Source organism: Dipteris shenzhenensis, chromosome 28 (genome assembly GCF_047967505.1).
Source record: "Dipteris shenzhenensis isolate YYH24624 ecotype China chromosome 28, Dip_SZ_1.0, whole genome shotgun sequence".
Classification (NCBI taxonomy): domain Eukaryota; kingdom Viridiplantae; phylum Streptophyta; class Polypodiopsida; order Gleicheniales; family Dipteridaceae; genus Dipteris; species Dipteris shenzhenensis.
In genome coordinates, this window is record NC_141623.1 from 31657712 (window position 1) to 31729800 (window position 72089).

A 72089-nucleotide genomic window follows, 5' to 3' on the forward strand; every position below is an offset into this window, starting at 1 on the left:
TTGTGGAATCAAGGACATTGCAATCATACAAGGACAAGATTGCAAAGGATATGGGCATGGCCATGAAGTTTACATTTGGATCCAAATGGGCAAGGTTATCTTGATTTATGCCTCTACACATTTTTGCTTCTTTATTTCAGAATATACATATGCATACAACAAAAACTATGTGGTCCTGCAAGCGTGTAGATGAAAATGCTCTTGAAGATTTACTTGGGATGAATTGGGGAACCATATCAGGGGACCAAAAGGGTGAGGTGCAATGTTTCCTCGGAATCTACCCATCCGACCCAATCAGCCCCTTCAAACTCCTGGATATATATCAGTCCATGTCATGTTGAGCCACAAGATCTTCTTTCAACAACATATCGCTCTTCTCTTTGGTGCAGACCGGCTTGCTGAGATTATGGCCTTTGCTGATCCTTTCCTTCTCTCTATGCTTGATTACAACATCACTTGGGACATGATTACCATCTTCATTCTCATCTAAGGGAGAAAAGTATGGTGTGGTATCTTGGCATAAAAGTTTCTTTTTAATGTCCCATTCTCAATGATAAATATCTTTGTTAGTCAGTTCGAAATCAGCAGGAAGTGAAGAGGTGCATGAAGTTTATTACCCCCAACTTCATGTCACATATTTTGGTGGAGACACCGGGTACGTTTGGTATTGGATTCATCCCACTTACTAAACGGTCTCGGGTGTACTTGATTGCATGTTATGCCTAGTATAGGCATGCGTTTCTGATGAGATAAAGAAAATGCCTAGAAGAACTCCGTTAGAAGAGATTGCAGCTCGTTTAAGAGAACTTGAAGATTGTGAAGGTGATGCTCAAGCTATTCGCACAGTCACCATGATCATATCTTTTATGTTTGCACTGTTGAATATGTTGGTGAATCGACAACGTCGGCAGCAGGCACAATGATAGATTGGGGATTGTTCCATGCATTGCCAACTTGGTGTGAAGAAGAGTTGAGTCTTTGGGTAGTTTTCGACTATAACAGTGGAGTGGTGATTCTTAATGCTTTCAACTTCTTTTGCTATGCAAATGATGAAGAGTACAATATCTTGAAGCTTTTATGTGCACTTCCTATTGTGAGAAGGGTGATTCTGGAATGCATGTACATAATGTTTTCACGGTGCTGGTTGGTCACTTATTTTTTAAGATTTTGTTGAGGATCACATTGTGGAGGGTTTTCAACAAGTGGTTATGCATAATAAGTTGGTCATGGTATACTAAGGTTTTGTGGGATCTTGTTTGGATCTTGTTTAGGATATTATTTGGATCTTGGTGTTTCCTTTTTGTGTTTCATCATGATGAAGATTCCAGTGTTTCGAGGGATCCAAGGGGAAACCCGGAGTCTTATCTTTGGGATTTTGTTCGAGGATGCCGGCTTTTTGGATGGTCCATGAAAGATCGGGCAGAGATTTTGCCTGATTTTCTTGAAGGTGTAGCCTTGAGTTGGCATGAGACCTTGCTAGACTCTACCAAGGAGGACTGGGACCAAGTGGTGGCAGCAATGAGGTAGAGATTTGGGGCAGTGGAGTCACCAAATGCTTTGATGTTGTAGTTGGACCAGTTCTATCAAGGAGAGGTGAGTTGGTCTCTGCGTTGGCAATCCGATATGAAACTTTATGGACAAAGTATGAAAGGGCAGCTTTGCGAGCTCTGGCATCTAAATCATCGGCCCCTCAAAGTCTCTCATGGATGGAGCACTTAAAGATGAGAAAATTTGTTATGGCTTTGGAGCCTCGTCTTCTCTCAAAAGTAATGAGTAAAGATCCAACAACATACGTGGAGGCACTTTGCATTGCGACCAAGAAAGAAGCTTCTCTAAAGATCGAATCCTCTTTTGTGTCTTCAATAGCTTCAAATTCTAAGGTGGAGGTAATGGGCACTCCTCACGTACCAAAGTCCTCTGAGTTAGATCATAATATCTCCCAATTGATGCCAGAGTTTGCTGATTTGAAATTGCATTTGGTTAATGCACGACAACCTAGAGCACCAAAGAGTGAAGATAAGCCTCGGGATAAGAGTGGGGTTACTTGCTATGAATGTAATGAAAAAGGTCACTATCGCCCCGAGTGTCGTAGATTGAGAAAGAAAGAAGAAAAACAAGTATCCTTGTTAGAAGCTTCTTCAGGGCATGAGGAAAGAGACATAATGATGGCTAAACGGGGGCGTGATAAAGCAAAAGAAGAAGAAGAAAGCAAGGAATAAGTAGATGAGGAACATCGGGGAGAGGAACACTGTAGCAAGAAAAAGAAGGCATCTAGAAGGAGAATTAGCCAATCAGACTTTCCTTTAGGACAAGGAATTGGAAGCTATGACTTGTTGTCTGACCTTAAAGAAAAGAAAGCTCATATCACCTTTGGTCAATTACTTGCTTTGTCTCCAAAACTACGGAAGGAATGGGGAAAGCTACCAAGCACAAGAGTGTCAAAGAAGAAAAAGAAGAAAAGTGCCATTCCTGTTGTTCAAAAGGTAGATATAGATGTTGGTGATGATGTACGTGTGGTTAATGTGATCATTGATGGTCAAGTGATTTCTAATGTGTACATTGATGGAGGTGCATCGATTAATGTCATGAGTGAGAAGACCATGATAGATGCTGATTTAAAATACTCTAGTACTACCTCTCCTTATCGCATCAAATTGGCTGACAACACTAGGGTTAAGACCTTGGGAGTTGTGAAGAATCTAGAAGTGGATGTATGTGGAATTTTTATGCCGACTACTTTTTAGGTGATCCCTACCAAGCCAGATGCACATGCCTATCCATTGATTTTGGGAAGTCCTTGGCTATGCAAGGTGAAGGCTGTTCAAAAGTGGGATACTAGAGAATTGATTTTGTAGGGAAATGATAAGAAGGTGTGCTACAACATCAGAAGCCACAAAAAGGAAGTTGTCAAGGAGGAGTCTTCAACATCAGAGAGTTCAAGCTCTGAGTTAACCGATGAAGAAGAAGGGACAGGGTGTAGCTCCCTCAGGGGGGTCACTATGTATAAACCCTCTATATCACATGTGTTCAAGGCCTATATTTAAAATCCCATATCTGTAAAATTTTTCATTAATAAAATGTACCCTTTTCTATACAAATCTGTAAATTTTTTCCAAAACTATTTTAAATAGTCCCTTATGTATATTTATTTCTGTAAATTTTAGAAATAAAAAATATCCTTCTGTTGAACTCACGTGATAGGGTTACATATGATGAGTGACCCCCCTGAGGTAGCTCCCGAGGAGTCCAACTCAGAGGGTGAGGTGGAAGGAGTGGCCTTTGTTCTTTGTCTTGGTGCTAATCGGGATGAGTCAGGAAGGAACAAGGTGGTGGTGCAAGAAGATCCTATAGAGACACTTCATATAGAGGATGTGGAGCACACTAAACGATGCCAACACAATGAAGAGCTTCTTGGTGATTCTTTGTCAGGTAGTGAGAAGCTCCAGTACTTGGATATGTTAGATGATTTCCCATGTCTCTTTCAACAAGCTATTCACAGGTTCGACCAGTCTCTCTTGTGGAGCACAAGATTGAGTTGAAGCCAGAAAGCAAGCTAGATGTGCAACGCTTAAGGCAATTGGGGGTTATCCAAGCTGAGGTACTAAAGAAAGAGGTAACACAACTACTTGAGGCAGGATTCATCTTTCCTATTGATGATTCAAAATGGATATCTCCTGTAGTTGTCACACCAAAGAAAGGAAATAAGTGGCGGGTTTGTGTGGAGTTTCATCCTTTGAATGCATGCACTAAGAGGGATCATTTTCCTTTGCCATTCCAAGATGAAATACTAGACCAAGTAGTAGGGCATGAGATGTATTCTATATGTGATGGGTATTCTGGGTACTTTCTGAGAGTGCTCTCAACGGAAGCAAGAACGGAAGAAGGAGAGAGAGAGAGAGAGGGACACAGAGAGCCACACAAGTTTTGGTGGGTGTAGAACCACCCTAATCTTCTTTTTCATTCATTTATATGTGTGTTTGAGTATTGTACATAACCGGGGTTAAGGCACAGTGACCTTTAACCCCCACAACCTCCCACTTAAAGGACAATGTGCCTTTAAGGGAGAACAACCAGTGAGCATACTATCCAATGCCCATCAATACACGACAATACTCAAACCGCTGACTAGGTAGACTCTTCGTTAGCATATCTGCAGGTTTATCATCTGTATGAACCTTGACAAGCTCTATGCACTTGTCCTCAAGTACCTCCCTGATGAAATGGTACCTGACCTCAATGTGTTTGGTCTTTGCAGGAAAGACCGGATTCCGTGCTAGCTGAATAGCACTCATGGAATCACTATGCAATGTCGGTACACCTGTATGAATCCCCAAATCTCCCACTAGCTGATCAAGCCATATAGCCTCCTTGCAACCCTCTGTGGCTACAACAGCCTCTGTGGTAGACAAAGCAACGCACTTCTGTGTGCGAGACATCCACGACACTGCACCACCTGCAAAGGTGAACACATAACCAGAAGTGGATCTCCTACTATCCACATGCCCTGCATAGTCTGAATCTGTGTACCCAAGTACACACACGTCTCCTTTACCAAAGCAAATGCACATCTCCTTGGTACCCTTCATGTACCTCATGATGCACTTAACTGCCTCCCAATGCCTCTTTCCTGGATTAGCCATATACCGGCTAACAACTCCCACTGCAAATGCAATGTCTGGTCTAGTAGCTATCATAGCATACATAAGACTCCCAACTGCTGATGCATAAGGAACCTTAGCCATCATGGCCCTTTCCTCATCTGATTTGGGACTATCTGTATGACTCAGTTTCACATATGGAGGCAATGGAGTACTCACTGCCTTCCCCCCCTCCATATTGAAACGCTGCAATACTTTTGTAACATACTCTTTTTGTGAAAGCCAAAGGAGTTTCCTACTCCGATCACGCGTGATGCGCATACTAAGAATATGACCTGCAAGTCCCAAATCCTTCATATCAAAGGCCTCATGCAACTTGGCCTTTAATGCATCTAGCTCATAAGTATTCTTGCTAGCCAATAGCATATCATCCACATATAGTGCCAAGATTATCAAGCTATTATCCTTAGCCCTTTTAGTGTAGAGGCAGTGATCAATTTCACTCCTTCTAAAACCCTGGGACTGAATGAAAGCATCAAACTTCTGATACCATTCTCTAGGCGCTTGCTTAAGACCATAGAGACTCTTCTTTAGCTTGCAAACTAAATGCTCTTTGCCCTTTTCTTCAAAGCCTTCCGGCTGCACCATGTAAATTTCCTCATGCAAATCCCCATGCAAGAAAGCTGTCTTGACATCCATCTGCATAAGCTCCATATCCTCTGATGCCACTAGTCCAAGCATGCATCTAAGTGTGGTCATCTTCACAACCGGAGAGAATATCTCATCAAAGTCCACACCCTTCTCTTGCTTGAACCCTTTAGCAACCAAACGGGCCTTGTACCTAGGCACATCATCACCTGTGACCTTCATTTTGTAGACCCATTTACATGGCAATGCTTTCTTTCCATGTGGCAAAGAAACCAAGTCCCAAGTCTTATTCTTCATAAGTGAACTCATCTCTGATTGCATAGCATACTCCCACTTGCGTTGATCCTCATGCATCATAGCCTCTTTGTAGTAAGAAGGCTCCCCGCAATCAGTAAGCATCACATAGTCTACCCCTGGAACAAACCTATCAGGCGGTCTAGACACTCTAGATGATCTTCTCAAGGGCATTTCAGCTTGCTGTCCCACTTGCATATCAGCCACATTTGGCTCATCATTTCCACAATAGATGATCCATCATCTACCCTTGATTGTATACCTGTGGGAGTACTTGGTTGTACCATTTCTTGCACATTTGGTGCATGGACAGCTTGCTGTCTATCAACATATGCAGGTGGATTCACATCCTGGAAAGTGATTCTCCTCATTTCCACATCCCTCATGGGTGCCTTATGCATCTTCTTCTCATTGAAGACCACATCATGGCTGCGTATGATCTTCTTTGCTTCTGGATCCCAGAGACGATAGCCCATCTCTCCACTTTCACCAGAACCCAGAAAGATGCATTTCTTAGACTTAGGATCTAGCTTCTTTCGAAGCTCTTTTGGCACATGTGCATATGCCTCACGCCCAAATATATGCAAATGAGAGTAAGAGGGCTCCTTGCCACTCCATGCCTCTTCAGGAATACCACCATCCAAACTCTTACTAGGTGATCTATTGATCACATGCACTGCAGTTTTCATTGCCTCAGCCCAAAAACCACCAGAAAGACTTGCATTGGAAGGTGTTGAGAGTTCATGCTCAACATCATGTGATCATGTGTGCATAGCACCATCATGTGATCATATGTGCATAGCACTAACCCAATAGAGTGCTATAAAGGAAAGGGTTAGATCCCCTAACCATAACCCTAAATGGGTTTGTATATATTCAATTTTTTCAACTAAATCTAGTGTACAATTAGTCATTTATGGTGTGCTCTCTAGCTGTGCCCTCTCTCCTCATCTCCACTCTTCTCCTCTCCCCTCTTCATATTTTGTCACTTTGATCTAAAGTAGGCCGTGGTCATGTAGACTTCCTTTGTTTTGGAACTCTGTCATAAAGAAGTGTCTTTACAACATCTCCTAGAATTGTGTTTTCTTTTCGAAGTAGTTTTTTTAGCACTTCAAACCTATGCTCATAGTATTGTGCTATCATTACAATGTCAAATCGAATCAATTCATGCACATGAGAACCAGCGCATATGTTCTCATTGTCGTTTCTTGGTTCCATCAGCCGATGTAAGCAGTTCACAACAAGTGGCTCTCAGCTAGTGTTGATGATAGTGTGACAAAGAAGATGGGTGCACCTAATTGCCTTAGCATTTCGAACCAATTCTTCTTTAGCTGGTTTTGTAATCCATTGATGTTCTCAAAAATATGAAGTCTTTGTAGCCAATGTTTCATTGCAACTACTTCTCAATGTTTATGTCTATTGTTGCATCTTGTGCTGGTAGCCTTCTTTCTTTTAGTTGCCCTTTGCGAATTTGGACCCAGGTTGATGAAACAAGTTGCTTTACCATGATTTTCATGGTTTTCAAAAAAAAAAATCTATTGATAATGCAAACCTTCGATCCTTATTTTTTAGTTCCCATTATGCTATGGTTTGGTATGTTGTTGTAGAAGGTAAGATGTACTTCCTTTCGTTTCCACAAAACAAAGTTGGGAAAGCAAGCTCCTCGCAATGCTTGTCCTTTAAAATTCTCAATGGTGAGAGAGCCTTCCAATGGTGCAACATTCACAATGTGATCCTTAAAGTCAATTACTTGTTGCACTGTATAAATACCATGTACAAGGGTGTCAATGTGTACTTGGTCGTCTGTGTCCTTATTCTGAAATGAGTTCTCCATGTCATTGATGCTTGCACTTGGACAATCAAGACATTGCATGTGTTCCATCCACATTGTATTCAGTGACTACTTGCACACCGTTCCTCTAATATAGTGGTGTTGTGTTCAACTCATTCAAGTCTTTCATTGTTAGAGTGGGCCGTACGAGGCCGGACATGCACCTATGGTTATATTCAAGTTTTGACATAATCACTCTGATAATACTTCCAATCCTTTGAGACACTATTTGCAAGCATAATGAATTAATCACAAGATTGAATTAAAGCCACCCCAAAGTTTTGGATGCAAGTATAGCGTGTTTCTTGGAAACATAATCATTGTAGTAATAGTTTGAAGCCTTCAAAACACTTTCTGTAAGCGTAATGAATTAGCCAGCAGATTGAATTAGAGGCACCCCAAAAACATGGAAATGTAATCGAAAGGAAAGTTTTTCTGGATTAAAAAATATATTTCTCGGAAGCCTTTCTGCTAGAAAACAACTTTGCAAGTAGTACTCAAACCAAAAATGTGGTTTCAACCCCTCAGTTGCTACATAATAAGAAGGCAGTCCAAAATGCTACATGAAAGTCCTCTCCAATCACTACATAAAAAGAGAGCAATCCAAAATGAGTTGTTGCAGTGTTGTCCACAAGAAATGACAAAAGTACCACATGTGACTGTGTCTAAACTAACTGGTTCAGCCCGTCACTGGCTGATGCTACTGTTGAATGACAAGGAAATCCAAAATGGGATATGACTATCCTCCCCAGTACTGAATACATAATAAGAGAGCAAGACCAAATGAGAGGTTGCAATCCTGTGTACCAGAAAATAAAGCTGTGAAGAAACGTGGCTGTTTGTAAAGTAATGAGGTCACTGCGGATCGAACGCGATGAATGACATGCCCAGAACTGTTTATAGTAGTGAAGTCTCCAGTAGGTTTGATCTCTAACAGCATGGAACGAACATGTACAATGCTGTCATTATGCAACAAAATAAATGGAGTTTGTAAAGAAAGAACGATGTCAACATGGTAATCTGTAATCTAAACGGAGACGTCACTACCATCTTGCATGAGAATCCTACCCTTAAGAGATGCTACCAGGAGGACTGCATGTGTTGCTTCGCAAGCAAAGAAAAATGGTCGAGTTGGATATCTACTGACCCGTGTACCAGAACATATATATATGGAGCAATGGTACTCCAGAAGGTGACCATTCGATCCAGTAAAATGTAAAATGCCATGGACATGAAAGATATGTGTTCAGATGTTAAATTGCTAATTCATTGTCACTGTTATATAAAAGAAAAAGCATATGTAGTCACCTTTTGTTCATATCCCAATCCAGAGACTTGATTGATGAAGACCTGCTTCAACTCTTCCCTTTACGCACCCTTTGGAACCTCTCCTAGAATTGTAAAGTCAAACACACACAAGTAGTCGCGTGGATGCATGTATGAAACATTCCTCAAAGTGTGCATCACAATGCCATTCGCATGAAACTCTGGAATTAGTTGGGCTTGCATGTTCCTACACTCGTTCAAAAAGTAGTAACTGTTTCAAAAACTAATGTTAGTGCATGTTGTTTGTTATACGATGGACTTCAAATGGGGTGTGAAAGTAAACTTACCATAGCCATCTCCTCATTGCAAGGACCATCAGCAATAAGGACTTAGTTGTTCGATCCACCTTTACAATTAACTTTGATGACAAAAGCAAGTGTTCCAGCCACGGTGGATATGTTACCCAAACCTAACTTCATTGTCTCTTATGCCCAAGGAAAGTATAGTGCAATGGTGGTTCCAAGGAAGAAGAAAATGGTGCCATGCTCGCCACAAATAATTGCAGTCGTTGAGTTGGCATGCAAGGATTAGCTGACAGTGCCACACTCGCTGCTCGCTTTTGGAACAACCGTAGCCCCTTCTATAATTCGATAAAAGAAATCCACTTGTAGGGACTCCATATATTGTTCTACAAAAGCGTGTGGAATGACCAAAGTAATGGTATCGTAGTTTTGGTGGTCACTAAAGTCAGCCCTAATGCATGTGGGATAGTTTGGGTTTCGGCCTTTATATGTTCCATATTTTGCTAATAGTTTTACCTTAAAGTAAAATCTATGCCATATGAATTTAGATAGCACGTCAATGCATAGTACGGGAAAGAGTTTCCCCCACCAACAAAGTTCTCTATTAAAGGAACAATGGCATGAACATTGTATTGGCTACTATGCAAAGGGGGAACATCAATATGCCTATTTCGGAGTGAAGCATTTAATGTGGCATCATCTTCATACTGCCTCTTTATTGATGATTTCCTTATTGTTGGAAATGGACAAAACAAACATCAATATGGGAACACATATCATGCACACTTCCATTTTTGAAACGGACAATATCTGAAAAAAGAAATTGGCCTTGGATCATAGCAGAAGGTAAGGTTACGAGACAAGTACATTCCCAAATACCATGGGGGAAGCAATAGATTTAGGAGATATAAACAATACACATGAATTAAAATTTGAAGGCGTGCTAGTGGACTGATTGATGAGGGGAGACAAAATGGCCAGAGTGCTACTAGTTCGCAGACTTACAACACAACGAGAAAAATAAGAAAACTATTTCAATTAATGCTAAACAAAAACAGAAATCACTGAGAGTGTCTATAATCTCTCACTGTGCTACTTCTTCACCAAATTGTAGAAGTTTTAAATTAAAAAAAACCTATCCGTCAGATTGAACTGCTACATGACCAAAAAATATGTTTCCCCTACACCTATAGGCCTACACTACAATCTTATGCTCTAGTTTGACGAGGTTTGTGCCATACACACATGCATCAAACTAAATATAAAGTGTCCACAAACAACCACAATAGGTTGTGCAGTATGTGCATAAATGATGGTTCCTAAAAACATATCTTGCAATGCACATTGTGCAGTGCTCAGAGGTTGTCAATATGTTTGCTACATTACTAGTAAGAAGACGTGAACAAAATGGAAGGTACCTTCTTCATATGCATATTTTGTTGGGCCATGAAAGGCTCTTTTAAGACGCTTTTTCCTGTTGCTTCCAACTGCCAAATGTTTCACTCCATTGGTGTGGGGTGCATCATGTGAGGAGCCCACATGACCTTCCAAAGGAGTTATTGCACCACCCACAATAGACCTTGGAAGATACAAGGACAACGTCAATTAAGATCCATAGGGTGGCAGGAAATCTATCATGGAGGATAGAAGCTACCATGAATTGCCACTAGCAACGTGAACAATAGGCTAAAGAATAGTAGCCACCAAGATTAAGTGCTAAGGCCATAATTGGCAGAGGATCTAAATACAATTTTGTATTTCACGAAAGACATGAACAGAAGGAGAGTGAGCTCAAGCAGCACGATTAAAACAACGAAGTGAGCAGTGAGAGAATACAAACATTACAATGTACCTTTTCGATTCCTTTGGAAGGATGCTTATATTCGATGGTTGGTTGTACGGTGCGCTACTCTCTGCCCATTAACAAATTTGATTCATGTGTTTCCTCCTTGATCTTCATAACAAATATCTCATGGATACTTTACTGCATGATATCTCCTTAGTACTATTTTGTATCGCTTGTTCACCTGTCACAAACGATCAGAATTTTATCTTTGTATTTTCAAATGTTCTGAATGACAACGATCACGAGAGATGAATATGGATCACAACTACATTACATATGTCAGTCTAAGTCCTCTACTTACTTCTTTACATTTGTAAAGCTTCTTTCGTCTGCAATGAAACCTCGAGGGGTTCACCTCCCAAAAATTTAGTGTACCATGTGCATTCAAAAGGAGGGGTATTTTAATTCCTCTTTTGGAAAAATTTTAACAGGTTTACAATAAAAGGAGGGGGTTTTTAGTTCAACTTTAGAAAAAAATCCGTTAGTTTATAAGTAAAGAGGGATAGCTTTATTGGGGAAATTTTTTTATTTGAGGGGTTTTTAAATACCCCTTGAACGCACGTGATACCTAGGATTTCTTAGTGGTGCATCCCCGAGAATGAAACATCTCAGTCAGTGAATAATCGTTTGCTATGTAGCTCAACTAAATACAAGAATAACACTACCACCATGGAAGCCATCTTCAAAGGTTTTGTTAGTAGCATGGACGTAAGTAGTGCGAAGTTTTTGAGCTCTAGTAAACACACAAACATAATGTTTTTCACTGAATGGAACTAGAAATCTCAGAGGAAGGAAGGAAGGAATCGAAGTATGACAAGAATCTAATGAATTGAAGAGAAGTCGGATACCCCTTTCGAATGTATCACTTCCAACAACAGAGCCCATGGATATAGAACCAAAGACATGCGAGGGAGAAGCCATGGATGGAAGAACAGATGAGTTGGGAAATATTGAGGTTTTTCAATAGCAATGAAAACACAAAAGCCCAAATGATCATGCACTAAGGATATCCCATCCTCATATACACTTCGTGACACTGCCATGTTGCCAACTCCAAGCCAAGAGGCCGGTTTCTCATGCTCCCAGAGTGAGGGTTGAAAGGTGCCGGAGGACAGCTTGGGCCAACAGAGACGATCTAATAAATTATGAGGGGAATCATAACATTCCCACAGGCTACTGGCTACAAAGAACCATGCAAAGGTGGTGTGTTGGTCGGACAACAAAAGGGTTAGAGGAGGTTCGACAACCATACCTACAAGAAAAGAACCATTGTCCGGCAACTCCAGTAGGTTGGGGTCCGGAAGAGGAGGTGCCATGGTCATACCTATAGGTGAAGAAGCATTGGCCAGCATTGCCACCGAGTTCGGGCTCGAAACATGCGAGAGCCAAATATTTTCAAAGACCAACACCATTTTCCAACAGAGCTACACCTTTTGGTTGCGATAGATGCGGGAGGAAGCCGTTCCCAAAGACAATGAGTGCCACCAGAGACATGCAACGAAGGAGGGCAAAAGGCAGAGCACAAGCAAACATTACAGGAGCCAACAATGCAGTTCCAGTAGATGCGGGATGCAAACATCGTAGGACACAATGAATTGAAGGAAGCTTACCTAGAACCTTCATGCATTGGGGAGAGTTGATGTCAAAGCCCACGTGGAGGACATGTGATTTTTGAACGCCACCTCCATACAATGACACGACACGTGTTGGCGAGCTACTGTGGAAGACCACGTGGAAGACATGTCATTTTCTCTTTCCTGAGCGAAACCACCTTAGAGGGCATTCCCACGGTACGGAATTGGGATCCCTATTTCTACGGATAGGAAAAATATAGAATTCCACCACGAATATCGCCTGCAAAGTCGGCTGCAAGGGGGAAATCTATTTTCACGGGGCTAACTTCATGGATTTTGGTGAAGTTAGTTGTGAAAATAGGTTGAGAGAGAATTTAGGAGCAATCTAGAGAATGATACATGAGGATTTTCAGTGCTCCCATCCTGAGACTTCGGTCATCAAGCTGCATTGCCAAAATTTTGGAGATCTTGCAAGGAAGACGTAACAGAGATCGTACCTATTTCTTCGTTACCTCACGGTATGTCCTATTAAATATAGCCTTCCCCCTTCATGGCAGCCCAAAAAGTTTATACATTGCTTATTTATAGGACACGCTGAGACCGAATTTTTGAACACATCTCCTATCTTACCCACCATCTCTTGCCCAACCCTCCGCTCTTCTACCTCAAAGCTTCCCCTCACTTCCTCGTCTACTATGGCGTTCTCCTTTGCTTCATATTCTTATTCCTCTACCATTCTTCTGCAGCCATTCTATTTTTCTTCCCCTCCTATGCCATGAGACTTCACAACAATTACTTTGTTATCAAAGTTCTCACTAATCGCTGTGCGAAGTTGTCTCACAATTGGATTTATGGGGAGTTGTTCGATAGGGTGGTCATAGCAGAGGTGCAAGAGGAACAACGTGAAGATCAATCCGCTTGAGCACCTTACGTGAATCACCTGCAGACCTACCTTTTGAATTCTTTTGCATTAGGACTATTGAATTCCAGCTCCACGAAGGCAATTGGCTCCCGATTAATTAACACAAGGAACTTTGAGATGTTCTCTGTATAGGAAAAAAAGAGGATTCTCTATATCATTTACTAGTTTAAAATGAACATAACTAGTAAGTGTGCAAACTAGAGAAAATGGAACACTTTCTAGTTACCTTATCTAGGGAATCAATCAAAAAATTCCCTATGTGAGTCAATGCAGGGAATCATTAGCAGATTTCTCCATATAGTAAAATTTTCTCAGATAGTGAAATTTGTTAGTAATTCCCTACATAGTTTAACTAGGAAATGTTCCATTTTCCCTAGTTTGCACACTTCCTAGTTATAGTCTAGTAAATGATGTAGAGAATCCTCTTTTTCTTTGTAAGACAAACTAGGAAATGCCCCATTTTTCATAGTTTGCAAACTTTCTAGTTATGAACTAGTAAACAATATAGAGAATCATCTTTTTTCCTATATATGGAGAACGTGAAATATGTGATGTTTTCTAAGTTCTATCATTAAAAAAATGAAGCACTCATATTTCACATTTTTATATGTAGCAATTTGAACTTTTAAAGTACCTAGAGCAATAAGAAATTGTTACTATAATTACCTTAACTCACATTATCTACACTAAGATTCAACAAATGCGTAAGAAAGATTATAGAGTTCTCTTTAATATTTCTATAATTAAGAAGAAGGTAAAAACTCCATTCGTTTATTACAATATTCAAAAGAAAAATCTAAAAACTTCTACTACAAGAAATATAAGACAACCAAAGAGAGCTAAACCAATTTACATAACATCTTTGAAGACTTATTTGAATCAAGCTAAACGTCATATCAAAATCTCTAAATCTTCTAAACTAAACAAATCAGATTTTCCTATGAATCTAACTTTTTGACTTTCAATAAGCCAATGCACAATGTCCCTTATCATAATGTTGCTGGCTAGTTTCTTGATGTTTGTAGAGTAGTGTTTGAAGCTACTCTCTATCTTTTTAAGCTTCACATATGTACTTTTAAAGGAAAAGTACATATCATGAATTGTGTGGACTCCCATGTATTTCAAAAGTATTATCTCCATATTTTTTTCTGAAATGTCATCCCCCTAAGGCCATAACAAAAAAAGTCACAATATATTAACAAATTCAAAGTAAATGATTTGTATAATCAAGTCTAATGAAGCATTGCTTTAGTAAAAGGCTGTTACATACACTTTTATACTCGCTTGAAATCGTAGTCACCTCCATATCTATACCTTGAATATCTTTTAATTTCTAATTCATATAAAAAATTTGAGATTAAAATGTATATAAAGACTTCAAATCATAGAATACCTTGCATCTCTTTCCTTGGGATTTATCACTTCTTTGCACACTCTTCTGTTCTAAGTGATCTCTCATTTTTTCACTCACCTATGAATGATAAACAACAAGTAGTGTTAATGCCATCGGAAAGAATTATGTAAAGAATACAAGCATACAAAGTACTTGCTTTACCTTTAAAGGGTACAGCATAAACAAAAATTTTTACCTTTCTCTTTCGTTCACTTTTTCTAGACATTTCATTTGTATAATCAATCACATTTGATATTGGATCCTAAAAATATGATAAAATTAAATTAAAACTTGTCTATAAAGAAGATGCTGATAGATGTGACATTAGTTTAAAAATACAAAATTGAATCAAATAAAATAGCTTCAATCATAAGCATATCTAAAAAATAAAGGGACTTCATACCTTATCTTCATTTGTAGTGATGTCACCATGAAGCATCTCATAAAATGTCTTCTCATTCATATCAGCATTCGCTTCACCATAAGAATCCTGATATAAAACATTCAAGATAGATGAATTGTGAATAACTGAATGGTTAATAATACTTATTCAAAATAGAAGACAACTCATGATTGAAACTTATATACCTGATCAAAGTGATAATACTCAAACCCTTCGAAGCTCTTCGCCATGAACTTATCTATCTACACAAAAAAACATATGATTGAATTAAAGAAAACATTTCATATTATTTTTATTTAAAAAAAGATATCTTATATTGGAAATGCTTCAACAACCTCAGATGTTGGACATCCTTGTCCATAAAATTCTACTCCAATAGAAGATGAATTTCCAATAGACTGCCAAAGAATTAAATAATCTAAGTAATATGTCACATAAATTACGCAAATAAGTACAATTTTTTACTAAAAGTAGAGAACCATTAAAGGTATTAATACAAACATACCTTCTCTGAAATTGGATTACGTGGAGACTCGTCAATACAAGGAGCAGTTGCTTGAGGCTTCATATTTCTCTACAAAGTTTCAAATAGACATACAAAATTGTATTAATCTCTTATATATCATTTTGAAATTCAAAGGAATGAGAACTTAGTTCGATTGGTATACGATATTCTTTATTTAAAATTTAAAAAAACTTATATTTCAAATGCTTCAACAACCCAGATGTTGGATATCGTTGTTTATAAGATTCCCCTTTAATAGAAATTGAATCTCCAATAGACTACCAAAGAGTTAAATAATCCAAGTAAGAAGTGACACAAAATATGCAAATAAATACACATTTTTACTTCATGCTAGAGAACCATTAAAGATATTGAACATACCTTCTCTGAAATTGAGTTATGTGGAGACTTGTCAATACAAGGAGTAGTTGCTTCAAGATCCAGATTTATCTAAACTTTTCTCATTTTGTCCTTTGAAAAACAATAGAATACATTGATTAGATCATATCTATATTACAAATATACAGCTTTATAAAATATCACATAATTGAAAGGCCAACTCACATTATTTACAAAGGTCCTCTTCTTCGAGTATTTCCTGCTAGATTGCTTCGAGGAGATCCACCACCTGTATATATCTTCCTCTCTCCAGCTATATTCAACTCCACTAAACTTTAGAGGCACTATCTCATGATGATGCTCATAAACGATTTCTTTAATATGTTGTTCTTCTTCCTTTTTATTCCGTAGATTTGTAACAATCTATATTCCCTTGAACAATCTAGATTTGTAACAATCTATATTTCCTTTTTATTCCGTAGATTTGTAACAATCTATATTCCCTCTCTCTCTCTCCTGTGCCTTTGTTGGAACTGCTATGTCCCTCTCCTGTGCCTCTGTTGTTGTTGCTCTATCCCTCTCCTTCTCCCTCTCCTTCTCCCTATTTTGTACCTCTGTTGGAGCTAATCTGTCCCTCTCCTTCTCCCTCTCCTGTGCCTTTGTTGCTGCTGGTCTGTCCCTCTCCTTCTCCCTCTTTTGTGCCTCTGTTGGAGCTACATTGCCCTATGTAGGAGTCCCATTCTTGCTATTCCAACTTGTGCAAGCATGGTGAGGAGCAAGGCTACAAGACTACGCAATGCTGTGACCTCTTGTGTCTTCCACAACACCAAAAATGCATTGGATGAGTGGATCCCTTGCACCTACAGCTTAAATGACTGGATAGTGATCAAAGGATCGGCCAAAGGTCCACACATAAGCTTTCTAAGAGCAAGAGAGGTGACATCTTGCATGAGTGGAAGGGGTGCATCTTAAAGTTCAAGTTTGGGAAGAAAGGATGGCTCGCAAAAGTGCAACATGTTTACATGGGAAAAGATATGCAGCTTCCTCCATCATTCAATCAATCTAGGATACCATCACACTGTGTGCATTTCTAACTATGTACCTTTTTCACTTGTAAGTGTAATGAGTCCATTTGGAAATTTTGTGTTTGGTTTCTAAGAGCTCTTATTCATGGTGACAGATGTTTTCTCTTCTCTTCAGACTTCGAGGAGTGGGAACTAGTTGAATCATTCATAGGCAAGTTCACTATGGGATTCATGAGGATTTAGGTAAGCAAATGCATGCCAGGGAGAAGTTGTCCTCCTTTCGAATGAAGAATGTGTATTGGTATAATGTAACATACATAACTCCAATGACATCATCAAGCTATGGCCATCTGCAAACCATTGCACCACCACAACTTCAAGACATGGATTGTATTGTGGAATCAAGGACATTGCAATCATACAAGGACAAGATTGCAAAGGATATGGGCATGGCCATGAAGTTTACATTTGGATCCAAATGGGCAAGGTTATCTTGATTTATGCCTCTACACATTTTTGCTTCTTTATTTCAGAATATACATATGCATACAACAAAAACTATGTGGTCCTGCAAGCGTGTAGATGAAAATGCTCTTGAAGATTTACTTGGGATGAATTGGGGAACCATATCAGGGGACCAAAAGGGTGAGGTGCAATGTTTCCTCGGAATCTACCCATCCGACCCAATCAGCCCCTTCAAACTCCTGGATATATATCAGTCCATGTCATGTTGAGCCACAAGATCTTCTTTCAACAACATATCGCTCTTCTCTTTGGTGCAGACCGGCTTGCTGAGATTATGGCCTTTGCTGATCCTTTCCTTCTCTCTATGCTTGATTACAACATCACTTGGGACATGATTACCATCTTCATTCTCATCTAAGGGAGAAAAGTATGGTGTGGTATCTTGGCATAAAAGTTTCTTTTTAATGTCCCATTCTCAATGATAAATATCTTTGTTAGTCAGTTCGAAATCAGCAGGAAGTGAAGAGGTGCATGAAGTTTATTACCCCCAACTTCATGTCACATATTTTGGTGGAGACACCGGGTACGTTTGGTATTGGATTCATCCCACTTACTAAACGGTCTCGGGTGTACTTGATTGCATGTTATGCCTAGTATAGGCATGCGTTTCTGATGAGATAAAGAAAATGCCTAGAAGAACTCCGTTAGAAGAGATTGCAGCTCGTTTAAGAGAACTTGAAGATTGTGAAGGTGATGCTCAAGCTATTCGCACAGTCACCATGATCATATCTTTTATGTTTGCACTGTTGAATATGTTGGTGAATCGACAACGTCGGCAGCAGGCACAATGATAGATTGGGGATTGTTCCATGCATTGCCAACTTGGTGTGAAGAAGAGTTGAGTCTTTGGGTAGTTTTCGACTATAACAGTGGAGTGGTGATTCTTAATGCTTTCAACTTCTTTTGCTATGCAAATGATGAAGAGTACAATATCTTGAAGCTTTTATGTGCACTTCCTATTGTGAGAAGGGTGATTCTGGAATGCATGTACATAATGTTTTCACGGTGCTGGTTGGTCACTTATTTTTTAAGATTTTGTTGAGGATCACATTGTGGAGGGTTTTCAACAAGTGGTTATGCATAATAAGTTGGTCATGGTATACTAAGGTTTTGTGGGATCTTGTTTGGATCTTGTTTAGGATATTATTTGGATCTTGGTGTTTCCTTTTTGTGTTTCATCATGATGAAGATTCCAGTGTTTCGAGGGATCCAAGGGGAAACCCGGAGTCTTATCTTTGGGATTTTGTTCGAGGATGCCGGCTTTTTGGATGGTCCATGAAAGATCGGGCAGAGATTTTGCCTGATTTTCTTGAAGGTGTAGCCTTGAGTTGGCATGAGACCTTGCTAGACTCTACCAAGGAGGACTGGGACCAAGTGGTGGCAGCAATGAGGTAGAGATTTGGGGCAGTGGAGTCACCAAATGCTTTGATGTTGTAGTTGGACCAGTTCTATCAAGGAGAGGTGAGTTGGTCTCTGCGTTGGCAATCCGATATGAAACTTTATGGACAAAGTATGAAAGGGCAGCTTTGCGAGCTCTGGCATCTAAATCATTGGCCCCTCAAAGTCTCTCATGGATGGAGCACTTAAAGATGAGAAAATTTGTTATGGCTTTGGAGCCTCGTCTTCTCTCAAAAGTAATGAGTAAAGATCCAACAACATACGTGGAGGCACTTTGCATTGCGACCAAGAAAGAAGCTTCTCTAAAGATCAAATCCTCTTTTGTGTCTTCAATAGCTTCAAATTCTAAGGTGGAGGTAATGGGCACTCCTCACGTACCAAAGTCCTCTGAGTTAGATCATAATATCTCCCAATTGATGCCAGAGTTTGCTGATTTGAAATTGCATTTGGTTAATGCACGACAACCTAGAGCACCAAAGAGTGAAGATAAGCCTCGGGATAAGAGTGGGGTTACTTGCTATGAATGTAATGAAAAAGGTCACTATCGCCCCGAGTGTCGTAGATTGAGAAAGAAAGAAGAAAAACAAGTATCCTTGTTAGAAGCTTCTTCAGGGCATGAGGAAAGAGACATAATGATGGCTAAACGGGGGCGTGATAAAGCAAAAGAAGAAGAAGAAAGCAAGGAATAAGTAGATGAGGAACATCGGGGAGAGGAACACCGTAGCAAGAAAAAGAAGGCATCTAGAAGGAGAATTAGCCAATCAGACTTTCCTTTAGGACAAGGAATTGGAAGCTATGACTTGTTGTCTGACCTTAAAGAAAAGGAAGCTCATATCACCTTTGGTCAATTACTTGCTTTGTCTCCAAAACTACGGAAGGAATGGGGAAAGCTACCAAGCACAAGAGTGTCAAAGAAGAAAAAGAAGAAAAGTGCCATTCCTATTGTTCAAAAGGTAGATATAGATGTTGGTGATGATGTACGTGTGGTTAATGTGATCATTGATGGTCAAGTGATTTCTAATGTGTACATTGATGGAGGTGCATCGATTAATGTCATGAGTGAGAAGACCATGATAGATGCTGATTTAAAATACTCTAGTACTACCTCTCCTTATCGCATCAAATTGGCTGACAACACTAGGGTTAAGACCTTGGGAGTTGTGAAGAATCTAGAAGTGGATGTATGTGGAATTTTTATGCTGACTACTTTTCAGGTGATCCCTACCAAGCCAGATGCACATGCCTATCCATTGATTTTGGGAAGTCCTTGGCTATGCAAGGTGAAGGCTGTTCAAAAGTGGGATACTAGAGAATTGATTTTGTAGGGAAATGATAAGAAGGTGTGCTACAACATCAGAAGCCGCAAAAAGGAAGTTGTCAAGGAGGAGTCTTCAACATCAGAGAGTTCAAGCTCTGAGTTAACCGATGAAGAAGAAGGGACAGGGTGTAGCTCCCTCAGGGGGGTCACTATGTATAAACCCTCTATATCACATGCGTTCAAGGCCTATATTTAAAATCCCATATCTGTAAAATTTTTCATTAATAAAATGTACCATTTTCTATACAAATCTGTAAATTTTTTCCAAAACTATTTTAAATAGTCCCTTATGTATATTTATTTCTGTAAATTTTAGAAATAAAAAATATCCTTCTGTTGAACTCACGTGATAGGGTTACATATGATGAGTGACCCCCTGAGGTAGCTCCCGAGGAGTCCAACTCAGAGGGTGAGGTGGAAGGAGTGGCCTTTGTTCTTTGTCTTGGTGCTAATCGGGATGAGTCAGGAAGGAACAAGGTGGTGGTGCAAGAAGATCCTATAGAGACACTTCATATAGAGGATGTGGAGCACACTAAACGATGCCAACACAATGAAGAGCTTCTTGGTGATTCTTTGTCAGGTAGTGAGAAGCTCCAGTACTTGGATATGTTAGATGATTTTCCATGTCTCTTTCAACAAGCTATTCACAGGTTCGACCAGTCTCTCTTGTGGAGCACAAGATTGAGTTGAAGCCAGAAAGCAAGCTAGATGTGCAACACTTAAGGCAATTGGGGGTTATCCAAGCTGAGGCACTAAAGAAAGAGGTAACACAACTACTTGAGGCAGGATTCATCTTTCCTATTGATGATTCAGAATGGATATCTCCTGTAGTTGTCACACCAAAGAAAGGAAATAAGTGGCGGGTTTGTGTGGAGTTTGATCCTTTGAATGCATGCACTAAGAGGGATCATTTTCCTTTGCCATTCCAAGATGAAATACTAGACCAAGTAGTAGGGCATGAGATGTATTCTATATGTGATGGGTATTCTGGGTACTTTCTGAGAGTGCTCTCAACGGAAGCAAGAACGGAAGAAGGAGAGAGAGAGAGAGAGGGAGACAGAGAGCCACACAAGTTTTGGTGGGTGTAGAACCACCCTAATCTTCTTTTTCATTCATTTATATGTGTGTTTGAGTATTGTACATAACCGGGGTTAAGGCACAGTGACCTTTAACCCCCACAACCTCCCACTTAAAGGACAATGTGCCTTTAAGGGAGAACAACCAGTGAGCATACTATCCAATGCCCATCAATACACGACAATACTCAAACCGCTGACTAGGTAGACTCTTCGTCAGCATATCTGCAGGTTTATCATCTGTATGAACCTTGACAAGCTCTATGCACTTGTCCTCAAGTACCTCCCTTGTGAAATGGTACCTGACCTCAATGTGTTTGGTCTTTGCAGGAAAGACCGGATTCCGTGCTAGCTGAATAGCACTCATGGAATCACTATGCAATGTCGGTACACCTGTATGAATCCCCAAATCTCCCACTAGCCGATCAAGCCATATAGCCTCCTTGCAACCCTATGTGGCTGCAACAGCCTCTGTGGTAGACAAAGCAACGCACTTCTGTGTGCGAGACATCCACGACACTGCACCACCTGCAAAGGTGAACACATAACCAGAAGTGGATCTCCTACTATCCACATGCCCTGCATAGTCTGAATCTGTGTACCCAAGTACACACATGTCTCCTTTGCCAAAGCAAATGCACATCTCCTTGGTACCCTTCATGTACCTCATGATGCACTTAACTGCCTCCCAATGCCTCTTTCCTGGATTAGCCATATACCGGCTAACAACTCCCACTGTAAATGCAATGTCTGGTCTAGTAGCTATCATAGCATACATAAGACTCCCAACTGCTGATGCATAAGGAACCTTAGCCATCATGGCCCTTTCCTCATCTGATTTGGGACTATCTGTATGACTCAGTTTCACATATGGAGGCAATGGAGTACTCACTGCCTTCCCCCCCTCCATATTGAAACGCTGCAATACTTTTGTAACATACTCTTTTTGTGAAAGCCAAAGGAGTTTCCTACTCCGATCACGCGTGATGCGCATACTAAGAATATGACCTGCAAGTCCCAAATCCTTCATATCAAAGGCCTCATGCAACTTGGCCTTTAATGCATCTAGCTCATAATTATTCTTGCTAGCCAATAGCATATCATCCACATATAGTGCCAAGATTATCAAGCTATTATCCTTAGCCCTTTTAGTGTAGAGGCAGTGATCAATTTCACTCCTTCTAAAACCCTGGGACTGAATGAAAGCATCAAACTTCTGATACCATTCTCTAGGCGCTTGCTTAAGACCATAGAGACTCTTCTTTAGCTTGCAAACTAAATGCTCTTTGCCCTTTTCTTCAAAGCCTTCCGGCTGCACCATGTAAATTTCCTCATGCAAATCCCCATGCAAGAAAGCTGTCTTGACATCCATCTGCATAAGCTCCATATCCTCTGATGCCACCAGTCCAAGCATGCATCTAAGTGTGGTCATCTTCACAACCGAAGAGAATATCTCATCAAAGTCCACACCCTTCTCTTGCTTGAACCCTTTAGCAACCAAACGGGCCTTGTACCTAGGCACATCATCACCTGTGACCTTCATTTTGTAGACCCATTTACATGGCAATGCTTTCTTTCCATGTGGCAAAGAAACCAAGTCCCAAGTCTTATTCTTCATAAGTGAACTCATCTCTGATTGCATAGCATACTCCCACTTGCGTTGATCCTCACGCACCATAGCCTCTTTGTAGTAAGAAGGCTCCCCGCAATCAGTAAGCATCACATAGTCTACCCCTGGAACAAACCTATCAGGCGGTCTAGACACTCTAGATGATCTTCTCAAGGGCATTTCAGCTTGCTGTCCCACTTGCATATCAGCCACATTTGGCTCATCATTTCCACCAATAGATGATCCATCATCTACCCTTGATTGTATACCTGTGGGAGTACTTGGTTGTACCATTTCTTGCACATTTGGTGCATGGACAGCTTGCTGTCTATCAACATATGCAGGTGGATTCACATCCTGGAAAGTGATTCTCCTCATTTCCACATCCCTCATGGGTGCCTTATGCATCTTCTTCTCATTGAAGACCACATCATGGCTGCGTATGATCTTCTTTGCTTCTGGATCCCAGAGACGATAGCCCATCTCTCCACTTTCACCATAACCCAGAAAGATGCATTTCTTAGACTTAGGATCTAGCTTCTTTCGAAGCTCTTTTGGCACATGTGTATATGCCTCACACCCAAATATATGCAAATGAGAGTAAGAAAGCTTCTTGCCACTCCATGCCTCTTCAGGAATACCACCATCCAAACTCTTACTAGGTGATCTATTGATCACATGCACTGCAGTCTTCATTGCCTCAGCCCAAAAACCACCAGAAAGACTTGCATTGGAAAGCATGCATTGCAACCTTTCTTGAATGGTACGGTTCGTCTTTTCTGCAATTGGATTTTGCTCTGGAGTACGAGGGGATGTGAGCTCCCTCTTAATCCCACGTGTATCACAGAAATGCTGAAAGTCATGAGAGAGATACTCTCCACCGTTGTCAGTCCGTAGGCATTTAAGCGTTCTACTTGACTGATTCTCAACCAAGGCCAGCCATTTCTGAAATACCTAGAACACATCACTCTTCCGAGCTATAGCATAAGCCCACACTTTCCTAGTTGCATCATCAATGAATGTCACATAGTATTCAGCCCCGCCTAATGACCGTGTAGGCATGGGACCGCATACGTCTAAATGCACCAAATCAAGCATTTCAAACTCTTTCTTTTCCCTTCTTTTATGGGCTGATTTAGTTTGCTTCCCATAGAGACAATGCTCACAAAATTCAAAATCAGAGAAACTCAAAAATGCGGTACATAACCCAAATGGCATAAGAGTTTCATTCCATTCTGGCTCATGTGCCCCAACCTGCAATGCCATAAAGAAGTGCTTGGCTGCTCGGTTATTGCAACAACATGATCAAATACCCCTGATACATGTAAGGGATACAAAGTCCCACACTTGGCACCCCTAGCCAAAAGCATAGAGCCCTTTTGAATTTTCCAACTTTGAAAGCCAAAAGTGGTGTGAAAACTAGCATCATCTAGCTAACCCACTGAAATAAGACTCTTGGTCAGCTTAGGCACATGTCTCACATGTTTCAAAACAAATGCAGACCCATTTGCAAAAGAAAACTTTATGTCACCTGCTCCCACTATGTCACATGCATAGTCATTTCCAAGATGCACACAACCTGTCTTTCCACTATCATAAGTGGAGAACTATTCCCTATGGGGAGTAACATGGAATGAAGCACCAGAATCCAAAATCCAATCCTGGGAATATGCATCATCTGAAGTGGCAAGCAACTCTGTAGATAAACTAGACATGAAGAGAACATCATTGTCACTATCATGTGTGACTGCATTGATCTCCTCAATCTTCACTTTTCCTTTGTCCTCCCTTGGACTCTCTTCCTTTTGATTTGCACCCCAATTTGCATTCTTTTTCTTATCCTTTTGCTCTCTTTTCAGCTTGTAGCAATCCTTTTTCATATGGCCCTTCTTGCCACAGTGGTAACACTCAATGTTCCATGCCCTGGATTTGCTACGAGACTTCCCTCTTTCTTGGGACTTCCCCCTGAACTGTGATATACCCCTTTGCACATTTAAGGCTGCATCCTGCTTGTTGCCATCCATAGACTTCCGTCTAATCTCCTCGGCCAACAAGCTACCCACAACATCATCAAATTTCAGTACTCCACCAGGTGCAGAGTTACTGACAGCTATACGGAAGGTATCCCATGAGGATGGCAATGAACATAAGAGAAATATTGCCTTAGTCTCCGCATCAAAATTCATTTTCTGAGCCTGAAGCTGGCTGAAAATAATATTGAATTCATTCAAGTGAGAAGCAATGGAGACCCCTTCCTTCATCTGCAGCTCAAACAACCTCTTCATGAGGTAAACTTTATTAGAGGCAGTTTCCTTCTCATAAGTGGCACACAGTTTCTTCCACAAATCTTTCGTAGTCTGCTCATTTACTACTGTGAAATAAACTGACTCTGCAAGATGAAGTCTAATGGTAGACTTTGCTAATGCATCCAACTCATTCCAATCATCCTCAGACATATTTGCAGGCTTAGCTTCAATCCCTGCCAAGGGTTTAATCTGCTTCTTTTGAATAAGCACATCCCTTATCTGCTCTTTCCACAAAGAAAAGTTTGTCCCATCAAACTTTTTATATGCTGAAAAACTCCTTTTCAGGCATGGAAGAGGATGCCATGATGCAAATGAAACAAAATCCCAAATGCTAGTGCCTGCAAGAGAGAATTACACCAAATACCAGGTGCACCCAAATGTGTATGCCACAATAGAGTGAAATATCACCAAAACTCAAAGCTCAAAGCATCAAAAGATGCATCTGACTCATGTGCATATACTATGCATCCATATGAGCAAATCTGGCCCAAAAGAAAATGCCAATAAGTGCCAAATGACTCAAGCATAAACACCATCCACTGGCATATGCATCAATAATATCTCATCCAAGAGAGCATAGCACTATCAGTGCATCACCTGCAATGTATCAAAGCTGTCCCTCAGCATAAAATAGCATCCATGTGCAAAGCGTCCATAAAAAATAGCATCCCACAAGGCAATTTAGGCCTATCAGCGCATCCAACAAGGATCACAATGCATCCAAATGGCCTATAAATCATCCACTGCAACCCAATGCATACCACGAATGAGCGCACACTGCAACCAGAGTGATCTGCATAAGGTATGCTCAAGAAATCATGGTCCCACGGTAATGAGCGCTACTGAAAATAGAACCTGAGATGCCTCAAAACATGGGCGCCATTGCATAATCGGACTCAACAAGAAAATCTACAAATATCTCTCTTCTGCCAAAACTCCAAAATCCCAATCGATGAGTGAGAAATGGGAGTCAACACTTATCCACTGCCATGTGGCATAAATCTAAGGTTTCAAAACCTTAGTATGAAAAAATGCATAACAGAGAGACGAAATCGAATACACAGAGATCTATAACTCTGAAAATGCTCCACCGAATCATGCAAGAACTGATAGGTAGGGGTTTTTGGGCGTCCGGAACGCAATGGGACAGACGGTTTTGGAAACCGTGGTCTCAATCACTGGGTCCAATACACGGACTGAAAAACGTTTTTGGAAACAGAGCTGTTTGTAAACTCCACCAGAGTGCGAATGATGAGCAACATAGAAGTTTTAGGACCTCCTGAGTCCACTGGAACTGATAGATCTGCAAATGGTTGCTCTAAACTTGAGTTCCAATACCCGGGCAAAAAACGCAGGAACTAACACAGTGAGTCAGAAATCCAATGAAATGAACCCAGATTCAAGAATGAAGGTGTTTCCAAGCTCCTGAAGTAATGTGGACACCAAAAGCAAGCAATAGTTGCCTCTACAAGTCAATATGGAGCCTCTGTCATCGAACGGAACAGGGAAAAGCTCAAAAAACGACTTTTTCTTTGAAACCACTAAACAAGCTCTCAAAACCACTTCGCAAAGCCAAAGTGACTTTTCCAAATGTTCCTCCAAGGTCTCTGCACACTCGTGTCTTCAATAGCTTCAACTTCTAAGGTGGAGGTAATGGGCACTTCTCAGGGACCAAAGTCCTTGGAGTCAAATCATAATATCTCCCAATTAATGGCAAAGTTTGTTGATTTGAAATTGCGTTTGGTTAATGCATGACAACCTAGAGCACCAAAGAGTGAGGATAGTCCTTCAGATAAGAGTGGGGTCACTTGCTAATGAATGTAATGAAAAAGGTCACTATCGCCCTGAGGATCCTAAATTGAGAAAGACAAAAGAAAAACAAGTATCCTTGTTAGAAGCTTCTTCAGGGGATGAGGAAAGAGAGGTAATGATGGCTAAACGGGGGCGTGGTAAAGCAAAAGAAGAAGAAAGCAAGGAAGAAGTAGATGGGGAACATCAAGAAGAGAAATGCCCTAGTAAGAAAAAGAAGCCATCTAGAAGGCCGAGAATTAGCCAGCCAGACTTTCCTTTAGGACAAGGCATTGGAAGCTATGACTTGTTGTCCGACCTTAAAGAAAAGGAAGCTCATATCACCTTTGGTCAATTACTTGATTTGTCTCCAAAACTATAGAAGGAATGGGGAAAGCTAGCAAGCACAAGAATGTCAAAGAAGAAAAAGAACAAAAGTACTATTCCTATTGTTTAAAAGTTAGATATAGATGTTGGTGATGATGTACCTGTGGTTGATATGATCATTGTTGGTCAAGTGATTTCTAATGTTTACATTGATGGAGGTGCATCGATTAATGTCATAAGTGAGAACACCATGATAGATGCTGATTTAAAATACTCTAGCCAATTTGATGCGATAAGATTTTTTTGAATGCACATGAAGTTGCTCTAAAATGCTTATGGGTTGACTTGACCAAGGCCTAGATCCTGTCTCCCACCCACATGGCAATCTATTGACCACTCAAAAAACATCAACTTCCTTGCCTTCTATCACGTGGGCAGTTGTACTATGTATGGGTGCTTGCTTACTTTACCGTTTAAACAAAACTGAGCACGAGTAACCCCTCAACTTTGAAAGACACTCTTATGCCCAAGATAAATATGTTGAAAATAGGTGAGCAAGAATTTCCATACGCAATATATGTCAATTACAAGTTCGTCATAATTGCACGGACACCACAGGTCCACATATTCATTTAAAGTCGCCCACAAAGCTTCCCACAGAGCTTCTCCTTCCTCTCATAGAGCTGCTGAGCTTCAAGCATTCACGCACGCCCAACTAGATCACCCGGGCTCTAATACCAGTTGAGAGTGCTCTCAACGGAAGCAAGAACGGAAGAAGGAGAGAGAGAGAGAGAGGGAGACAGAGAGCCACACAAGTTTTGGTGGGTGCAGAACCTTTTCATTCATTTATATGTGTGTTTGAGTATTGTACTACATAACCAGGGTTAAGGCACAGTGACCTTTAACCCCCACACTTTCAAATTCATATTCAAGAGGAAGATCAAAAGAAAACATTATTTGTCACACCATGGGGAGTTTTTGCTTACAGAGTGATGCCTTTTGGGTTGACCAATGCACCAGCTACATTTCAAAGGTTCATGAGCCAAGTCCTGGAGCCTTACTTGGGAAAGTTCAGAAGGGTGTTTTTGAATGATTTTTGCATTTATTCTCAGCGCATAGATCACATGGAGAAGTTAAAGATGGCCTTAGCTAGGATTGCTGAAGCAAAAGGGTGTCTAAATCCTAGCAAGTGTCATTTGGCTCAAATAAAAGTAGCCTTATTAGGGCATATTGTGTCTGAAGAAGGCCTGAAAATCGTCGACCCTGACAAGGTTCAAGCAATCATGGCATTGCCAAGTCCTGAGAGTGTCACTGGTGTTCACAAAATTCTAGGAGAGAGCAAGTATTATCAACGCTTTTGTGATGATCTCGGGGGGGTCACTATGTATAAACCCTCTATACCACGTGCGTTCAAGGCATATTTCTAAAATCCCTTATCTGTAAATTTTTCATTAATAAAATGTACGCCTTTTCTATACAAATCTGTAAATTTTTTCCAAAACTAATTTAAATAGTCCCTTATGTATATTTATTTTTGTAAATTTTAGAAATAAAAAATATGCTTCTGTTGAACTCATGTGATAGGGTTACATATGATGAGTGACCCCCCCGAGGTGATGATTTCACAGAGATAGTGCATCCCATGAACTTGTTGACAAGAAAAGGAGTTTCTTTCCAATGGGGTGTGGAGCAACAAGAATCTTTCCAGCAACTTAAGGAGGCCATGAGTAAGGGCCCAATATTGAAGCCCTCTAATTGGTTTCAAGACTTTTATGTAAATCCAAGTGTATCTTTGCATTCAGTTGGTGCTATATTGCTACAAAAAGGAGAGGTAGGTAGAATGCAACCCATCTATTATGCCAGCTGATAGCTTACAGATGTGGAAACAAGGTATGAAGAAATGGAGCAACAAGCTCTCTCTTTGGTGTTTTTAGTTAGAAAGTTTTTCTCCTATTTATTACCTCAACCATTTTTCTTCCTTACCTCTCAGTCTATATTAGCATATCTAGTTCACAAACCTAATCCTAGGGGGAGATTTGCAAAATGGTTTTCAGAGCTTCAAGAGTTCTCTTTCTCTTTTGTCACTGAAAATACCACTAGGTCGACTATGGCAGATTTGCTCACAGGACGGGAGGATCTAGGAGAAGAAAAGAAATGTAAGGAGAACATTAAAGATGAAAGAGATATACCACCAGCAGCTTTTGTTTTGTATTTTGATGGGGCTTTTAGTCCTTCACGCTAACAAGGATCTAGGGTGATGGTCTTGATGAATTCTAAAGGTCAAGAAGTATGGGCAAGGGGACAAGAGCTTCTAGGTATCACAACTAACAATGCAGTTGAGTATAATGCTTTGATTCTTGGTCTGGAGGATTGTCTTCAAAGTCAAGTTAAAGAATTGGAAGTAAAAGGAGATTCTCAGCTTATTATAGAGCAAATGCAAGGGCATTACAATGTGAAGATTGTGGGAGAGAGGGAAGGAGTCTCACTTGAGGCTTTCTCACAATCACAATGGGGGAATACACACAAAGGTGGAGGCTGAAAACAGTTTTCCTCTTCTTAGTTGTGAAAGCCAAAAGAACTCTAGTACAAAGAAATAGAAGAACCCTATATGTGGGTCTCAAACCAAACTCAACTAACTAAGGTGGCATACTAACTGAGCCACGAACTAGTGTAGATAAGGATAGCTGTCATCCAGCTATTATTCGTGGGCAGTGTACCAACCGCATCTCCAGCTAACAAGTCGGTGACATAAATGCACAACAGTCACCCTGGCATATCGCGAGTGGAGCTCGATATCTCAACACTCCCCCTCGAGCTCAATCCCAATTCCTGCACACCAAGCAGGTCTCTGAACTTGCGCCACTTCTCTGCGCCCAATGCTTTCGTGAATATGTCAGCTACCTGATCCTCTGTGCTGACATAAACTAGATCAATAAGACCTAGTAAAACCTTCTCCTGCACATAGTCATAATGCACCTCAATGTGCTTTGTTCTGGCATGAAAGACTGGGTTCTTTGCCAAGTGTATGCTGCTCATGTTGTCACAATAAATGACAACTGGCCCATCTGTAGACTGATGCATATCATCCAAGCTACCTCACATGCAGCCATTGCTTGACCCCTGTACTCAGCCTCTGTGCTCGACAAGGCAACTGTAGGCTGTTTCTTGCTGCTCCAAGTGACTGCAGCACTCCCAAAAGAGAACATATATCCACTGGTAGATCGTCTATCAGAAATACTACCAGCCCAATCAGCATCAGTGTATCCATGCAGCTGTATCTGAACCCCAGCCTCATAAAATAGTCCATACTGCAATGTGGACTTCATATACCTGAGTATGCGTCTAGCCGCTTCCAAATGCGGTTTCCTTGGATTTCCTTGGAGCCTACATAAACTGACTTACCAACCCAATAGCATAGCTCAAATCTGGCCTGGTAATAGTCATGTAAATCAAACTTCCTACTATGCGTCTATACATAGTAGGGTCTTCCAAAGGAACTGAAATAGGCTTACAGCCTGTCATCCCATATTTGGACAGCATGTCCAGTCCATACTGCCTCTGCAAGAGCTGTATCCCACTTGGTGATCTAATCACCTCAATGCCCAAGAAATAATGCAACTCTCCCAAATCCTTCATCTCAAACTTCTGTCTCAATAGCATTTTCACATGAAGGATATCTTCATTACTATCACCTGTGATGATCAAATCATCAACATAAATGACCAGCAGCATAATCCCTTTCTCTGTTTTTCTCACATAGAGTGAGAAATCTGCCTTGGAAATCTGAAAGCCAATAGTGACAAGATACTGTCCTATCTTGTCAGACCATGCTCTAGGTGCTTGCTTCAAGCCATACAAGGCTTTCTTCAACCTGCAAACAAACTCAGGATGAGTAGCATGAACATAACCTGCTGGCTGCTCCATAAAGACCTCTTCTGCAAATCACCATGCAAGAAGGCATTCTTTACATCCATCTGATGTAAAGACCATCCCTTTGATGCAGCCATAGCAATAGCTACTCTTACGGTTGCCATCCTTGCAACCGGGCTGAAAGTTTCTTCATAATCAATGCCATATGTCTGTGCATACCCCTTGACAACTAATCTTGCCTTGTATCTATTCACAGAACCATCTGCATTGTGCTTGATCTTATAAACCCACTTACAGCCAATTGCATTCTTGCCTTTAGGTAAAGGCACCAATTCCCATGTAGCATTAGCATCCAAGGCATCCATTTCTTCATCCATGGCTTTCTCCCATTTTTCATTTCCCATGGCTTGCTCAAAAGAAGTGGGTTCTGGTTCCTGTATCACTTTGACCATATAGGCATAGTGAATGGCTGTAAATCCATCATATTTCAGCCTATCCACAGGATACCTAACCCTGGTAGACCTGCGCAAAATAGGCTCACTTCCAGGTGCTCTCAAAACATCCCTGGTCTTCCTTACTCCAGGTGTAACAACAGAAGGAATACCCAACTCATCATCAATGCTCTGTTCTGAGCCACTGGATTCACCATCCACACAAGAGTGACCTGTATTCACATCATACATGGGCTGCTCTACCTTCTCTTTTCCTTTTCGTGATACCTGTGTACCACTCTCTGCATTGCTTTGAGGGGATTCTCCTGATCTCAATCTGCCTGTCCATGGCGAAGTATGTGAACCACTGGTAGAGGACACTCCAGGTCCACTGATATTTTGTGATTGCTGCTGTGCATTCTGTGCAGCATTACCATTTTGTGCATCTACATCAATCATCACATTTACTGGTTTATACCAGCTTCTCATCTCATCAAAAACAACATCTCTGCTCACTGTGAACTTACGTGTAGAAGGGTTATAGCATCTATACCCTTTCTGCTGCAGAGAATAACCAATAAAGACGCACTTCTCAGCTTTTGGATCCAACTTTGGCCTCAGCTCATCTGGCACATGGACATAGGCAATGCAACCAAAAATCTTCAAATGAGAAATATCTGGTTTCCTACCAGTATACATCTCCTCTGGCGTCATGCCATGTATTGCTGCAGTGGGAGTCCTGTTTATTATATAGACTGCTGTAGCAACTGCTTCAGCCCAATAATAATCTGGTAGATCTTTTTCATTTAGCATAGCCCGAGATACCTCTCCAATATGCATGTTTTTTCTTTCTGCAATTCCATTTTGTTGTGGGGTATGACTGCATGAATATTGCTGCTTTATACCATGCTCCTGCAAGAACCTTGCAAACTCATTTGAGAGGTACTCTCCCCCTCCATCTGACCTTAGGCATTTTATTTGCAGGCCTGTTTCTTTTTCAACCATAGCTTTGAAAGCTTTGAAGTGCCCAAACACTTCACTTTTCTTTTTCATAAAATACACCCACAGTTTTCTGCTGAAGTCATCAATAAATGTGACAAAATAGTGACAGCCTCCAATAGATGCAGCTTTTGTAGTCCACACATCAGAGTGGATTAATTCCAATGGCTTTTTACTCTCTTGAACATGCCTAGGAAAAGGTTTCCTTGCCTGTTTCCCAAATTGACAGGCTTCACAAATCTTGTGCATTTCTGCAACCTTGAATTTTGGCAATCCTGCAACAATATTTTGGGCTTGCATTGATTTAAGTCGCTGTATATTAACATGACCAATGCGTTTGTGCCAGATATCAATATCTGCAACTACACCGGTCCCATGTGCAAACATTGCTGCACTCAATTCAGGCATGTCTGCATCCAACGTAAACATCCTGCCCTTCTTCTTTCCTTTTGCTATCAAGCGACCATTATTTTTCATATCCTCAACAAAGCATCCATGAGGATTAAATCTGACCTGCAAGACCTGCTCAACCATTTGACCAACAGAAACCAGGTTCTTGGTGATGTTCAGGACATGAAATACATCAGACAAGTATTTCTTTTTCCCATCCTGCATAGACAAAGGAATTTTGCCAATCTGCACAATAGGATGTGCAGTATCATCACCAGTCTCCACAAATCCTGGCTTTTTCATTTTCCTTGCATCTTGCATCCATTCTGCATGACCTGTCATGTGGTTTGACGCACCTGAGTCAACATACCACACATCATTTTGTTCTTCTGCACTTGTCACAGAATTGGTCATATGCTGCACCATAAAAAGATGCTCATTTCTGTCATCACCTTGCCTGCTAGAAGATGCATAATTGCCTTGCTGCAATTTTCCATTCATAATGTCATTCTGCTTTTTGTAGCAGTCTTTAGCCATATGACCCATTTTGCCACAATAGTAGCATTCAACATTGCTGTTTGCATTTTGGCTTCTCTGCCATCCACCACGGCCTCTTTGGCTCCCCCTGCCTCTAGAGTTACCACGTCCTCCTGCATAGGACTGGTTTTCTTGCGTTTGCTGCATATTCTAATTTCTACCATGGCCTGCAGATCGGCCTCCTCTACCTCTGCCTCTACCTCTGCCAGCATTTGAGTAGAAGACAGTTTCTTTTGAAGTTCCTGCTGAAGAAGATGCACCCCCATTTCTCTGCTCTTCAGAAATTAGAAGAGCAATCAACTCCTCAAAATCTGGAAATTTTCCACGGACGGCAATGGATGTCCGGAATTGTGCATAATCCTTTCCTAGACCACCATTCAAGGTCACAGAAACCAAATCGTCATCATCCCCTGGCAACCCAATGGAAGCAAGTGCATTTGTAATTTTCTTCACTTTCATGTGGTAGTCATTTATGCTCAAATTTTCTCTCTGCACATTGTGCAACTCCTGTTTGAGTTGCATTTTCCTGGCTTGCGTATTTGTGCTATACATTTTTGCCAAAGTATCCCATGCCTCCTTTGGCATATTTGCATCCTGAATATGCACAATCATGGAGTCCGAAATACTGATAGACAGCCAGTACATAACTTTCATGGCTCTCTCATGCCATCCTTTGAATGCCTGCATTTCCTGTTGACTGGGAACATTAGGAAGAACAGGTTCTTCTTCATTTCCTGTAATGAATTCCCAATAGCCTTTTCCCATCAAGAAATTCGTCATTCTAAACTTCCATGCCTGGAAGTTGTTCTTGTCAAGCTTTTCAGTGACAATCTGTGAAAGAGAATCAGATGCCATTACAGAACACTGCAAAATATTCTGTCACTGCAAAAAACACAGCTTTTGCCTCACACGGGCAGATCTGCAAAATTGACGAAAGTGGTATTTCACACCACACAGTCACTTTCTAGTGACCATTTTGCATCAACAGGCAACAGGCATGAATCTGCAACTCCCAATATCTCTGCACACAGGCATACGACACAATTTTTGCGGCACCTTTCCACCGACTAGCCGCGCAGTGGTCGCACAGCAAAAAACAGGGCCTTTTTCTGAGTGCCTGCGAAGAACTTCCGCCTTCAAAACGGGCCCCGAAACGGCCTCAAATCAGAAAAATAAAGTCACTAAGGGCTATGCCCTCTCCCGCAGCATATACTACGCTCTCGCCACACTGCGAAGGGCGTCTCGATCTGAAACAGTGCACTCCTGCACTTCTGGCTGTGCTACCTGCAGAGATTTGCTCCCAAACTCGAAATAGGAAAGCAACACTTGTCCTCTTACCAGGACACCATGAACTTGGCTTGCTTTCTTGAGCTCCTTACCACGAACAAGGCTCTGATACCATGTGAAGATTGTGGGAGAGAGGGAAGGAGTCTCACTTGAGGCTTTCTCACAATCACAATGGGGGAATACACACAAAGGTGGAGGCTGAAAACAGTTTTCCTCTTCTTAGTTGTGAAAGCCAAAAGAACTCTAGTACAAAGAAATAGAAGAACCCTATATGTGGGTCTCAAACCAAACTCAACTAACTAAGGTGGCATACTAACTGAGCCACGAACTAGTGTAGATAAGGATAGCTGTCATCTAGCTATTATTCGTGGGTGGTGTACCAACCGCATCTCCAGCTAACAAGTCGGTGACATAAATGCACAACAGTCACCCTGGCATATCGCGAGTGGAGCTCGATATCTCAACATACAAGACAAGAAGTCGTCATTTGAAGGCACTTCATCAAAAGGCTATGGCACTATGTAGTCAATTTGATTTTTGCAAGTTTGTTCATATAAACAAAAAAGAAAATAAAAGGGAAGATGAGTTGCCTACTCAAGCCATTGTAGTACAAGACTAGGGGGTGGTTTCTTGGGTAGACACTGGATGGCCAAAGCTACAAGATGTTTAGCAATATGTGGAAGAAGGCATGTTTCCTCAAGGGTTAACTCCACAGTAGAAGCAGAGATTGGTTACTTTTGGCCACGCCTCCATAAGGATGTATATGAATGTCACCAATGGAACCTATCAGTTTGAGGATGTTGACGGCATGGTGATACCTAGACGCACCAATGAGTATCGCCTTAAATTCTTCTATGCTTGACCACCTTGAGGGCCAGCAGACCCTCTCTATACTAGAGAGGATCTAATGGGGGGGGAAGATGTGATGCCAAAAATTGATAATTTTAATTTGGCATTGGTACTATTTTTCTCTATGTTTGATAAGAGTTTGAGTATCAAGTGATAGCCTAGCGACTATTTTCTATGATATTGTATGGGATTGAGAGGATGAGTGGAATGGCTCATTGTAAATACCATAGGTATGAATTATAAATACCTTGGTATGGGGTGAGAATTATTTGTGTATGGGATATTATGGAGTTTTTAGAAAATAGGAAGAGTGAGTCAGATAAACAGGTGGGCTCATGTCCATGTGTTCCAATAATATAAAAGAGGCCACATGCCAAGCGGGTGAAGGCATGTGGAGGAGTATGAAGTTAAGAGGAATCCTTCTAGAATTCCTATGTGGAAAAGAGAGGGTCCCTATGGGCTCCATGTGGGAAGACTCTTGACTTTCTCAATATTTTAAGAGTCGTGAGCATCTTGTGATGGGACACATGGCAAGAGTAGCCAAAAAGGACATGGATGGTGACATACATGCTCATGTGATTGACGGGGAAAGGAATCTATAGGCAGCAATTGTAAATGGGTGAAGGAGGGTGATAAAATCTCTATAAAAGGAGCCCTCCTCTCCCTTGTTCATCAATCTCTTCCACCATTAGGCCTCATGTTGCTGTAGCTCTAGTCTCCTCAAGCCTCTTCCATGAGCCTTCTCTCCCTCTTGTAGATATTCTCTTATGTAGACTCTTGAGTCCATCTCTCTCTAGTTTATTTTCTATCTATGAGTAGTCTTGAGCTTACGCTCCCTCTTGTATGTATGAAACCTCTTCTTCTACCTTTTGTTTGTAGTATTGGAGTGGATTCTCACTCTATTGGTAATGAAAGTTATGAGTCTTTATGTCTGACAGTCTGTTTTCATGACAGTATTTACCCCCGTCTAGTAAACTATCCATAACTTTTTGGCCGCTTCTCTATTCCTTATGAAACTTATATCACATGAAGCCCATCTCAAGTGCATCTTTTTATGTGTTTGAATTACTGATATCATGTCTCTACTAAAAGTTATAGGCCTCTGTGTCTAATGACAGTTTGTAGAGTGTTTTGAGCTAAGGGTAAAGGTGTTTATGAAGGAGGTGCAATGTTTCCTTGGAATCTACCCATCCGACCCAATCAGCCCCTTCAAACTCCTTGATATATATCAATTCATGTCATGTTAAGCCGCAAGATCTTCTTTCAACAACGTATCGCTCTTCTCTTTGGCGCAGACTGGCTCACTGAGATTATGGCCTCTGCTGATCCTTTCCTTCTCCCTATGCTTGATTACAACATCACTTGGGATGTTACCATCTTCATTCTCATCTGAGGGAGGAAAGTATGGTGTGGTATCTTGGCATAAAAGCTTCTTTTTAATGTCCCATTCTCAATGATAAATATCTTTGTTAGTCAGTTCGAAAGCAGCAGGAAGTGAAGAGGTGCATGAAGTTTATTACCCCCAACTTCATGTCACAGCAACCTAGCTTCATTTTTGCAACCTTAAGAGCTAACTTATTCCTTTCTTTGACTTTGGGAAATTACCATCCTTTAACACCCATTTCATTAATTTTGGACTTATTTTTTGTATTTGGACAAATCATAAAAATCCTTCCCAAATGGAATCTTTACTTTATGAAAATATCATTTGAGAATCAAAAGTTTACTATCTTCCACTATCATTTCAAGATAATAAATTTTGCAATATTTATCTATAATGTTGCACTAATAATGTAAAAACCAATATTAAACTCTACATTTGTATTTTTTGTTTTTAATAATCTTATTTATATTTTAAAGAAAAATCTTAAATTATTAATTGAAGTCCACGAAAACATCACTTAAAATTCAATGTACAGAACAATGTCACTCATAATATTCACCAATTTATAATGTTTAAATAGAAAAGATCATGGAAGACTCTTTTAAATTCCAAAGAATTGAAATAGCTATGCTTTCAATTTACATTATCGTATGTATGTTACAAGAAATACTGATCTAAATGAGTTTTTATACAAGGCAGACTATCATGACCTTTTCAATAATTTAATTCTGCCTTTACAATGATTTAATTACAAATAGATGATCCTAGAATTTTCTCATTTGAAGGTTCAATTCATCATTATAGTATCTATCATATGTCTCAACACTTGTCTCTTGGGTGTCATGCCCTTTGCCTGGTAACATATTGCTATAATTGTTATAGCTCTCCCTTGATCATCCATCCTCATGCCCACCACTTTTGCAACCCAAAACTGCACATTCTCAGTTTAGTCATCCGATGGTCAAACTAAGACAAAAGAATGGACTTCTATATCTAGTTGTGGCATGAATTCTCTCTTTGTGGATCCACATATTGGAAATGGGAGTAGTGACTTAAGCTGGGTGCAAGTCATTACCAACATTTGATCAAAACAAAGTGCATTCTTCCTCAACATCCTCTTCTCACATTTTCTCAAGGTCCTTTCTCATTTTGTAGGTCTTGTTAGTTATAGTAGTAGTGTGTGTTTCTTCTAAGAAGGCTTCAAATTAGGAAATCTTTGACACATTTCCTCTTTGTATGTAATAAAAGCTTGTAATCCTTCTATTTCACACTTGAATTTATAGGTGAATTCTAATATAGGAGCCCATTTTGGATACATCTTCTTGCTCATAATTGAAGTCAAGAGATTGTAAGGTTCTTCATAGTCCCATTTTTAATTAGCATAGGTTTGTTAATATGCATGAACTCATCCACACTTGACAAGACATCGCTATTGAAACCTTTGCCCTTCTCACTGTGCAAGAATTCATCCACCCCAGATAAGGCTTCGCTTCTAAAATCATTTTGTTTCTTGGAACCAATGAACTCATCCACTCCAGATAAGATGTCACTTCTATAATTGAGTATATTGAAACCATCCACATTTGAAGTGATAGAGCCTAGCACATGGGCACGCTTTTTAGGTCTTTTGATATTGTAGTATACGTTGTCTTTATCATTGAAAACCATGTGCCTCTTTCTCATGTTTAATAATTGCATGCTCCATCTCATATTCTTGCCTACCTCATAGTAGGGGATCACATAAGGATGTTATGTTATCAACCATACCATCATCAGTGACTTTTAGAATCCTCATCTGTGCAAATGACCATTGCTCCACTTGTTCAAATCCCAATACTTCACCTTCTGCTACAATCTTATTTGCAAATGATCTCATTTGTAAAATGTCCCCTATAGTAAAATCCAAGGTGGTGCACTTTGTATTCTTGATAATGTCTGTTGCATAAGTCTCATCTTTGTCCCATGCTATAAATGATTTGTTGGATGTATTGTAGGGCATAACATCTCCAAGTGTTTCCATATCTCCACATTTATACTTTAGCTCAACATGTGCGCTAAGAATCTTTGATACAGTAACTGCCACCTTATCTTCGCCAAGTCTTCTAAAGTGGCAAAGTGAATTGGGATCACTATCATGGATTGTAGCAAATGAAACTACTTCTCTTCTGCTACATAAAATCACATCCATCCCTGGAACAAAATCTATAGCCATCTCCTTTGTGAGAGTCCTTCGCAAGCAAGCTGCAGTAGCAACAATTACATAAATATTAGCCTCTTTTTAATAATCTACTCATTTATTATAATTTTTAATTAGTACTTAATTTATTGGTGGGAGAAGTTATCCGATCAAGTACTCATGAGATGGACATGCCAAGTTATCCTTTGCATGGTCAATCAAGCATTAAATACTATTTTTGCTCTAGTGTCATGCACATCCATAAAAAAACATGAGCCTACTAGGTATGTTATCCAATCAAGCACTAATGGGATGCGGGTGCCACTTTGCATGTAAGTCAATTCCACCTAGTTGAGGTGTACAAAAATTTTTGTTCCCATCGGATATGCTTTGCATGGTCCATCGAGCATTAAATACTATTTTTGCTCCTGTCATGCACATCCGTAAAAAAAACACGCTGCTAGGTGTGTTATCCGATCAAGTACTTATGCGATGGGAATGCCACTTTGCATGTAAGTCAATTCCACCTAGTTGAAGGTGTGTGCAAAGTATTGTGCCCATCCAATATGCTTTGCATTGTCGATCAAGCATAACACACTGTTTCTGCCTTACTGTCATGCACAACCATATAAAAACACGGCCATAGGTGTGTTATTCAAATAAGTACTTATCAGATGGGGGCTCCACTTTGCACGCAAGTCTGTTTTAACTATGTTGAGGTGCGTGCAAAGTATTGTCACCATCGGATATGATTTGCATGGTCGATCATGCATTATACACCATTTTTTCCCTAATGATATGCACATTCGCACAAAAACATGCCATTAGGTGTGTTATCTGACCAAGTACTTATTGGATGGGTGTGCCTCATTGAGAACATTTCAATACCACCTAGGTTGAGGCATACAAAAAGTTTTGTGCCCATCGGATATCCTTTGCATGGTCAATCGAGCATTAAATACTATTTTTACTCTAGTGTCATCATGCACATCCGTTAAAAAACACGCTGCTAGGTATGTTACCCGATCAAGCACTCATGGGATGGGCGTGCCACTTTGCATGTAAGTTGATTCTACCTATTTGAAGGTGTGTGCAAAGTATTGTGCCCATCGGATATGCGTTGCATTGTCGATCAAGCATAAAACACCGTTTTTGTCTTAGTGTCATGCACATTCGTCCAAAAACGTAGTCCTAGATGTGTTATTCAAACTAGTACTTATCGGATGGGGGCTCCAGTTTGCACGCAAGTCTATTTCAACTAGGTTGAGGTGTTTGCAAAGTATTGTCACCATCGGATATTATTTGCATGGTTGATCACGCATTATACACTGTTTTTTCCCTAGTGGTATGCACATCCGTAAAAAAACACGCCCTTAGGTATGTTATCTAACCAAGTACTTATCGAATGGGTGTGCCTCTTTGACAACATTTTAATACCACCTAGGTTGAGGTATAAGAAAAGTATTATGCCCATCGGATATGCTTTGCATGGTCGATCAAGTATTAAAAATTATTTTTGCCTTAGTCCCATGCACATCCGTAAAAAAACACACTACTAGGTGTGTTATCCGATCAAGAACTTATGCGATGGGAATGCCACTTTGCATGTAAATAAATTACACCTAGTTGAAGGTGTGTGCAAAGTATCATGCCCATCCGATATGCTTTGCATGGTTGATCGAGCATTAAATACCATTTTTGCCTTAGTGCCATGCACATCCGTAAAAAAACACGCTGCTAGGTGTGTTATCTGATCAAGCACTTATGCGATGGACGTGCCACTTTGCATGTAAGTCAATTACACCTAGTTGAAGGTGTGTGCAAAGTATTGTGTTCATCGGATATGCTTTGCATTGTCGATCAAGCATAACACACCGTTTCTGCCTTAGTGTCATGCACAATCATATAAAAACACGGCCATAGGTGTGTTATTCAAATAAGTTCTTATCAGATGGGGGATCCACTTTGCACGCAAGTTCGTTTCAACTACTTTGAGGTGCATGCAACGTATTGTCACCATCGGATATGATTTGCATGGTCGATCACGCATTATACACCATTTTTTCCCTAATGATATGCAGATCCGTAAAAAAACACGCCATTAGGTGTGTTATCTGACGAATTACTTATCGGATGGGTGTGCCTCATTGAGAACATTTCAATACCACCTAGGTTGAGGCGTACGAAAAGTTTTGTGCCCATCGGATATCATTTGCATGGTTGATCGAGCATTAAATACTTTTTTGACTCTAGTGTCATGCACATCTGTCAAAAAACACGCTGCTAGGTATGTTATCTGATCGAGCACTTATGGGATGGGCATGCCACTTTGCATGTAAGTCTATTCCACCTAGTTGAAGGTTTGTGCAAAGTATCGTGCCCATCGGATATGCTTTGCATGGTCGTGTTGAGATATCGAGCTCCACTCGAGATATGCCAGGGTGACCGTTGTCTACTTATGTCACTGACTTGTTAGCTAGAGATGCGATTGGTACACCGCCCATGAATAATAGCTGGATGATAGCTATCCTTATCTACACTAGTTCGTGGCTCAGTTAGTATGCCACCTTAGTTAGTTGAGTTTGGTTTTGAGACCCACATATAGGGTTCTTCTATTTTCTTTGTAAGAGAGTTCTTTTGGCTTTCACAACTAAGAAGAGGAAAACTGTTTTCAGCCTCCACCTTTGTGTGTATTCCCCCATTGTGATTGTGAGAAAGCCTCAAGTGAGACTCCTTCCCTCTCTCCCACAATATAGCTCAAGAAAGCAAGCCAAGTTCGTGGTGTCCTGGTAAGAGGACCAGTGTTGCTTTCCTATTTCGAGTTTGGGAGCAAATCTCTGTAGGTAGCACAGCCAGAAGTGCAGGAGTGCACTGTTTCAGATTGAGACGCCCTTCGCGGTGTGGCGAGAGCGCAGTATATGCTGCGGGTGAGGGCATAGCCCCCAGTGACTTTATTTTTTTGATTTGAGGCCGTTTCGGGGCCCGTTTTGAAGGCAGAAGTTCTTCGCAGGCACTCAAAAAAAGGCCCAGTTTTTTGCTGTGTGACCACTACGCGGCTAGTCGGTGGAAAGGTGCCGCAGAAATTGCATCGTATGCCTGTGTGCAGAGATATTGGGAGTTGCAGATTCATGCCTGTTGCCTATTGATACAAAATCGTCACTAGGAAGTGTGTGGTGAAATACCACTTTCGTCAGTTTTGCAGATCTGCCCGTGTGAGGCAAAAGCTGTGTGTTTTGCAGTGATAGAATATTTTGCAGTGTTCTGTAATGGCATCTGATTCTCTTTCACAGATTGTCACTGAAAAGCTTGACAAGAACAACTTCCAGGCATGGAAGTTTAGAATGACGAATTTCTTGATGGGAAAAGGCTATTGGGAATTCATTACAAGAAATGAAGAAGAACCTGTTCTTCCTAATGTTCCCAGTCAACAGGAAATGCAGGCATTCAAAGGATGGCATGAGAGAGCCAGGAAAGTTATGTACTGGCTGTCTATCAGTATTTCGGACTCCATGATTGTGCATATTCAGGATGCAAGTATGCCAAAGGAGGCATGGGATACTTTGGCAAAAATGTACAGCACAAATACGCAAGCCAAGAAAATGCAACTCAAACAGGAGTTGCACAATGTGCAGAGAGAAAATTTGAGTATAAATGACTACCACATGAAAGTGAAGAAAATTGCAGATGCACTTGCTTCCATTGGGTCGCCAGTGGATGATGATGATTTGGTTTCTGTGACCTTGAATGGTCTAGGAAAGGATTATGCACAGTTCCGGACATCCATTGCCGTCCGTGAAAAATTTCCTGATTTTGAGGAGCTGATTGCTCTTCTAATTTCTGAAGAGTAGAGAAATGGTGGTGCATCTTCTTCAGTAGGAACTTCAAAAGAAACTGTCTTCTACTCAAATGCTGGCAGAGGTAGAGGCAGAGGTAGAGGAGGCCGATCTGCAGGCCATGGTAGAAATCAAAATATGCAACAAACGCAAGAAAACCAGTCCTATGCAGGAGGACGTGGTAACTCTAGAGGCAGGGGGAGCCAAAGAGGCCGTGGTGGATGGCAGAGAAGCCAAAATGCAAACAGCAATGTTGAATGCTACTATTGTGGCAAAATGGGTCATATGGCTAAGGACTGCTACAAAAAGCAGAATGACATTATGAATGGAAAATTGCAGCAAGGCAATTATGCATCTTCTAGCAGGCAGGGTGATGACAGAAATGAGCATCTATTTATGGTGCAGCATATGACCAATTCTGTGACAAGTGCAGAAGAACAAAATGATGTGTGGTATGTTGACTCAGGTGCATCAAACCACATGACAAGTCATGCAGAATGGATGCAAGATGCAAGGAAAATGGAAAAGCCAGGATTTGTGGAGACTGGTGATGATACTGCACATCCTATTGTGCAGATTGGCAAAATTCCTTTGTCTATGCAGGATGGGAAAAAGAAATACTTGTCTGATGTATTTCATGTCCCGAACATCACCAAGAACCTGGTTTCTGTTGGTCAGATGGTTGAGCAGGGCTTGCAGGTCAGATTTAATCCTCATGGATGCTTTGTTGAGGATATGAAAAATAATGGTCGCTTGATAGCAAAAGGAAAGAAGAAGGGCAGGATGTTTACGTTGGATGCAGACATGCCTGAATTGAGTGCAGCAATGTTTGCACATGGGATCGGTGTAGTTGTAGATATTGATATCTGGCACAAACGCATTGGTCATGTTAATATATAGCGACTTAAATCAATGCAAGCCCAAAATATTGTTGCAGGATTGCCTAAATTCAAGGTTGCAGAAATGCACAAGGTTTGTGAAGCCTGTCAATTTGGGAAACAGGCAAGGAAACCTTTTCCTAGGCATGTTCAAGAGAGTAAAAAGCCATTGGAATTAATCCACTCTGATGTGTGGACTACAAAAGCTGTATCTATTGGAGGCTATCACTATTTTGTCACATTTATTGATGACTTCAGTAGAAAACTGTGGGTGTATTTTATGAAAAAGAAAAGTGAAGTGTTTGGGCACTTCAAAGCTTTCAAAGCTATGGTTGAAAAAGAAATAGGCCTGCAAATAAAATGCCTAAGGTCAGATGGAGGGGGAGAGTACCTCTCAAATGAGTTTGCAAGGTTTTTGCAGGAGCATGGTATAAAGCAGCAATATTCATGCAGTCATACTCCACAGCAAAATGGAATTGCAGAAAGAAAAAACAGGCATATTGGAGAGGTATCTCAGGCTATGCTAAATGAAAAAGATCTACCAGATTATTATTGGGCTGAAGCAGTTGCTACAGCAGTCTATATAATGAACAGGACTCCCAGTGCAGCAATACATGGCATGACGCCAGAGGAGATGTATACTGGTAGGAAACCTAATATTTCTCATTTGAAGATTTTTGGTTGCATTGCCTATGTCCATGTGCCAGATGAGTTGAGGTCCAAGTTGGATCCAAAAGCTGAGAAGTGCGTCTTTATTGGTTATTCTCTGCAGCAGAAAGGGTATAGATGCTATAACCCTTCTACACGTAAGTTCACAGTGAGCAAAGATGTTGTTTTTGATGAGATGAGCAGCTGGTATAAACTAGTAAATGTGATGATTGATATAGATGCACAAAATGGTAATGTTGCACAGAATGCACAGCAGCAATCACAAAATATCAGTGGACCTAGAGTGTCCTCTACTAGTGGTTCACATACTTCGCCATGGACAGGCAAATTGAGATCAGGAGAATCCCCTCAAAGCAATGCAGAGAGTGGTACACAGGTATCACGAAAAGGAAAAGAGAAGGTAGATCAGCCCATGTTTGATGTGAATGCAGGTCACTCTTGTGTGGATGGTGAATCCAGTGGCTCAGAACAGAGCATTGATGATGAGTTGGGTATTCCTTCTATTGTTACACCTGGAGTAAGGAAGACCAGGGATGTTTTGAGAGCACCTGGAAGTGAGCCTATTTTGCGCAGGTCTACCAGGGTTAGGTATCCTGTGGATAGGCTGAAATATGATGGATTTACAGCCATTCACAATGCAGATGGTTCTGTGAATAGATATAAGGCAAGATTAGTTGTCAAGGGGTATGCACAGACATATGGCATTGATTATGAAGAAACTTTCAGCCCGGTTGCAAGGATGGCAACCGTAAGAGTAGCCATTGCTCTGGCTGCATCAAAGGGATGGTCTTTACATCAGATGGATGTAAAGAATGCCTTCTTGCATGGTGATTTGCAAGAAGAGGTCTTTATGGAGCAGCCAGCAGGTTATGTTCATGCTACTCATCCTAAGTTTGTTTGCAGGTTGAAGAAAGCCTTGTATGGCTTGAAGCAAGCACCTAGAGCATGGTCTGACAAGATAGGATAGTATCTTGTCACTATTGGATTTCAGATTTCCAAGGCAGATTTCTCACTCTATGTGAGAAAAACAGAGAAAGGGATTATGCTGCTGGTCATTTATGTTGATGATTTGATCATCACAGGTGATAGTGATGAAGATATCCTTCATGTGAAAATGCTATTGAGGCAGAAGTTTGAGATGAAGGATTTGGGAGAGCTATGTTATTTCTTGGGCATTGAGGTGATTAGATCACCAGGTGGGATACAGCTCTCGTAGAGGCAGTATGGATTGGACATGCTGTCCAAATATGGGATGGTAGGCTGTAAGCCTATTTCAGTTCCTTTGGAGCAGAATGTGAAGCTGAGCGCAAATGCAGAGGTGAGCTTCTGGAAGACCCTACTATGTACAAACGCATAGTAGGAAGTTTGATTTACATGACTATTACCAGGATAGATTTGAGCTATGCTATTGGGTTGGTAAGTCAGTTTATGCAGGCTCCAAGGAAACCGCATTTGGATGCGGCTAGACGCATACTCAGGTATGTGAAGTCCACATTGCAGTATGGACTATTTTATGAGGCTGGGGTTCAGATACAGTTGCATGGATACACTGATGCTGATTGGGCTGGTAGCATTTCAGATAGAGGATCTACCAGTGGATATGTGTTCTATTTTGGGAGTGCTGCAGTCACTTGGAGCAGCAAGAAACAGCCTACAGTTGCCTGGTCGAGCACAGAGGCTAAGTACAGGGGTGCAGCAATGGCTGCATGTGAGGTAGCTTGGTTGCATAAGCTACTTTATGATATGCATCAGTCTACAGATGGGCCAGTTGTCATTTATTGTGACAACATGAGCAGCATACACTTGGCAAAGAACCCAGTCTTTCATGCCAGAACAAAGCACATTGAGGTGCATTACCACTATGTGCGGGAGAAGGTTTTACTAGGTCTTACTGATCTAGTTTATGTCAGCACAGAGGATCAGGTAGCTGACATATTCACGAAAGCATTGGGCGCACAGAAGCTACGCAAGTTCAGAGACCTGCTTGGTGTGTGCAGGATTTGGAATTGAGCTTTGCATGGTCGTGTTGAGATATCGAGCTCCACTCGAGATATGCCAGGGTCACTGTTGTGTACTTATGTCACTGACTTGTTAGCTGGAGATGCGGTTGGTACACCTCCCACGAATAATAGCTGGATGACAACTATCCTTATCTACACTAGTTTGTGGCTCAGTTAGTATGCCACCTTAGTTAGTTGAGTTTGGTTTTGAGACCCACATATAGGGTTCTTCTATTTTCTTTGTAAGAGAGTTCTTTTGGCTTTCACAACTAAGAAGAGGAAAACTGTTTTCAGCCTCGACCTTTGTGTGTATTCCCCCATTGTGATTGTGAGAAAGCCTCAAGTGAGACTCCTTCCCTCTCTCCCACTATCTTCACAGGTCGATCGAGCATTAAATACCATTTTTGCCTTAGTGCCATGCACATCCGTAAAAAAACACGCTGCTAGGTGTGTTATCCGGTCAAGCACTTATGTGATGGGCATGCCACTTTGCATGTAAGTCAATTCCACCTGGTTTAAGGTGTGTGCAAAGTATGGTGCCCATCGGATATGCTTTTCATGGTCGATCGAGCATTAAATACCATTTATGCCTTAGTGCCATGCACATCCGTAAAAAAACACGCTGCTAGGTGTGTTATCCGATCAAGCACTTATGCGATGGGAATGCCACTTTGCATGTAAGTCAATTTCACCTATTTGAAGGTGTGTGCAAAGTATCGTGCCCATCGGATATGCTTTGCATGGTTGATCGAGCATTAAGTACCATTTTTGCCTTAGTGCCATGCACATCCGTAAAAAAACACGCTACTAGGTGTGTTATCTAATCAAGCACTTATGCGATGGGTGTGCCACTTTGCATGTAATTCAATTCCACCTAGTTGAAGGTGTATGCAAAGTATTGTGCCCATCGGATATGCTTTGCATTGTCGATCAAGCATAACACACCGTTTTTGCCTTAGTGTCATGCACAACCATATAAAAACACGGCCATAGGTGTGTTATTCAAATAAGTACTTATCAGATGGGGGCTCCACTTTGCAGGCAAGTCCGTATCAACTACATTGAGGTGAGTGCAAAGTATTGTCACCATCGGATATGATTTGCATGGTCGATCACGCATTATACACCATTTTTTTCCTAATGATATGCACATCCGCAAAAAAACACGCCATTAGGTGTGTTATTTGACCAAGTACTTATCAAATGGGTGTGCCTCATTGAGAACATTTCAATACCACCTAGGTTAAGGCGTACGAAAAATTTTGTGCCCATCGGCCGAGCATTAAATACTATTTTTGCTCTAGTGTCATGCACATTCGTCAAAAAACACGCTACTAGGTGTGTTATCCAATCAAGCACTTATGGGATGCACGTGCTGCTTTGCATATAAGTCTATTCCACCTAGTTGAAGGTGTGTGCAAAGTATCATGCCCATCGGATATGCTTTGCATGGTGGATCGAGCATTAAATACCATTTTTGCCTTAGTGCCATGCACATCTGTAAAAAAACTAATAATGGTTCTTAATTATTCGTGTAGAGAACATTGGAGTCTGGTGGTTTGGAACTTTGAAGACAACTATTGTGTGGGGGTTAAAGGTCACTGTGCCTTAACCCCAGTTATGTACAATACTCAAACACATATATAAATGAATGAAAAAGAAGATTAGGGTGGTTCTGCACCCACCAAAACTTGTGTGGCTCTCTGTCTCTCTCTCTCTCGCTCTCTCTCCTTCTTCCATTCTTGCTTCCGTTGAGAGCACTCTCAACTGGTATCAGAGCCCGGGTGATCTAGCTAAGCGTGCGTGAATGCTTTGAAGCTCAGCAGCTCTGTGGGAGGAAGGAGAAGCTCTGTGGGAAGCTTTGTGGGCGACTTTACTTGCATCCGAGTGTGCAGAGACCTTGGAGGAACATTTGGAAAAGTCAGTTTGGCTTTGCGAAGTGGTTTTGAGAGCCTGTTAAGAGCTTTCAAAAAAAAAAGTCGTTTTTTGAGCTTTTCCCTGTTCTGTTCGATGACAGAGACTCCATATTGACTTGTAGAGGCAACTATTGCTTGTTTTTGGTGTCCACATTACTTCAGGAGCCTGGAAACACCTTTATTCTTGAATCCGGGATCATTTCATTGGATTTCTGGCTCTCTGTGTCAGTTTCTGCGTTTTTTTGCCCGGGTGTTGGAACTCAAGTTTGGAGCAACCATTTGCAGATCTGTCAGTTCCAGTGGACTCAGGAGGTCCTAAAACTTCTATGTTGCTCATCATTTGCACTCCGGTGGAGTTTACAGATAGCTCTGTTTCCAAAAACGTTTTTCAGTCCGTGTGTTGGACCCAGTGATTGAGACCACGGTTTCCAAAACCGTCTATCCCATTGCGTTTCGGACGCCCAAAAACCCCTACTTGTTAGTTCTTGCGCAATTCGGTGGAGGATTTTCAGAGTTATAGATCTCTGTGTATTCGATTTCGTCTCTCTGTTATGCATTTTTCATTCTAAGGTTTTGAAACCTTAGATTTATGCCACATGGCAGTGGATAAGTGTTGACTCCCATTTCTCACTCATCGGTTGGGATTTTGGAGTTTTGGCAGAAGAGAGATATTTGCAGATTTTCTTGCTGAGTCCGATTATGCAATGGCGCCCATGTTTTGAGGCATCTCAAGTTCTATTTTCAGTAGCGCTCATTACCGTGGGACTATGATTTCTTGAGCATACCTTATGCAGATCACTCTGGTTGCAGTTTGAGCAGTGTTGTGCGCTCATTCGTGGTGTGCATTGGGTTGCAGTGGATGATTTATAGGCCATTTGGATGCATTGCGGTCCTTGTTGGATGCGCTGATAGGCCCAAATTGCCTTGTGGGATGCTATTTTTTATGGACGCTTTGCACATGGATGCTATTTTATGCTGAGGGACAGCTTTGAAACATTGCAGGTGATGCACTGATAGTGCTATGCTCTCTTGGATGAGACATTATTGATGCATATGCCAGTGGACAGTGTTTATGCTTGAGTCATTTGGCACTTATTGGCATTTTCTTTTGGGCCAGATTTGCTCATATGGATGCATAGTATATGCACATGAGTCAGATGCTTTGAGTTTTGAGTTTTGGTGATATTTCACTCTATTGTGGCATACACATTTGGGTGCACTTGGTATTTGGTGTGATTCTCTCTTGCAGGCACTAGCATTTGGGATTTTGCTTTATTTGCATCATGGCATCCTCTTCCATGTCTGAAAAGGAGTTTTTCAGCATTAAAAAGTTTGATGGGACAAACTTTTCTTTGTGGAAAGAACAAATAAGGGATGTGCTTATTCAAAAGAAGCAGATTAAACCCTTGGCAGGGATTGAAGCTAAGCCTGCAAATATGTCTGAGGATGATTGGAATGAGTTGGATGCATTAGCAAAGTCTACTATTAGACTTCATCTTGCAGAGTCAGTTTATTTCACAGTAGTAAATGAGCAGACTACGGAAGATTTGTGGAAGAAACTGTGTGCCACTTATGAGAAGGAAACTGCCTCTAATAAAGTTTACCTCATGAAGAGGTTGTTTGAGCTGCAAATGAAGGAAGGGGTCTCCATTGCTTCTCACTTGAATGAATTCAATATTATTTTCAGCCAGCTTCAGGCTCAGAAAATGAATTTTGATGCGGAGACTAAGGCAATATTTCTCTTATGTTCATTGCCATCCTCATGGGATACCTTCCGTACAGCTGTCAGTAACTCTGCACCTGGTGGAGTACTGAAATTTGATGATGTTGTCGGTAGCTTGTTGGCCGAGGAGATTAGACGGAAGTCTATGGATGGCAACAAGCAGGATGCAGCCTTAAATGTGCAAAGGGGCAGATCACAGTTCAGGGGGAAGTCCCAAGAAAGAGGGAAGTCTTGTAGCAAATCCAGGGCACGGAACATTGAGTGTTACCATTGTGGCAAGAAGGGCCATATGAAAAAGGATTGCTACAAGCTGAAAAGAGAGCAAAAGGATAAGAAAAAGAATGCAAATTGGGGTGCAAATCAAAAGGAAGAGAGTCCAAGGGAGGACAAAGGAAAAGTGAAGATCGAGGAGATCAATGCAGTCACACATGATAGTGACAATGATGTTCTCTTCATGTCTACTTTATCTGCAGAGTTGCTTACCACTTCAGATGATGCATATTCCCAGGATTGGATTTTGGATTCTGGTGCTTCATTCCATGTTACTCCCCATAGGGAATGGTTCTCCACTTATGATAGTGGAAAGACAGGTTGTGTGCATCTTGGAAATGACTATGCATGTGACATAGTGGGAGCAGGTGACATAAAGTTTTCTTTTGCAAATGGGTCTGCATTTGTTTTGAAACATGTGAGACATGTGCCTAAGCTGACCAGAGTCTTATTTCAGTGGGTCAGCTAGATGATGCTGGTTTTCACACCACTTTTGGCTTTCAAAGTTAGAAAATTCAAAAGGGCTCTATGCTTTTGGCTAGGGGTGCCAAGTGTGGGACTTTGTATCCCTTACATGTATCAGGGGTATTTGATCATGTTGTTGCAATAACCGAGCAGCCAAGCACTTCTTTGTGGCATTGCAGGTTGGGGCACATGAGCCAGAATGGAATGAAACTCTTATGCCGTTTGGGTTATGTACCGCATTTGAGTTTCTCTGATTTTGAATTTTGTGAGCACTGTCTCTATGGGAAGCAGACTAAATCAGCCCATAAAAGAAGGGGAAAGAAAGAGTTTGAAATGCTTGATTTGGTGCATTCAGACGTATGTGGTCCCATGCCTACACGGTCATTAGGCGGGGCTGAATACTATGTGACATTCATTGATGATGCAACTAGGAAAGTGTGGGCTTATGCTATAGCTCGGAAGAGTGATGTGTTCCAGGTATTTCAGAAATGGCTGGCCTTGGTTGAGAATCAGTCAGCTAGAACGCTTAAATGCCTACGGACTGACAATGGTGGAGAGTATCTCTCTCATGACTTTCAGCATTTCTGTGATACACGTGGGATTAAGAGGGAGCTCACATCCCCTCGTACTCCAGAGCAAAATCCAGTTGCAGAAAAGATGAATCGTACCATTCAAGAAAGGTTGCAATGCATGCTTTCCAATGCAATTCTTTCTGGTGGTTTTTGGGCTGAGGCAATGAAGACTGCAGTGCATGTGATCAATAGATCACCTAGTAAGAGTTTGGATGGTGGTATTCCTGAAGAGGCATGGAGTGGCAAGAAGCCCTCTTACTCTCATTTGCGTATATTTGGGTGTGAGGCATATGCACATGTGCCAAAAGAGCTTCGAAAGAAGCTAGATCCTAAGTCTAGGAAATGCATCTTTCTAGGTTATGGTGAAAGTGGAGAGATGGGCTATCGTCTCTGGGATCCAGAAGCAAAGAAGATCATACGCAGCCATGATGTGGTCTTCAATGAGAAGAAGATGCATAAGGCACCCATGAGGGATGTGGAAATGAGGAGAATCACTTTCCAGGATGTGAATCCACCTGCATATGTTGATAGACAGCAAGCTGTCCATGCACCAAATGTGCAAGAAATGGTACAACCAAGTACTCCCACAGGTATACAATCAAGGGTAGATGATGGATCATCTATTGGTGGAAATGATGAGCCAAATGTGGCTGTATGCAAGTGGGACAGCAAGCTGAAATGCCATTGAGAAGATCATCTAGAGTGTCTAGACCGCCTGATAGGTTTGTTCCAGGGGTAGACTATGTGATGCTTACTGATTGCGGGGAGCCTTCTTGCTACAAAGAGGCTATGATGCGTGAGGATCAACGCAAGTGGGAGTATGCTATGCAATCAAAGATGAGTTCACTTATGAAGAATAAGACTTGGGACTTGGTTTCTTTGCCACATGGAAAGAAAGCATTGCCATGTAAATGGGTCTACAAAATGAAGGTCACAGGTGATGATGTGCCTAGGTACAAGGCCCGATTGGTTGCTAAAGGGTTCAAGCAAGAGAAGGGTGTGGACTTTGATGAGATATTCTCTCCGGTTGTGAAGATGACCACACTTAGATGCATGCTTGGACTAGTGGCAGTAGAGGATATGGAGCTTATGCAAATGGATGTCAAGACAGCTTTCTTGCATGGGGATTTGCATGAGGAAATTTACATGGTGCAGCCGGAAGGCTTTGAAGAAAAGGGCAAAGAGCATTTAGTTTGCAAGCTGAAGAAGAGTCTCTATGGTCTTAAGCAAGCACCTAGAGAATGGTATCAGAAGTTTGATGCTTTCATTCGGTCCCAGGGTTTTAGAAGGAGTCAAATTGATCACTGCCTCTACACTAAAAGGTATAAGGATAATAACCTGATAATCTTGGCACTATATGTGGATGATATGCTATTGGCTAGCAAGAATACTTATGAGCTAGATGCTTTAAAGGCCAAGTTGCATGAGGCCTTTGATATGAAGGATTTGGGATTTGCAGGTCATATTCTTGGTATGCGCATCACGCGTGATCGGAGTAGGAAACTCCTTTGGTTTTCACAAAAAGAGTATGTTACAAAAGTATTGCAGCGTTTCAATATGGAGGGGGGGAAGGCAGTGAGTACTCCATTGCCTCCATATGTGAAACTGAGTCATACAGATAGTCCCAAATCAGATGAGGAGAGGGCCATGATGGCCAAGGTTCCTTATGCATCAGCAGTTGGGAGTCTTATGTATGCTATGATAGCTACTAGACCAGACATTGCATTTGCAGTGGGAGTTGTTAGCCGGTATATGGCTAATCCAGGAAAGAGGCATTGGGAGGCAGTTAAGTGCATCATGAGGTACATGAAGGGTACCAAGGAGATGTGCATCTGCTTTGGTAAAGGAGACATGCGTGTACTTGGGTACACAGATTCAGACTATGCAGGGCATGTGGATAGTAGGAGATCCACTTCTGGTTATGTGTTCACCTTTGCAGGTGGTGCAGTGTCGTGGATGTCTCGTGCACAGAAGTGCGTTGCTTTGTCTACCACAGAGGCTGAGTATGTTGCAGCCACAGAGGGTTGCAAGGAGGCTATATGGCTTGATCCGCTAGTGGGAGATTTGGGGATTCATACAGGTGTACTGACATTGCATAGTGATTCCATGAGTGCTATTCAGCTAGCACGGAATTCGGTCTTTCATGCAAAGACCAAACACATTGAGGTCAGGTACCATTTCATCAGGGAGGTACTTGAGGACAAGCGCATAGAGCTTGTCAAGGTTCATACAGATGATAACCCTGCAGATATGCTGACGAAGAGTCTACCTAGTCAGCGGTTTGAGTATTGTCGTGTATTGATGGGCATTGGATAGTATGCTCACTGGTTGTTCTCCCTTAAAGGCACATTGTCCTTTAAGTGGGAGGTTGTGGGGGTTAAAGGTCACTGTGCCTTAACCCCAGTTATGTACAATACTCAAACACATATATAAATGAATGAAAAAGAAGATTAGGGTGGTTCTGCACCCACCAAAACTTGTGTGGCTCTCTGTCTCTCTCTCTCTCGCTCTCTCTCCTTCTTCCATTCTTGCTTCCGTTGAGAGCACTCTCATATTGTTGGTTTGTTAACTCGATTGTAGGCTTTCATGGCTCAGTGTAAACGTAAGTATTCTATTAATCTGTTGTTACTTCTATATTATGTATCTTATGTGATAGACACACTAAGTTTTTTTAATATGTCACGATGAGCAGGTCGATTGAGAAGTTGGTATCTGCTATCAGAGAAACAGGACAATACAAAGACTCGGTAGACTTCCAAAAGCGTTTAGTAGTAGAGCAGGAAGATGGGCATAGTTGTGGGTGGAGAGTTGCCTAGAACTGCATGTTGATTTTCAAAGAAATTTTCTCACTTAAGTCACAGATCTCATCGGAAGACTCTTTGGAGCTCAAATATTCAGAGGAGGATATACAATTGTTTAGGGCTGAAATCATTCGAGACCTAATTGCTGCCATTAGAATACAACGTGCAACTGAAGCAATACCAGAGCTTCCCTTTAAGGAAGAGGAGACTGAGTCTACTATGAAAGCACTGCACACTATAGAAGAAGTAGAGATCCAATGTACACCTACAGCACCACAGCCTCCACTCGAAGCATCAGAAGAGTTGCCACCGCCTCCGCTTGCATTTAAAGAAGAGGATACTGAGTCTACTCCAAAAGCACTACATACTACAGAAGAAGTAGAGACCGAGTGTACATCTACAGCACCACAGCCTCCATTGGAAGCATCCGAAGAGTTGCCACAGTCTCCACTAGAAGCATCACAAGAGTTGTGATGCATGTATGATGTTGTGTTTGTAGTTTTTGTTGATTATACACCAATTTGTGACTTATTACTTAAGTGGCATAATCATGATATTTATATAATTTCTTTATGCACACAATTTTATGATATGAATGTGTGATGATGTGATTATTTGGAAATAAATCCTTGTGTGATGAGAATTTTGATATGAATATGTGATGATGTAATATTTGTAATATAATTATTTCATGCACACAATTTTATGATATGAATGTGTGATGATGTGATTATTTGGAAATAAATCCTTGTGTGATGAGAATTTTGATATGAATATGTGATGATGTAATATGTGTAATATATTTCTTCATGCACACAATTTTATGATATGCAGAAGGAGTGGAAGCTGTCCAAGTGCTTCCGAAGCGAGGAGTAGCAGTGGGAGTAAGAGAGGGCAAGGGACCTGACTGATACTGTGTCTCGAGACCAAGTGGAGACCTGTAGGGATGTGAGTGTACTGACTTGTCTACATCTCCCAAGTCAGCACAACATAAGTGGCCCCTCCTACTCTTCCTTCCCTTATGATAGGCACGCACAGGTGATGACCCCTCAGTCAAAGGGGCATGAGGGGATGGCTAGGTAGTAGGTCCAGCCATCAGTGTAGGAGAGGGAATTACTGAGGTCCTCTGAGATAGCAGAGAGAAGAATCTCGCTACCTCCTCATCGGTCATCTGTGCTACAAACTCGTCGGGACTCCCGACAAAGCTCATGCTCATGCTTGTGGATAAGAGGAGACATATGCTCATGCTTATGCTTATGCTTATGCATGAGCATAAGAGCATGAGCATAAGAGAAAGAGACATATGCTCATGCTTATGCTTATGCTTATGATGAGCATAAGAGCATGAGCATGAAAGAGGGGAAAGAGGGGGGAAAAGAGGGGGGAAAAGAGGGAGGAAAAGAGGAAGAAGAGGGAAAGGAAAAGAGATTGGAAGAGGGGAAAGAGGGGGGGAAAGAGAGAAGAAGAGGGAAAGGAAAAGAGATTGGAAGAGGGGGAAAGAGATTGAAAGATTGAAGGAGAAGGAGAAGGAAAGGAGGGGAAAAGAGATTGAAAGAGGGGAAAAAAAGAAGAGGGGAAAAGAGATTGAGAGATGAAAAAAAGAAGAGAAGGAAAGGAGGGAAAAAGAAGAGACGAAAGAGGAAAGAAGAGGGAAAGAAGAGGGAAGAGAGGGGAAGAGAGGGGAAGAGAGGGTTCCTACACCCATCATTGCAGCTAGCACTTAAGGCGCTAGCTGCAGGCCAATGCAAATAACAAAAATAACAAAAGGAAAAAAGAGGAAGCACTTTCATATCTAGAATAGTACATCCCGCTCGGTGTTTTGTGGACTAGCCCTACAAAAGATAGGAAACATACCATTTTTTCAATAACTAGTTAGATGAAGGAGGAGTTTAAAGAAGCAACTTCTCAAAGAGATTGGATTGAGGAGACAAGGAGAAAGAGAAGGAAGAGAAATACAAAAAAGACTAGAAGAGGTGAGTCTTCTATCTTTCACAAAATCTCATTTTTTGTCTTCAATCCTTTGAAATCAAGCAGGAAAACTAGCACATAGCCTTAGCAATACAAGAAGAAACATGCTTCAATACTCACAAAATGAAATCCCACAAAAAATGAACCTACATTGTTCAAAGAGACTCACTTTCTTGAAAAACTTCTTTTCAAGAAAGCAAAGAGGAATAAGGGTGGAGAGAGGGAGCACAAGTGTTAGGAGAGGGGTGAGTAGTGGTGAGGAGTGGAGAATAGACGAGGTTCGGGTTTTAAACCACAACGTCGCTATATAGAGACGCTGGTTAGTCGCTATATAACGATGCTTATATTGAAAAGCATCACTATATAGTGACAGAACAGAGCAAATCATCACTATATAGCGACGGAATAGGTCAAAACATCGCTATATAGTGACGCTCTTCAGGACACTTTATGTTTAAAGTTAAAAAAGAAGCTCATAGATGCTATTTTATAACTGTTAATATATTTCCTTGCAACTTATGTTGTGATTTTATAAGTGCAGATGGAAGGGAGAAGCTCGTTTGATGATGCACCAATGCTCGAGAGCATAAAGTGGCTTATGGAGAGGTTATATTATCATTGCACTCATTGCAAGCGAGAAGTATGACATCAATGTCGTATTATCATGCGCCACTTACGGATGTATGGGGAGGAGCCCGAACTAGTACCCACCGTTGGTGTTGCACGTGTTGATGGATTATCAGTAAGTCAAAGCTATTTAAGTTCGCGGTTAATATTGGATACCATTATGGTACGAAACCTTGATACAAGATCTTATATTTACACGAAATCTTAAAACAGGATGAGGAGGCTGACGTGGATACGCATATACCTTCACACTTTGAGCAAGACTATAGTCTCCCGGATGATGACGAGGGTATGGTCCACATGATGGATTCTATTTTTAGGGGCACTACATCCCATGTACATGTGATGTCAGAGTCTGAGGTCAAAATGCGAGAGTTGCAATCAACACAGTTGTACAAGGGTGTTAGGACGTCTAAATTATGTGCTTGTCTCTCAATCTTGAATCTGCAAGTAAAGTACATGGGTGGTTGGATACAAGTGTCTCGGCCTTAATGAGGTTAGCTCTTGCATTAATTTGACTCATTATTTGGATATTGTTTGTTTTGATAATCATCATGCATGGATTAGTGTACCAAATCATCATTATTCGAAGCCTATGTATGTTTGAATTATGATAGGTTGCTCTAGAAGATGTTGCCTGTACCAAATACCATGCCCGCATCAAGAGATGAAGCAAAAAAGATGCTAACAATGGTGGGTATGGATTGTGATACCATCCATGCTTGTCGTAATGATTGTATTCTCTTTCATAGTGAGCATGGAGATTTGGCTAGTTATTTGAAGTGTGGGAAACAACGATATAGAGATGACTTGCAAGGTGAGCAGATACCAGTAAAGCTCTTGAGACACTTTCCCATCATTGCAAGAATATAGCACATGTTCCGATGCAAATCCATAGCAGAGTTAATGACATGGCATGCATCTCATCGGTCCACTGATGACACATTGAGGATTCCCGAAAGCACATAGACAATCAGTGGTCGGACTTTGCGAGGGAGCCATGCAACTTACATCTTGGGTTCGCCATGGATGGCTGAATCCTTTCGGATTATGCTCGACATCTTGGTCGACATGGCCCATAGTTGTGGTGAATTACAATATCCCACCATGGCTAACAATAAAAAAGGGACACCTCATGCTTGCACTACTTGTGGCAGGGAAGTACAAGGCAAAAAATATGGATGTGTACATGGCACCTCTGATAGAGGAGTTACATATATTATGGAGAGGAGTGCAGGTCTTTGATATTTCCGGAGCTCCTAGACATACCAATGATATTTTGGTCAGGGGTATCTTGATGTGGACCATGCATGACTACCCAGGATATGGAGAGTGTGCAGGTACGTGGTTGTGTCTCTATAAGTATAATATAGGATTATGCTTTTATGACTCTTTTTCACATGCATGTCTTATACTAACACATTTATGCACCCGTGCAGGACTTGTTACAAGTGGGTACCATGCTTGTCCTGTTTGTGGACCAAGTTTGAAATCGCTTGCACAATACTCCAAACATATGAGAAAACATCTTTATGAAGGTCATGCTCGATACCTTCCGTTGGACCATCTTGCACGTGGAGGTTAGCTTGATCCACCACCATCATACTTGAAGGCAAGTGACTAGATTCAAGCTTGGAGGGCAAATGGAGAGGAACGTCCTCCTGATATGAAGAGGCTATCGATCTTTCACGAGCTTCCTTAATGGGGTCACTTACAAATCAATCATCTCTTGGATCACATGCATATCTTCAAGAATGTGGGGGCTATTATTTGGGCACACTTGGTTGGTTCCAAATACTCGAGAGGAGTGCAAGAAGACTTGCGTGCTATGAATAGGATGTCTCGTTTGTGGCCCCAAGTGCATGCTTCGGGAAAAGTTGTCCTCCCGAAAGCAACATGGATCCTCTCTACGAGGGAGGAGGCAGCGGTCAAGGCAGACATTGCCTCTTTTCAAACACCGACAAGGTACATGCATTGCTTGAAAGGAGCATTTTCAAATGACAATAAGCTTAATGGGCTCAAGTCCCATGATTGGCACAAGGTCTTACAAGTATTCTAAGCTATAGGATTAGTGTACCGATAATCATGATGCGTTAGCGTAATGATGATTATGTTATATTGTTGACATGACTTCTTTGTTTCTTTGATAGTTCATCCTCCCAATTACAATAAAAGAGTGCTTACAAGAAGATGTTAGAAATGCTATATTCAAGATCAGTGGTATTGTGAGGTATGCTTACTATCAAATCGCATTGATTGGATTTTCTTCAATTTAAGCTAATTAATCTGTAGACTGATTATGAAAATATCTTACATGGACATGTGAAATAGGTGGATCACAACAACATAAAGCAACTATAGATGCGCTTGGTAGACGTGCAAAATAGCGGGTGCATCTATAGGCATTGCTTTAGTAGAGGAATTACAGGCGCATCTAAAGGCACGTCTAACAACTCGTCTATTTGCGCATGTATTAACACATCTATTTGCACATGTAAACTGAAAAAATAGGGGCCCGTCTAACATCGTGTTTATCAGCACGTCTATTTGCGCATGTATTAGCGCGTTATTTGCACGTTTACATTGAGAATTAGACGCGCATTTAGACGCGTAGATAGACGCAAACCAGAGAATATAGAAAGTGAGACTTTGGTGTAATCATTGCTTTCCAAACATTGCCCATGATTACCAAAGCACATAAATTTTTGCAAGCCCACATATACAAGAATTAAGTGAGGTGAGGAGAATGAGACAATATGTAAAATAGTTTTGCCAATATCAATGATGGGGCTACGGTGCAATCTCATCCTCAATGAGATCAACCCTTGCCAAACTATCTACTTCAAAATCCAAACAAGTGTTTAGATGTACAAATACATTCAACCCACTACTACTTGTGCTACTCATGTGCTCATTGAAATTAGCATCTCGAATGGTAGGCTTGTCCTCACGGGTAATGGCCTCAATATCTGTATCTCCTATCTCATGATCATCCTCCTCTCTCGTATCACGGTCATCATCACATCCATGGCCATGATCATCCTCCATACGCTCCATATTAGTAAATGTACTATACATCACTTTGGAACGTGGCATAATAGGTATGACATGCCACCATCTATTATTATCCACCATTGGTTGATAGACGACCTAATTCAAACACAAATACAATCATGTTATTTTTCTTGCATCAAATATTTAAAAGCGAGTATTTTTATATGTGTGCACAATACCTGTTCACATTGTTGCGGTAGTACTAGTGTGTCCTTCCTACTTTGCCAAAACTTTGTGGAGTCAATAGTTACAAAGCCACTTGCATGGCATTTGATTGTTGCATTAGGGCCTCTTTCCACCACGTCCTTAAACCACTTTACATCCAAAACATACACAAAGAAGCGTCGAAAGTCAAGCATAATAATATCTTGGATTATGCCACAATAATCATCCATGGCTTCATTGGCTCCCCCAAAGCTAGCAATGACGCTGCAATCTTGTGTGTTTCTCTTATCATCAATCCGTTGTGTTCGAAAATACTTGCCCTCACACCATATAGCATTGAACATAGTGCACTACACCAAGAAAAAATCAATTAAATAAGCAATCTAAATTATTGAAATCTCCTAACTTATGCATAAGATTCTATATACCGACCTTGCTCATGCATCCCCTAGCATACTCCCATTCTTCCATTGTGATATGCATCCCCTCATCTTTCTCTGCTTTCTTCATTTCATCAAGTAGCCAATCCACATGAATATCCTTTGGAAGTGCTCTTAGATACTGAGGGTATGGCACATGAGATCCGTGGTGTGTACGAAAGAGGGCCCTTTCTTCTTGTCTTCTTGCCTTTGCATCCTCATATCTTGTCACCCATCTTTTCATCACATCACTATTAAGCATGCAAAAGAGGTTGATACTATTATGCAACTCCGTGTCTATTACTTTGTGGCATCCTTTCCCTTGAGGCACAATAGAGGTCATCCTTAGGTCTTCATCATCTCTCCATAGTCATGGGAGAGAGCTATCCACATCAACAAGAAACTCAGAAGTATATACAAGTGACTCTTGTACCAACCAACCCTCGGCCATGCTACCTTCGGGTCTTGCATTTTGTCTCACGAAGCCCTTCAAGGTCTTCATGAAGCGCTCGAGGAAGAACAACCATCGTGCATGTATAGTACCGCATATAGCAAACATAACTCAAGCATTCTCAAGCGTGGTGGGATCTATTTCCTTTGAGCTCACATACTTAGAAATGAAAAAGTACATCATATTAGCAATATGCATTCAAACTTGCATGGAGCATTGATATGCATCATATTTTGTATCATGTAAAGTACCTCACAAGCTCACCCATCTTGTAAATACAATCTTTCACATCCTTCGATGCACTACGTGAAATGCTAGTAGGTAGTATGAATTGAACCCACGAGGACGTGGTTGATTAGTTGCTTATAATTATTCACTCACAAATTTGAAAGGAAAAAGATATTATGCACATAAAATACTTACTTGGAGCATCTTGTGCCAATCATGAGATTTCAAGCCATATAATTGCTCTACACCTCTTTTCTTGCTCTTTGTAAAGGCTCGCTTCAAACACCTCATGCATCCAGTGGGAGTACGAATTGTAGTAATAGTGCGCTTCACCATCGCCATCTCTAGCTTTGATAACATCCACGGTGCACGAGGTAAGAAAACATGCCCATTTGGTCTCTCTTGTGGCCAAGCTTCACGCATCCTCCCTGTGGTACATAGATCCTCCCTTATGCCTACGGAATCTCGTGTCCCATTCAAATGCTCCCAAATGGTAGATGCCACATTCTTGAAGATATGCATGGGATCAAGCAGGTGATTGATCTTGAGGTGGGACCAATATGGTAAACGATAAAAGATGGAGTATCTAAACAAAATAAAGTGTTAGCGTGCAATCTTTACTTCCAACCAATATAGCACACAATAGTTACAAATCCTTACCGGCTCATGCAAGTGGTGGAGGAGTCGTGGAACCATCCCAAATTCTCATCCAATCTCCTGCGGTGAGTGATTGTGGGAGGACTTCATTCCAAGGGGCAACATATCTAGGATGATCAGGTGGGAGAAATCAATGGTGATTCTCATAGATGACCTTATTCAATGTGTCTACCTGTGAGGCAACTAGCGAAGGACCACAAACAGGACATGCATGGTAACCCGATGTAGTGAGACCTGAACAATAGACGCAATTAAGAGTTGAAGGTGGGTTTAGGGTGCCACATCCTTTGCCTATTCATAATTAGAAGTGCAATGCTTACCTGAACACTCGCCATAGCCTGGGAAGTCATGCATCGTCCACATCAAGACTGCTTTGCAGTGGAAGTCTCGTGAAGAGGAAGGACTGCTCATATCATGCACCTCGATACCTCTCCAAATTATCTCTAGCTCATCAATCAAAGGCTCCAAATAAACATCAGGGTTTTTGACTTTATGTTTCCCTGGAATTAGAAGGGATAGCATAACATGCCCTTTCTTAATAGCCATAGAGGGTGGAAGATTGTAATTCACCAATATCACTGGTCATACACTGTAAGACATGCTTTTGAGACCAAATGGGTTCACACCATCCATACCCAATCCAAGTCTCAAGCTCCTAGGTTCTTCCTTGAAGCTTGGCCATGTGTCTTCAATATGCTTCCACGCAGGAGAGTCCGCGGGAGTTCTCCACTTGCCATCAGTTGATCGATGGGAGGAATGCCATGACATGAGCTCTGCAATAGATTTGCACTTGAACATATGTTGGATGTGAGGGATTATGGGAAAATGTCGCAAAACCTTACGAGGCACGTCCAAAGTTTTGAGATCTGCTCTATATCTTGCCTCTGCACAAGTAGGACACTCTCTTGCATCCTTATGTAGTCCACAAAACAAAATGCAATCATTGATACATGCATGGATGTGCTTGTAATCTAATCCTCCAAGAGAGGTCACATGTTGCCTTGCCATATCTCTTGAGGTCGGTAATTTATTCTCCCTTGGAAGCATTTTACACAATAGCCTGCACGTGAAGACCATAAATGAGGAAAAGCATTCGAGTAATTGACCCACTAGCATAATTCACCATGTTTGCAAAATAGACTTTAAAGCTTACTTGAGTAATGCATTTAAACTTTCATTGCTCCATCCATAGATGGTTTGCAAGTTAGTAACTCAAGGGAGGCACGTAGAATAGAGAATGTACACCCCTCAAACAGTGGAGTCGATGCTGCAGTAAAAAGATCATCCTGCTCCATGCTATCATCCCTCCCTTTATGGACATATAAATCCTGCACCATATCATCAAACACCTCCTCCTCCATGGCTTCATGAGGTAATGGCAGAGGGCTACTATCACCATCACTCCATGCATCCGTACCGGTCCCTCCTGAAGATCCCACCTCATATCGCCGACGCTTCGCCTCCTCACGGCGAGCATAGGGCAACATATGCGGGTGTGGCACTACATCCTGTATCAAATTAAAACGAGATCATAACTCAAACATATGAACAACCTTAACTTACAAACCCTTACCCTATTTACGGTCACATCCCATTCTCCCTACTTTGAGATGTGATTGAGTGTAATCATGCGTGCACGATACAAGTTTCCTCGACATCGATCACACAGACATTTGACTTTTTGCTCCAACCACATTTCGCAATGGTGGATACAGAGGGATTCATCCTCACTGGAGCTACTTGTTGAAGATGAAGACATCCTACAAACAAACAACCCACCAAATTTGCTCTTCTTTAAATGTTTAATTTTAAACTCGATGGCGCATCTAAAAGCACGTCTAAAAGCGTGTATAAAAGCGCATCTAAAACCATGTCTACTCTGTGTATTTAGACGTGCTTTTAGAGGTGCCTATAGATGCAGTTTTTAAACCTACTTTTAGCACGCTCGCTTTGCTTTTCTTCACATTACTTATACTTCGCGCGGCTTGCTTGCTTCCTTATTAGCAGATCCACAGTTTCGATGCTTAAGAGGAATGCTCCCACACTTACTTCCATGCTTACACTTAAGAGGAAGGCACCCACACTTACTTCCAAGCTTAAAGGAGAGGAGGACGAACAAGGTGGAGAAGCAACTTTGAAAAAGAAGAAGAACCTTCCATACCTCTATCCAAGGTAAGTCCTTTTGCAGTTGATCTTTTTTGGAAGTTTGCTCTCTTTAGATTTGTACTTTCTCGTATCCAAAAAACGAATGATCTGGGTATCAGTGTCACGTTTGTGTGTCGGGCGCAATGTCCTTTTCTACTTTTTAGAAAAGTCCATCTGTCGGAGCGCGTCCATAGGCGCGTCTCAGAGCGCGTCGAAAACCGCGTCTACAGGCACGTCTAAACGCGCATCTAGCCTATTTGCAGACATAGACAGCCACATTTATAGACATGCTGTTATACGCAAAAATAGATGCGCTAATCAGACGTGTCTATAGATGCACTCCGATAGTAATCCTCTCTTCCCTTCCCCTTTCTTCTCAGCTCATCAGTAATAGATTTTTTTTCTTTTTTCCAGTTCAACATGTGGCCAGGAAGTGCTTCCAGCTCACCTGATCCTCGGGATTCTATTTGGAGGGACTTATATAAACTTTTAGGGCACCCTCCTAGTCCTGCGGAGTTATACAGGTATATGACGGGTACTGTAAACACCCCCCAAGAGTCGGCACTATAGACTCCAAACCACCCTGGGCACACCAGCTGAGATCACCCTAGTGGAGTCAGCACAGCCCAGCCGGCTACACAGTGCAGGTCCATCTCCCATGCCATCTTACCAAGAATAAATGCAAAAATCATCTAAAAACACCCTTATGAACTTTCCCAAGTAAGGCTCAAGGACTTGACTCATGAACCTTTGAAATGTAGCTTGTGCATTGGTCAACCCCAAAGGCATCACTTTGTAAGCAAAAACTCCCCAAGGTGTGACAAATGATGTTTTCTTTTGATCTTCTTCCCGAATACAAATTTGAAAGTACCCAGAATACCCATCACATACATAATACATCTCATGCCCTGCTACTTGGTCTAGTATTTCATCTTGGAATGGCAAAGGAAAATGATCTTTCTTAGTGCATGCATTCAAAGGACAAAAGTCCACACAAACTCGCCACTTATTTCCTTTCTTTGGTGTGACAACTACAGGAGATATTCATTCTGAATCATCAACAGGAAAGATGAATCCTACCCCAAGTAGTTGTGTTACCTCTTTCTTTAGTTCCTTAGCTTGGATCACCCCCAATCGCCTTAAGCGTTGGACAACTGGCTTGCTTTCTGGCTTCAACTCAATCTTGTGCTCCACAAGAGAGACTGGTCGAACATGCGAATAGCTTGTTGCAAAAAGACATGGAAAATCATCTAACATATCCAAGTACTAGAGCTTCTCACTACCTGATAGAGAATCACCAAGAAGCTCTTCATTGCGTTGGCATCATTTAGTGTGCTCCACATCCTCCACATGAAGTGTCTCTACAGGATCTTCTTGCACCACCAGCTTATTCCTTCCTAACTCATCCCGATCAGCACCAAGACAAAGACCAAAGGCCACTCCTTCCACCTCACCCTCTGAGTTGGACTCCTTGGAGCTACACCCTGTCTCTTCTTCTTCATCGGTTAAGTCAGAGCTTGAACTGTCTGATGTTGAAGACTCCTCCTTGACAACTACCTTTTTGCGGCTTTTGATGTTATAGCACACCTTCTTATCATTTTTCTGCAAAATCAATTCTCCAGTATCCCACTTTTGAACAACCTTCACCTTACGTAGCCAAGGCCTTCCCAAAATCAATGGATAGGCACGTGCATCTGGCTTGGTAGGGATCACCTGAAAAGTAGTCGGCACAGATTCCACATACATCCACTTCTACATTCTTCACAACTCCCAAGGTCTTAACCCTAGTGTTGTCAGCCAATTTGATGCGCTAAGGAGAGGTAGTACTAGAGTATTTTAAATCAGCATCTATCATGGTTTTCTCTCTTCTCACTCATGACATTAATTGATGCACCTCCATCACTGTACACATTAGAAATCACTTGACCATCAATGATCACATCAACCATAGGTACATCATCACCAACATCTATATCTACCTTTTGAACAATAGGAATGGCACTTTTCTTCTTTGTCTTCTTTGACACTCTTGTGCTTGCTAGCTTTCCCCATTCCTTCCGTAGTTTTGGAGACAAAGCAAGTAATTGACCAAAGGTGATGTGAGCTTCCTTTTCTTTAAGGTCAGACAACAAGTCATAGCATCCAATTGCTTGTCCTAAAGGAAAGTCCGACTGGCTAATTCTCCTTCTAGATGCCTTCTTTTTCTTACTATGGTGTTCCTCTTCCTGATGTTCCTCATCTACTTCTTCCTTGCTTTCTTCTTCTTCTTTTGCTTTACCACGCCCCCGTTTAGCCATCATTACCTCTCTTTCCTCATCCCCTGAAGAAGCTTCTAACAAGGATACTTGTTTTTCTTCTTTCTTTCTCAATCTAGGACACTCGTGGCAATAGTGACCTTTTTCATTACATTCATAGCAAGTGACCCCACTCTTATCTCGAGGCCTATCTTCACTCTTTGGTGCTCTAGGTTGTCGTGCATTAACCAAATGCAATTTCAAAGCAGCAAACTCTGCCATCAATTGGGAGATATTATGATCTAACTTAGAGGACTTTGGTACCTGAGGAGTGCCCATTACCTCCACCTTAGAAGTTGAAGCTGTTGAAGACACAAAAGAGAATTCGATCTTTAGAGAAGCTTCTTTCTTGGTCGCAATGCGAAGTGTCTCCATGTATGTTGTTGGATCTTTACTCATTACTTTTGAGCAAAGAAGGGGCTCCAAAGCCATAACAAATTTGCTCATCTTTAAGTGCTCCATCCCTGAGAGACTTTCAGGGGCTGATGATGCAGATGCCACAGCTCACAAAGCTGCCCTTTCATACTTTGTCCATAAACTTGTTTCATATCGGATTGCCAACGCAGAGACCATCTCACCCTCTCCTTGATAGAACCTGTCCAACTACAACATCAAAGCATTTGGCGACTCCACTGCCCCAAATCTCTACTTCAATGCTGCCACCACTTGGTCCCAGTCCTCCTTGGTAGAGTCTGGCAAGGCCTTATGCCAACTCAAGGCTACATCTTCAAGAAAATCAAGAAAAATCTCCGCCCGATCCTTCATGGACCATCCAGAAAGCATCCTCGAACAAAATCCTGAAGATAAGACTCCGGGTCTTCCCCTTGGATCCCTCGAAACACTAGAATCTTCACGATGATGAAACACAAAGGAAACACCAAGATCCAAATAATATCCCAAACAAGATCCCATAGAGCCTTAGTATACCAAGACCAACTTATTATGCATAACCACTTGCTCCACAATGTGATCCTCAACAAATCTTCAAAAATAAGTGACCAACTAGCACCTTGAAAACATTGTGTATACATGCATTCCAGAATCACCCTTCTCACCATAGGAAGTGCACAGAAAAGCTTCAAGATATTGTACTCTTCATCATTTGCATAGCAAAAGAAGTTGAAAGCATTGAGAATCACCACTCCATTGTTATAGTCAAAAACTACCCCAAGACTCAACTCTTCTTCACACCATGCTGCCAGTGCATGGAACAATCCCCAATCTATCATTGTTCCTACTGCCGGCATTGTCGATTCACCAACATATTCAACAGTGCAAACATAAAGCATATGATCATGGTGACTGTGCGAATAGCTTGAGCATCACCTTCACAATCTTCAAGTTCTCTTAAACGAGTTGCAATCTCTTCTAACGGAGTTCTTCAACGCATCTTCTTTATCTCATTAAAAAAACATGCCTATACTAGGCATAACATGCAATCAAGTACAACCGAGACCGTTTAGTAAGGTGGGATGAATCCAATACCAAACGTACCTGGCATCTCCACCAAAAGATGTGACATGAAGTTGGGGGTGATAAACTTCACGCACCTCTTCACTTTTGAACTGACTGACAAAGATATTTATCATTGAGAATGGGACATTAAAAAGAAGCTTTTATGCCAAGATACTACACCATACTTTCCTCCCTCAGATGAGAATGAAGATGGTAACATCCCAAGTGATGTTGTAATCAAGCATAGGGAGAAGGAAAGGATCAACAGAGGCCATAATCTCAGCGAGCCAGTCTGCGCCAAAGAGAAGAGGGATACGTTGTTGAAAGAAGATCTTGCGGCTCAACATGACACGAACTGATATATATTGAGGAGTTTGAAGGGGCTGATTGGGTCGGATGGGTAGATTCCGAGGAAAAATTGCACCTCCTCCATAGACACCTTTACACAGCTCAAAACACTCTACAAATGGTCATTAGACACAGAGGCCTATAACTTTTAGTAGAGACATGATATCAGAGATTCAAACACACAAAGAGATGCGCCTTGATAAGTTTCGTTGAAAATAGATAGACGGTTGAAGAGATATGGACAGTTTACTGGAAGAGAGTAAAAATTATCATGAAAATAGACTATCAGACACAGAGACTCATAACATTTTTCAGCAATATTTGATTCAAGATCTAAGCACATACAGACATGCGCCTTAAAGAGAGCTTCGCGCTGATATATGTTTCGTAAGAAACAGAGAAGCAGCCAAAAAGTTATGGATAGTTTACTAGACGAGGGTAAAAAACTATCATGCCAATGCCAAATTAAAAATATCAATTTTTGGCATCACAGTGTCCAGCCAAGAGATAGGACAAGAATATAGCTAATAACATGTTGTATACTATATTATATAAAAAAATAATTGGGGTCCCAAACAATGAACCGATTAAAACCCCCTTTGTCGCATGCATGCAAAAGAAGGGGTTTAAGCACCCATATTTGTGCAACTTCATAAAAAACTAAAATCCCTTATGTTGAGTGCATTTGCTATCTTACATACAAACAATGAACCCTTCACTACAAGGCACAGGCCCTTTTTTGACGGAAATACTGACCTTTTTTACACTAAAATTTTTTTTTTTGACGGGTGCAAAGGTTGGTATTTACATCACTATTAGCATCAGAAAAGAACAATCGATATATAAGCATTGCGATATAGCAACCACTACTACACATGGATCCTATTGCGACGTTTAAGTACCGAGGTTTAACACACGTGGGGCGCTAATCGTCGGTATGGGAAGCACGCCGAACTTATTGAATTTCTTTATTTGCTCTTCGCTCATCTTTCTTTCAATCCCTTTTCCTTGGGGAACCTCGCCAATGATGCAATCATCATCCTTGCTATGCCAAGCTTGCGGCATATTGGGATCTGTGGATGCAAGAAACTCCGTGATATATACTAATGACTCTTGCACAAGCCATCCCTCTGACATGCTTGCTTCTGGTCTTGCTCTTTGTCTTACAAATCCCTTCAAAGTTTTCATAAACCGCTCGAGAAAAAACATCCATTGACTATGAACGGTACTTGCAATAGCCACCTCATCAACTATGTGCACAAGCAAGTGGACTTGAGTTGTCATAATGCTCGAGGGAAAGTGCTTCTCAAGCAAGCATATGGCTTTGATGGATTCCACCCTAGCCTTCTTGATGCTTGATATCGAGATCTCTTTTTTAGATATCCACAACAAGACAAAGCACCCATAGATGTGCGCACAGATGCATTTACTAAACTAAATAAAAAACTTACGGGCGCGTCTATTTGCGCATCTATTTTTGCGTCTAGAGACCCACGTCTACTAGCACGTCTATATAGCAGACACATGCGCATATAGACGCGCATTTAGACGCTTAAATAGACGCTCTTATAAATGTGTTTATAGATGCAAAAATAGACGCTTGTCGAACAGACATAAGCGTATATAGACGCGTTTATAGACGCACTGATAGACGCGCTTTATAATATTTTTTTTAAAATTTACAGAATGCTGTGTATGTTGTGTATGCTATATAGTTACAAGAATCCCATTTCCACATTGTGTAATTCAATTCTTAGAGCCAACCGCATTTTAATTACAATTCCAAATAAAACATTACAACTCCAAAACGCAATAAAATTGAAAGCTCAAAAAGTGCTTGTATGTACATATAGCACGAAGCTAAGCCACATCATGTGGCTTCAAGTACAAAAAATAAGGAAGCTAAGCCACGTCATGTGGCTTCAAGTACAAAAAATAAGAGGAGTGTTTATACAAGAGGCACGAAGCCAAGCCAGTGGCTTTGAGTACAAAAAAGAGTAGCTAGCACTACTTCTACGACTAATCCTCACTGCCTTCCATGCTCCCTCTCGGGGGGGTCACTATGTATAAACCCTCTATATCACGTGCGTTCAAGGCCTATTTGTAAAATCCCTTATCTGTAAATTTTTCATTAATAAAATGTACCCCTTTTCTATACAAATCTGTAAATTTTTCCCAAAACTATTTTAAATAGTCCCTTATGTATATTTATTTCTGTAAATTTTGAAAATAAAAAATATCCTTCTGTTGAACTCACGTGATAGGATTACATATGATGAGTGAACCCCCCGAGTGCTCCCTTCTATGCTCCCTTCTGCGCCTCCTTCCTCATCTTCCTCGTCATCTTGTGCACGGGCCTGTAAACAAGGGACAACATATATCAATGTATTAAAAATCAAATCTTTACTTATAATTTTGGCATTATTTAATTACTTTCAAATACCTTGGGGGCCGCTCCAGTAGCCCAGGTATACTGCTCCTCAGTCATCAACCCGTCATCATAGAAGTGCCTTGATGTATCTCCTCTGCGATGGTGGCAGTGGTAGGCTATCTCCACAGGAGTAGGGTATCTGCCCATGATCTCAAGCTGCAAGATGACACAATTCGCAGAGGGATTAGTACAAAGAAACAACCTCCTAATAAACTACATAAGCAATATAATTTGAGATCGATACTTACAAATTGGGCCTCCCATGATTCAACACCCCCTGCTCCAAAATGCGCGCTTCCGTATTCCTCCATCTGGATCCTTTGTGCCTCCACGTGCTGCAGACTGGGGTCCTCCCTTGCTGACTTCATTGCTTTCTTCCACTCACGCTTGTGAGTGGTGTGGGGTGGGCCCCTTGGTGGTTGACCTCCCTCGAGCCTGGCAAGCTCCGCTAGTGCTTGCCTCTTAAGCGAAGATGTTTTATTACCAAGTACCGTAACAATCTTTGACTTGGCCCATTTATCTGTGAACTGGCGATTGGGGGGGTTAGGATACCTAGAGCGAACAGCAGCGAGGGTCTCATCAGCCAACCTCTTTGGCTGGTCTTTGAAGTGGATAAAGCAATCTCTGTAATTGTTAGCAATTACAGAGTGCATGAAGGCCATGATGTCCTTCCCCCGCGCATCCATCAAGATGCCTCCTATCTTAGTGATGTCATAGAATATCGTACCATCACACAGAGGTACGTCTAAATTATCTGAATCATCATCGTCCCCACTGCCACCCCTCCCAAAGCATTGTGCCATGCATCCCCCACTGCTCTCGCTGCTACTACGCCTGCTACCGTGTCGTGTCGACCTCGTACGCTGGCCACTCATAGCTAGAGACTGCACGAGACTACGCTGACCACTCGTAGCTGGAGAACTGAGTCTTGACTGCACAGGAGTATGTCGACGGCTCTGCAAGACAGAAGGACCTCTTGACGGCATGGGGGAAGGGGCATAAGACAGCATGGCAGAAGGGGCATAAGATGGCATGGGGGAAGGCGCATAGATCACATGGAGAAGTTAAAGATGGCCTTAGCTAGGATTGATGAAGCAAAAGGGTGTCTAAATCCTAGCAAGTGTTATTTGGCTCAAATAAAAGTAGTCTTGTTGGGGCATATATTGTCTGAAGAAGGCCTGCAAATGGATCCTGACAAGGTCCAAGCAATCATGGCATTGCCAAGTCCGTTGAATTCTAGGAAAGAGCAAGTATTATCAACGCTTTTGTGATGATTTCACAGAGATAGTGCATCCCATGAGCTTGTTGACAAGAAAAGGAGTTTCTTTCCAATGGGGTGTGGAGCAACAAGAGTCTTTCCAGCAACTTAAGGAGGCCATGAGTAAGGGCCCAATATTGAAGCCCCCTGATTGGTCTCAAGAGTTTTATGTAAATCCAAGTGTATCTTTGCATTCAATTGGTGCTATATTGCTACAAAAAGGAGAGGCAAGTAGAATGCAACCCA